The following is a 71,229-nucleotide window of genomic DNA, read 5'->3' as shown; positions in this document are numbered from 1 at the left end:
GATGGAAGGAAGCCCAGAAAAATGAAAACAGTTCATCTGATGGGGTGATAAGATTATCGGGGATGTTTTTCCCCTTAGTAAATATTTCTGTTGTTTTTGTACATTGATGCATTATACTACAGGGTAGAGAAGTTGGTTTCAAGCAGGGCTTTGCAGCCTCAGAGTGACATAGCGGAAAGTCTATGAGAAGCGGGGGGTTACGGACTGTCAACCTGGTGATAAATGTCCTAGGAGAAGACAAGCACCCTCCCCAGTCCCCCTCCCCACTCTCCATCCCCGCCTCCTCCCAGCCCACCTCCCAGCACACTCCCAGGCTCTTAGTGAATTGCTGGGTGTGCAGGGAGAGTTTGGGGGAAACCCCTTCTCCAGCTCAGGTTGACTTTGTAAAACTCACACAAATTTGCTCCTTTGGAACCTAGAGTGTTTTTTTCTTCTTCTTCTTCTTCTTCTCTTTTATGAATCAGCACAGGATTGGCCTGTGTGGGGGCCAGAGAAGTTTCTAGAATATAAATCTCGCTGAGGCCTGGTGCACCTCAGCCTACAGATACCTCCGTCCTCCCTCAGATTCCCTGCCTCATTAGGGGCACAGGCCAGGCTTACTTCAGCCCAGGCCCCAAGCTGCACCTTGCCCTCCCTTTCTCCAGGGGCACGAGCCCAGAGACAAGACTCCCACTCTCCCATTCCAAAGTCAGTCTGTAGGGTCCCTGTAATCAACATGCATAAAGAGGGGAGAGGTCCCTGGGAGAAACTGGCTCCCCTCCCCTAAACTCAGCTACCCCCAGAACATGATGAGATGACACATGCCCTAGACTCCTCTCCACAAAGAGCCCCAAGTCAGGTGCCCCACAGGTGCCATCCCTCTTTCCTCCCTCTCCTCGCAGGCTTAGCGACCCTCCCCACCACCAAGCTGCTAATGAGAGCAGCAGACTGATTCACTTGTCCTCCTTCAAGTCCACCTGATGTAATATGTTGCCCCTCTGAGGGCATTTTCAGATCATCTGGGTCCCATGATCTTATTTCATAGATGAGTCAATGGAGGCTCAGAGCCATGAAGTGACTTGCCAAGATCGCCAGCCAGGAGGTGCCAGGCTGGGATTTCTTGCCCTACCACCATGCTGTACCATCCCCTTGTCTTGTTAAATGAGGTTTCTCATACACAGTATGTAAGGACTATGGTTTTGTTCATGAACACTACCTTCATCTTTCTTTCTTTCTTTCTTTTTTTTTGGAGACAGAGTCTCACTCTGTCACCCAAGCTGAAGTGAAGTGGTGCAATTATAGCTCACTGCAGCCTCAAGTTCCCGGGCTCAAGTGATCCTCCTGCCTCCGTCTCCAGAGTAGCTGGGACCACAAGTTTGCACCACCATGCCTCGCTAATTTTTATTTTTATTTTTTGATAGAGATGGGGAGGGGGCGAGTCTTGCTGTGTTGTCTGGGCTGGTCTCAAACTCCAGGCCTCAAGCAATCCTCCCACCTCAGTGACCCAAAATGCTGGGATTACAGGTGTCAGCCACTGTGCCTGGCCAACCGTCATCTTAATATCAGGCTGTGGAGAGGGAGCTGTAGTCAGGGAAAAGGAGCGATAGATGAGCTTGAGGGGTTGGGTCTGAAGAGGTGCTTGGAACCCCAAAAAGAGAGGCCAAGACTTGACCACAGGCCCCTCCCCAGTCCTGATCTGTTATATGCCAAGACTTGCAAATACCAGCTACCCAGAGGCATTGAGGGGGGAAAGGAGGACAAAAAGAGGTCAGCTATAAAAAACTAAAACTTGTCCCAAAATAAAGACTTAGAAACAAAGAATAAAAATTAAACACCACTTATCTTGTTATTCCTGGAGCCATCAGATTTTCAGTGATCTAATATCACTTTGACTGCTTTTTCTCTTCTATTCAAGCTCCTTTCTCGTGTTCACTTTGTAAGCTACTGCAAAAATTTTGAGGAGTGAACAAGACTTAAATCGTAAATAAGTAAGTGCAATCTATTGCTTTATCCTTATGGTGGTGGTTTATGTTGCCTAAGTTCAAAGCCGGGCTCTGTAGGGTACATGTGCTGGAATTCACTGATGGAGGGGACGTCTGTGTGGGGTCCTCCTTGGTGCCAGGTGCAGAGGTGCAGACAACCTGTGACCACACGCAACGTCTCAGTTCCACTCTTAAAGAACAGAGGCCCCAACCTCAACCTCAGAGGGCTTTCCAGCCCTGTTCCCGGACAAGCTGTCCCATGGTTCTGAAACTGACTGAAAGCGGAGGAGGGGAGCACACCACTCTGGGGGGAGCCCAAGAGCCCAATCGCAACCACTTCCTCTGCCCCCTCAGTCATCATCCCAGACATCATCCATCGAACAACTATTTAACACTGGCTTGTGCCAGCCTCCACGTCACAGCTGGGAATTCATCAGTGACAAAACTGATGGAGCCCCTGCCCTAGATCCCACAGTCTAATGAGGGAGACAGATGCATAAGCAATTATAATTCCAGCCGGGCGTGATGGTGCACACCTGTAATCCCAGCACTTTGGGAGCCCGAGGTGGGAGGATTGCCTGAACTCAGGAGTTTGAGACCAGCCTGGGCAACGTGGTGAAACCACATCTCTACAAAAAAAATACAAAAATTAGCTGGGCATGGTAGTGCATGCCTGTAGTCCCAGCTACTTGGGAGGCTGAGATATGAGGGTCGCTTGAGTCTGGGAGGTTGAGGCTGCAGTGAGCCATGACTGTGCCACTGCACTCCAGCCTCAATGACAGAGTGAGACCCTCTCTCAAAAAATATATATATATATAAATATATATATGTGTGTGTGTGTGTGTGTGTGTGTGTGTGTGTGTGTATTTCCATGCAATAAATGCCACAAGAGAGGAAGGGAAGAAGTACAGAGGAGGGGTGTCCAATCCAGACCTGAGGGAGTCAGGATCTCTTCCCAGAGGAACTAAAATTTAAATTAAGACAGCAAGGCTCTATAAGACATAGGCCGGCATGGCAGAGACTAGCTCTCATGTTTCCTCTGCCTCCTGGACACAGAACAAGACTACATTTCCTAGCCTCCTTTGCAGTGAGGTGTGACTACGCCACTGAGTTTTAAGTTAATGGAATGTGGACAGTTGAGAAGCACCACTTCCAGGCCTGGCCCATATTCTTTGCTCATTCACTAGCTAAATGCAGAAGACTCCAATGTCCCAGAGGAAAACAGAACCACAAGACCAAAGAGCCTGGATCCCTGAATCACCACATGGAAGACCTGTCCACCAATGGGGAGTTATTGCATGCATGAGAAATAAAGTTTGTTGTAAAGCAATGGAGATTTGGAGTTTATCTGTTACAGCAATTGGTATTACCCTAACTTATAACCAAGTAGGAGTGGGAGATAAAGTATGCCAGAAAAAAAAATTAGTAAAAGCGGTGACATGTGCCTGTATTCCCAGCTACTTGGGAGGCTGAGGTGGGAGGATCACTTGAGCCTAGGAGTGTGTGACCAGCCTGGACAACATAGTGAGACCCTGTCTGGAAAAAAAAGACTAACAACCAACCTAACTTTAGTAGGTAGCATTCAACCAAATGGACAGGAAAGAACAGAGGCTCTGAGGCAAATAACGGGATCAAACCCTGGCTCCATATTTCCTGGCTGTGTGATCTTGGGCAAGTTATTTAATATCTTTGCATTTTAGTTTCCTCATTTGTAAAATGAGGAAAATAATATCTTCCTTGAAGGGTTGCAGAGAGTATTAAATAAATAGAACCTAGGATGGTTCCTAATACAAAAGGCTTATCAGATAATAAATCCCTTACTCCAAACTGTATGCATTCATAGAATGACATTTAACTAATAATATGCTTTGGTAACTGGTAACAGTAACAACAATAATAATAAACATTTACCGAGAACTATTTATGCTCCAGGCACTTTTCTAATTATTCACAATTATTAATTAATTCCATACTCATAGCCCTATGAATTACTTCCCCCCCACATTTTACAGATGAAGAAACTGAGGCACAGAGGTGTCCGTAACGTGTCCAAGATTATCAGCTGGTACATGGTGGAACTGGAGTTTAAATCTAGGAAGGCATGGTTACAATTCCATGCTGCAGATGAAGGAACAGAGAGGTGGTGTAAATTGTTAAAGCCACACAGTCTTAAGGTGTTCTGGGGTTGAGGGCTCCAGCACCAGCCATGACTTCTTGGCATTCTGTAGGGGCACGGAGCAGACGGCCTCCTCTGACTCCGTGAGAAACACCATCCTTTGCATCTTGGCAGGTGTGCTGGTGGCTTTGGCAGTAATGACGCTGACCAAAACCAAAGACTGATCCTCAATCAACAGTGAGAAATCAGCAGGTGAACGCGCCCTGGGTCCCCTCCAGCAATGACACTGCAGCTCTCTCTGGCTGTGAAATGGAGGCTGAGTGGTTTAGGTTTTTAAAAGAATTTTTCCATCAGAGCTTTAAAGAGGCTTACACTGGAGCCACCTCATTTAGAAGTTTTCTTTTAAACTTTTTTTTAGTTAGTTAGTTTGTTTATTTATTTATTTTGAGACGGAGTCTCCCTCTGTCGCCCAGGCTGGAGTGCAGTGGCGCGATCTCGGCTCACTGCAAGCTCCGCCTCCCGGGTTCTCGCCATTCTCCTGCCTCAGCCTGCTGAGTAGCTGGGACTACAGGCGCCTGCCACCAAGCCCGGCTAATTTTTGGTATTTTTAGTAGAGACGGGGTTTCACCGTGTTAGTCAGGATGGTCTCCATCTCCCGACCTTGTGATCCGCCCGCCTCGGCCTCCCAAAGTGCTGGGATTACAGGCGTGAGCCACCGCGCCCGGCCCTTTTCTATTTTTTAAAGTTTAAAAGGATTCTCTATCTCAGAAAAATGAAACAAAACGAAAACAGTTCTAAGAAATTGGGCTTCAGAGGGCAAACCTAAAGAAGAAACTGCTCCACAAGAAAGGGGCTGGACTTGGACTTGCCGAGCTTCCAAATGACCAGCAGAGGGCAGCAAAGACGCTGCCCAGAGAAGGCTGACGCCCCAGGATCTTCCTAGAATCATCCTCGAAGGAAGGGCTTTGTCCGTCACTCGGAGCATCGCCTAGACTTGGAGTCTCAGCTATTTAAAAAAGAATGGGCTTTGGGCTTGCTCTTCAGATCGTGTAGCTAATGCACAGGAACTTTGGAAAATGGGGGAGGTCTGGAAATATGTGAATCAAATAATTATAATCCTGCCATCCAGAGAGAACTGCTGTTAATATTTTAATGAATATCCTTCTGGACAGATGTAGAAATGGATGGAAATTTAGATACATATACATATACATATACATATACATATATACATTTTTTTTTGATTTCCTGAAACTGACATCAGTCAGTATATACGAATTGGTGGTCTGCCAGCAGGCTGGACGCAGTAGCTCACGCCTGTAATCCCAGCACTTTGGAAGGCCGAGGTGGGCAGATCACGAGGTCAGGAGTTTGAGAGCAGCCTGGCCAACATAGTGAAACCCTGTCTCTACTAAAGATACAAAAAATTAGCCGGGCATGGTGGTGCACGCGTGTAATCCCAGCTACTCAGGAGGCCGAGGCAGGAGAATCGCTTGAACCTGGGAGGTGGAGGTTGCAGTGAGCCAAGATCGCGCCATTGCACTCCAGCCTGGGTGACAGAGCAAGACTGTCTCAAAGCAACAACAACAACAACAACAACAACAACAACAAAAACCCAACAGCAAAAAAAAGTATAGCCATATATATCTGCATGCATATATGGCTATATTTTTTGCCCTAGTGTCTCTCACTTGGGCAAGTCCCAAGTGAGACTTGGAGGACCAGCCTCTACTGCACCCAGCACAGGGGTGAGGAGCCGGCACAGCGAAGGGTGGGCGGGCAAGACCAGTGTCCTCTGGTGCCAGTGGTCATTCTGCTGGCTCTCTTCATAGCCTGGGGCTAAGCTTTCTGCAGTCTTAGGGAGAGGAAGTCGTGGAGCTTTCTAGCTCAAAAATATTCTGCTGCATGAGCAGGTGCTCTGAGTTCGTTGAATTTCATCAAAATGAGTCATATTAAAGGTGTGAAAGAGTGGCAGGGTTTAAGGAGTTACCACATCCTGGTTCCACATGGTACATCATCCTTTAACTCCAGACAGAGGCACTACTCATTGGGAATTCAGGCTGCAGCAATGGGCATGGTGTTTTCTCTCCAAATGCAAAGACTTCGAACATTTCTTTGTCTTTGGATGTGGCCACCTATTCCCAGAGAAAAACATCAGCGTTCTTACTCTGCAACCCCTTTGCTCGTTGTTAAATGAGCTTCAAACCTAAAAAAAAAAAAAAACCCACTGAAAGTGCAGCGATGCCTGAATTGAGTTTTAAATGAGACACAGGTGTTGACTAGGTGAAGTGATGGGGACATCCCACTACCCAGAATTATAAGCAACTCTTGTTTCTCCACACAAATCGATGGGCCACGGCTGATTTCCTAAGGGAATTCTTTGTCCTTGCTTTGGAGTGAGATAAATCCGGCTTTGAATATCAACTCCACTACATCCTTATTTTGTCCTTGGGCAAATCACATAACCCTGGGCATTCCAAGGTAGAGCCAAGATTAAAATGTTGGAAGCGTTTAGAAGGAAGCAAGAGCTGTTCAGTCTGGCTGGAGCAGAGAATGAGAGGAGCCAGAGCAAGACGGGGCAGGGACGCCGCACCAGGGAAGCCCACCAGAAGCTGCCGCCGGATCTTAAGCAAGGGTTAAATCCTATGATGACAGATGATGTTTTTCCAGTCTCTCAAGAGTTATAGCAAAAACCAACAACATGCATTGAAGGTTGTATGTATTTTACACATATGAAACTACACATATAGTCCATTGGCAGCATTCTGTCCTATTCGGGTGACCATTATTGGCTCCCATAGGCAGTTTGGCAGGCTTCCTACCCAACCCCCCTCTGCATCCCAGGTGCGCACATGAGATAATTCCAGTGAGGGTTGTCCCCACCCTCTTAAATGTGTTGTGGTCACATTCACAGCTCAGTTGGTCTTTCTTTCTTTTTCTTTCTTTCCTTCCTTCCTTCCTACCTTCCTTTCTTTTTTCTTTCTTTCTCTCCTTCCTTTCTTTCTTCCTTCTTTCCTCTTTGTTTCTTTCTTCCTTTCCTCCTTTCTCTCTCTTTCTCTTTCTTTCTCTCTTTCTCTCTCTCTCTTTCTTTCTTTCTTTCTTTTTCTTTCCTCTAGATAGAGTTTCACTCTTGTTGCCCAGGCTGGAATGCAATGGTGCAATCTCAGCTCACTGCAACCCCTGCCTCCTGGGTTCAAGTGATTCTCCTGCCTCAGCCTCCTAAGTAGCTGAGATAACAGGTGCGTGCCACCACGCCTGGCTAATTTTGTATTTTTAGTAGAGACAGGGTTTCACCATGTTGGCCAGGCTAGTATCGAACTCCTGACCTCAGGTGATCCACCTGCCTCGGCCTCCCAAAGTGCTGGGATTACAGGTGTGAACCGCCGCGCCTGGCCTCAGATGGTGTTTCTTAACCTCTGTCTGTCAATCATGCTTAAGCCTAGCCAAGTTGGGGTGAGTGGTAGGAAAGGAAAGAGGTCTTTTTAGCAGAGAGGGACATCTGGGTGCTCAGCAGAGAGGTAATATTCAGAGGTGAGGTCTCCTCGAGACTTGGCACTCCCAGGCATTCATGCTGACCCATCAGAATTCATCATGAAGTTGGAGCATGATATGGTTTGGCTTTGTGTCCCACCCAAATCTCATCTCAAAATGTGATCCCTACACGTCAAGGGAAAGAGATGATTGGATCATGGGGTTGATTTCCCCCATGCTGTTCTCGTGATAGAGAGTGAGTTCTCACGAGATCTCATGGTTTTATAAGTGTTTGGAAGTTCCTCCTTCATGCTTCTCTCTCCTGCTGCCTTGTGAAGAAGGTGCTTTGCTTCCCCTTCACCTTCTGCCATGACTGTAAGTTTCCTGAGGCCTCCCAAGCCATGCAGAACTGTGGGTCAGTTAAACCTCTTTCTTCATAAATTACCCAGTCTCGGGTAGTATCTTTACAGCAGTGTGAGAATGAAGTAATATAGAGCTTCCTTCTCAGACCTCTATTGTGGCAGCTTTTGTTTGTTTTATATATATAAAACAACCATGGTTGTTGCAAGGGTTAACTCCAGCAGGCCTGGAATTGACATAGGCTGATTTACCGAAATAAGAGCTATTCCTGCACAGCACTGAGCCCTGGTCAAGGCATTAAAGATACTGATTAACAGTGCTGTTTTGTAACCATGAGTCTGAGGGATTTCAACGTGGTTTGTACTGGCTTATCAGCAGTGTTTATTTTTATTTTTACTTTGTTCAGCATTGTGTATTGATAACAGTGAGATTGATGATTTGTTCCTGGTCTTGGTGAGACACCTGGAGGACTGTGCTTTTGGGGCTGGTGACACAGCAAGAAACATGCCTACATGAGCAGAGGGGTATATGACACCCTGGTGGAAACTCCAGCTTGGGCTTCCCAGTTCTGAGGTGTTCTGTGACACACAGATGACTCTAGAGAGAAGGTATGTCTTGCGTGGCTCTTCCAGAGGTGGAACAATTGGAGCTTGCACCTGCCCTCTCTGGATCCCTTGATGTCTTACTTAACTGCTGTTGCATTAAATGAATGGTTTGCTGCAATAAGCAGTAGCTTTGTAAGAACTGTCAACTTGAACTCTTTGAATCTTCTTTAGCAATCAAACCCTGCCTAATGACCATTGTTAGTGCACATAGGATGTAAGCAGCCCTGGTTTTCTTTTTTTAAAAAATAGAGACAGGGTTTTGCTACGTTGCCCTGGTTTTTAAAAGGTTTAGATCTACACAAATAGCCTGGATAAAGGTTCATAATCTAAGTGAAATGAGTAAGTCGCAAGCTAAGATGTAAAACATGATTTCATCTTTATTTCTTTTAAATGTGTGATGCCGTGTGTGTGTGTGTGTGTGTGTGTCTATCTAAATATATTTGTAGAAAATTAAGGGAAAAAACAAAGAAGTGTAAAGAAGTGTGCACACTAAATCATAAATGAGGGTTACCTTGTTGGGAGGTATGTGAAATGAGGGAATAGAATGGGCTGGAATGTCTACTTCTCCGATTTGAATGTTTTTGTCCTCTCCGAAATTCATGTTGAAATTTAATCCCAATGCAACAGTATTAAGAACTGTGGCCTTTAGGAGATGGTTGAGGCATGAGAACTCTGCCCTCATGAATGGGATTAAATGCTCTCGTAGAAGGGTGTGATAGAGGGAGTTTGCCCCCCTTCCACCAGCTCTGTCCCTTCCACCATGTGAGGACACAGCGTTTCTCTCCTCTGGTGGACAGAGCAACAAAGCGCCATCTTGGAAGCAGAGACAGGGCCCTCACCAGACACTGAACCTGCCGCCATCTTGGAAGCAGAGACAGGGCCCTCACCAGACACTGAAACTGTCGCCATCTTGGAAGCAGAGACAGGGCCTCACTAGACACTGAACCTGCCAGCACCTTGATCTTAGACTTTCCATCCTCCAGAAATGTGAGAAATAAATTTCTGTTCTTTATAAATTATGAAGTCTGTAGTATTCTGTTGCAGAGGTACAAACAGACTAAGAAATTGGTACCAGAGAAGTAGGCCTGCTGCTATAACCAGTATCTTGAAATATGGAAGTGGCTTTGGAACTGGGTAAGGGGTAGAGGCTGGAATAGTTTTGAAGCATATGCTGGAAAAAGCCTGTATTGTCATGACCAGAATGTTAAAGGAGATTCCAATGAGGGCTGTGAAGAGGAAAGTTGTAGAGACAGCCTCAGTGTTAGGGATTATCTAAATGGTTGTGAACAGAAGGCTGGTATTCTAGAAAAAGCCAATCTGATGAAGTCTTAGATGAAAACGAGGAATGTCTTATCAGAAGTTGGAGGAAAGGCTATCCTTGTTATAAAGCAGCAAAAACTCATCTGAATTGTATCTGTATCCTACTGCTTTGTGGAAAGCAGAATTTAAGATCAATGAACTGGCATATTTAGCAGAAGAAATACCAAAGCAAAGTGTTCAGGGTGTGGATGGCTTCTCTTAACTGCTCATGGTAACATGTGAGAAGAGAAATAATTTAAAGATGGATTTTTTTTTTTTTTTGATGGAATTTCCCTCTGTTGTCCAGGCTGGAGTGTAGTGGCACGATCTTGGCTCACTGCAACCTCTGCCTCCCGGGTTCAAGTGATTATTTTGCCTCAGCCTCCTGAGTAGCTGGGACTACAGGTGCACGCCACCATGCCCGGCTAATTTTTGTATTTTCAGTAGAGACGGGGTTTCACCATATTGGCCAGGCTGGTCTCGAACTCCTGACCTTGTGATCTGCCTGCCTCGGCCTCCCAAAGTACTGGGATTACAGGCGTGTGCCACCGCACCCGGCTTAGAGACGGAATTTTTAATTAAAAGGGAAGCAGAATGATTTGGAAAATTCTCAGCATGGCCATGTAAAGAATAAAAAAGCATGTTAGGAGAGAAAGCCAAGGGTGTGGCCAAGTGACCACAGATTAGTAAATCTGTTAATCTGTTGATAAACAGGTTAGTATAGATTGAAGGAAGCTGGATGCTGTTCACCAAGATGATGGAAGAATAACCCTGAAAGCATTTCTGAGATCTCAGAGACTGCCCTACCCATCACAGTCAGGGCATTGAGGGCTAAATAATTTCAAGGGAGGGGCCCAGGGCTCCTGTGGAACTTGGGGTCCCGGGGATCCCAGTCCAGGGCCTCAAGTCTCTGCTAACTGTATTCTGGCATGGTGCTCCTTGGTAGCCCCAGCTGTTGCTCAGGTGGGCCCAGGTGCAGCTGAAGCCACCACTCCACAGGACACAAGTGGTGAACCCTGGTGGCTTACATGTGGTGCTAACTCCACAGGCATGCAGTGATGAGCTGCAGAGGCAGGGCTACCTCCACCTGGATTTCAAGGGATGCCTCAGAGAGCCTCAGGGCCCAGGCAAAGACATGGCACAGGGAAGGGGCTGCTGTGGAGAGTCCCCACCAGGGCAGTGCCTAGTGGAGTCCTGGCAGCGGGGCCACTCTTGAGACCCCAGGACAGCAGAGCCTCGGGAGTGCAACCCCAGCCCTGGAGCGCCAGTGGCAGGCTACTCACCCCCAAGAGGCGTCTCCACCTTGTTGTATGTGATTAAAAAGAAGAAATGGGGTCATAGGCCTTTAAAAAAATTAGGAGACTTTATTTATTTATTTATTTATTGAGGCAGAGTCTCACTCTGTCACCCAGGCTAAAGTGCGGTGGCACGATCTCGGCTCACTGCAACTCCATCTCCCAGATTCAAGTGATTCTCGTGCTTCAGATACCCAAATAGCTGGGACCACAGGCTCCCACCACCATGCCTAATTTTTGTATTTTTGATAGAGATGGGGTATTGTCATGTTGGCCAGGCTGCTCTCAAACTCCTGACCTCCAGTGATCCACTGTCCTTGGCCTCCCAGGGTGCTGGGATACAGGCATGAGCCGCTGTGCCTGGCCAATAGATTTTAATTTTTAGTTTCACAGAAAAGTTGAGTATAGGTACAGTTTCTATATATTCCCTCTTCTCCACACTGCCTCACCCTGTGTACCGCCTCTCTGACAGTTTCCCCTATTGTTAATAACTTGCATTAGTGTAGTACACTTATTACAATTGATAAACCAAAATGATACATTGTTATTTTAAAAAGTCTACAGTTTAAGGTTCATTCTTTGGTTGTATAGTTCTATGGGTTTTGACAGATGCATAATATCGTGTATCTATCATTAACAGTATCATAGGGAAACGTTTCACCACCCTCATAATTCCTTGTGCTGCACCGTTTCTCCCTCTCTCCTCCCTGCAGCCCTGGCAACTGTAGATCTTTTGATGATCTCCCTCCTTTACCTTCTCCAGAATGTTACATAGTTGGAATCATGCAGTATGTTGCTTTTGCAGACTGGCTTCCTTCACTTAGCAAAATACATTTAAGGTTCCTCCCTGTCTTTTCATGGATTGACAGCTCATTTCTTTTTATCGCTAAATAATATTCCACCTTTTGAATATATCATAGTTTATCCATTCACCTATTGAAAGACATCTTGGTTTCTTCCAATTTGGGGTGATTATGAAAAAAGCTGCTATCAACTTTTGTGTGGACATAAGTTTTCAATTCATCTGGGTAAATACCAAGACATGTGCTTGCTGGATTACATGGTAAGAGTAAGTTTGGCTTCATGAGAAATTGCCAAACCGTCTTCCAAAGTGGTTGCACCAATTTTGCGTTTGCACCAGCAGTGAATGAGAGTTCCTTTTGCTCCACATCCTCGCCAGCATTTGGTGTTCTCTGTGTTTTGGATTTCAGCCACTCTAATAGGTGTGTGCAGGTAGCTCATTGTTTTAATTTATAATTTCCTAATGGCATATGATGTTGAGCATCTTTTCATGTGCTTATTTGCCATTTGCGTATCTTCGAGGTGTCAGTTCGGATCTTCTGCCCATGTTTTAATTGGTTTGTTTGCTTTCTTATTGTTGAGTTGTAAGAGTTCTTTGTATATTTTAGTTATAAGACCTTTATCAGATATGTGTTTTACAAATATTTTCTTCCAGTTTGTGGCTTTTCTTTCCAAAGGTCATTTTTAAAAACACTTCTGGGCTTTTCAAGTAAATGTTTAGATTTTAAAAATGAAGGTAAATACGAATGACTTCTCTTAGTTTAGCCACCCCTGCCTGGCTAGACTTCTAGTATAAATTTCCTAGTAAGGAGGAATTGGCTGCAAAATGAAATCCACACCTCTGTGTTATACTTGTGAACAGCTTTTCTATTTATGTAACTAATTTAGTAAATCTCATTGTTTATCTGTCAGTTTATGAGGAAAGAAAATCCCCCTTTTGGCAAATCCGAATGAAAGAACTGCAAGTCCTGTGTGTGGGAGGGGTAGAAACTCTAAGGCCCCACGTGGATCGTCTGCTCCTTGTGCAGGAGCCCAGTCAGGGATGGGGTTCAGCTGCAGGGGCCACCGACCCTTCCACCCACCTGAAGCAGAGCAGGGTCTGGCCCACTTGACCAGGCACCGACCCAAAAAGCCCTTCCCTAAGAAGCTGAATGTTTCACTCCTGCTTGTTTCATGAGCACCAGGAACTGTGACCTTGGACTCCCCTCACAGTTCCCTTCCTTTCTAATGAGGGAAGGGGTGTCTCTGGAGCCTGGGCTAGAGGCCGCTTTAGAAATGCAAAGGTTTCAGCTGCTTGAAGGGAATGCATTTGAGGGAAGTCTCTTCTGGTTTCTTCTGTGCCTTCAAAGAAGAACAGAGCTTTTTCAGTAACTCTGTATGAAGTCAGGGAGTTCAGACGCTCAAGTCCCTGGGCCCCAAGGAGATTTCTTCTCAGGTGGTGTTATGCAAATAGAAGGGTGGACTAAGTCTTTATTTCAAGAAAAGAAAGGCAGAGAAGGAGAATAATTATACGTTTCACATTTGGGCTATAAATACTGCAGTGAATAGGGCTAGAAGGGAAGGATTTGGGGACTGGCGGGGAGCTGAATCTGCAAAGCCTGTGACTAGCTTTTCAGGATTTCTTCTTTCAGGAAGGGCAGTCAAGCTGGGATTGAGTGTAACGGCACCAATTAGAAAAGCCTCCCTGTGGCCGGGCACGGTGGCTCACACCTGTAATCCCAGCACTCTGGGAGGCCAAGGCGGGCAGGTCACCTGAGGTCAGGAGTTCGAGACCAGCCTGGCCAACATGGCAAAAACTCCGTCTCTACTAAAAATACAAAAATTTAGCCAGGCGCAGCAGTGAGCGCCTGTAGTCCCAGCTACTGGGGAGGTTGAGGCAGGAGAATCGCTTGAACCCAGGAGGTGGAGGTTGCAGTGAGCCAAGATGGCACCACCGCACTCCAGCCTGGGCAACGGAGTGAGACCCTGTCTCAAAAAAAAAAAAAAAAGAGGCTCCCTTTGGATGAAGCCACCACTACAGGGATGGCCTCTTGGTCACCTGAAAGAGGCAACTATGAAATGGCCAAGAAGAAAGTGGTTCACGCACTGTTGAGCTGACCACTGGGATTGGGGTGGGGGAGGCCAGGACTGCCATCAAAAGACAAAAATGTTGACATGCATGAGAGTGACCCTTGGGGGAACAGAATAAGATGGTCACCAAACCCCAAGGTACACCCAGCTGGAGTGGGGCTTTATTTCACCTCAGAAGGAAATTTACCCGAGCTTAGGTAGAAGTCTCTTCTACCTTGTCGCCCCAGACCTGCCCCAGTCCAGCACTGACCACAGGGACCGGTCTTCCTCCCCGAGAGACTGTGCCCTCCCTGAAGGCAGGGATTTTGTTGGGTCTATATTTGCTTTCCAGCCTGGAAAGAGCTCAGTTACTTTCAGTGAAGTCCAGTGGTGCCAGCTGTGTGATGTTGGACAAGTCTCTTATCTAAGCCTCAGTTTCTTCGACAGTAAATATTAATATAAGACTCGCCTCACAAGAACTCAGCATATGGTTGGTACTCAATAAAAACTAGTACCTGTCCCTTAGTTCCCAGGGAAGCCATCCTCTTAGCTGCAATTATGCAGTTTCTTTTTCACAGCCAGGTAATATGAGTCCGTAAACCTTTATAATCATCATCTACCTTTTAGCCTAGAAAACAATGTATCAGGATATTAGAATTAAACTGTTGTGGCTTTTGTTTGTTTGTTTGTTGAGATAGAGTCTCGCTCTGTGACTCAGGCTGGAGTTCTGTGGCACGATCTCGGCTCGCTGCAACCTCCACTCCCTGGGTTCAAGTGATTCTCCTGCCTTAGCCTCAGCCTCCCCAGTAGCTGGGACTATAGGCACCTGCCACCATGCCCGACTAATTTTTGTATTTTTTGTACAGGCAGGGTTTCACCATGTTGGCCAGGCTGGTCTCGAACTCCTGACCTCAAAGAATCCACCCACCTCAGCCTCCCAAAGTGTTGGAATTACAGGCGTGAGCCACAGTGCCCGGCCAAGAATTAAAGTTTTGATGGAGACACCAAGGCTTAGATGTGAAGCCGGATCACCACTTGCAGACTGTACACATTTTAAAGAACTTATTACATAATGATTGGACCCTTCTGCAGTTTGAGGAGATAAGAAGGGCTCCAAGCACAAAGGTCGGGGGGACATTTTTAGAGCAATTTCTTCGAGAGAACCTTGCGTTGCTGAGTCCCTGCCTTCCTTCAGGCAGGAGGGAGGGGCTGCTGCCTCCTCTTCTTGAGCCCTGTGAGAAGGAGACCTCCATGGAACCATGTGAAGAAGTGGTTGTTCTGGGCTAAGTCTGTATATCCTGTATGTCTCTGGGCAAGGGACAGAAAATGGGATGTCAAGGGCTTCCCAAAGCCAGCGCTGGACTGTCCTGGGTTCTGTCCAGTAGCGCCACGTGGAGGATGCCGGGATGTACCAGCAAGATGCTAGAAGTGAGAGGCAGTCTCCTGGGACATACAGGAAAGAGGTTCCTGAAGATAGAAGCCTCAGAAGAACTCACAAAGGCACCTATGAAAGAAAGGATCAGCTTTATATGCGCCAACTCCAGTGCACCCAAAGCCAGCTCAGAATCCTAACAGGTCAATGTCATGAGGCCATTCCTGCACCCTCGCCACTGCTCTCACCTCCTGCTCCATCCTTGGGAGGGGTCAGAAACTGGCCAGACAGCTTGGGAGGGAGGAAGGGAATAAGGGAGGAGGAGGAGATGGGCAAGGGGAGAAATAGAGAAGAGACAGTGGGTTCTCCCTGCCCCACTGCAGGCCACTAGCCTGCTGCAGGCCCAAGCTAGGGAGTGGGGAAGATTTGAACATTGAATAAAACCTGGGACTTTGAGTCTTAGACTGGAGCTTCTAATTAATAAATTATGCTTAGTATGGCGGAGGACTGTCTGCAGAAAAGCAGACAGAGTGAGCAGAAAAGTTGCTGGAACTTTCATCTGGGGCAAGAAAGGTGATCCTTATTGGGTACATTTCAAAGTGGGGAATGACATATAAAGTTTATTTTAATTTTTCGTGAGTTGTGCATTTGAAATAGCCAACCTTATGGACCATGGATGCCTCTAGCTCTACTGGGTCTTACAAGGCGTGAGTGGCAGAGCAGTTTGTACTGAAGCCTAGATCTGCTACAGAGCCCTTCCTTGCTCTAGGCCCCACTCAAAACTGGCAGGTTGGCCAGGCATGGTGGCTCATGCCTGTAACCCCAACACTTTGGGAAGCTGAGGAGGGAGGATCACTGGAGCCCGGGAGTTTAAGACCAGCCTGGGCAACATGGCAAGACCCTGTTTCTACAAAAAATATCAGCCAGGTGTGGTGGTGTCCTGTGGTTGCAGCTGCTCAGAAGGCTGAGGCAGGAGGATTACTTGAGCCCAGGAGGTCGAGGCTGCTGTGAGCCAGGTCTACACCATGGCACTCCAGCCTGGGCAACAGAGTGAGACCCTGTCTGAAAACAAAACAAAACAGAACACTGGCAGCTTTCCAAGGCACTGACAAATGGGTTAGACGACCCCTCCTTAGTGTGGTATATATGCTGCTTCCAAAATCCAGAGAGGTCCGCTGGGCCCGTGCCTCTTTCTTAGTGATAGGGAGTAAAGTGCAATAACCTGCCCTTTATTTGGAATGAGATGCTTCAGAATGCCTCAGACACTGCACCACTGTAAACATCCTCAGCGTGGCAGGCCCAGAATCCTCATGAGGCCTCCTTGCCCACATCACGTGCTCGTGCGCCACGAGGGCCTCTGGAGCGCTTGCAGCTGCTGCCCTGTAGGTCTGATTAGCACAATGCAGCACGCAATGGGAGCAGGATTCTGTGGAATGTCAAGGAGATCAAAGCTCCTGTGGATTACACAACGTGGGGCAGTAGAAGAGTTACAAATCCTCCACCTGGAGAATAAAAGGGAAAAACATTTATTCACTGTCTCTGCCTCCCACCTCTCAATTAGTCAAGGGAGACCCTACAGGCATTAACTCCCCAAATTTCCAGCTTTCCATATGGGCAAGTGCCAAGGAGGCGGCCACAGAGGCCCCCCAGGACAGGAAGTGGGAGGTACAGGGTGTGCACCTGTAGGGAGGCTTTGTCAGGTTACACCTGTGTAAAGTTGCTCACCTGTTCAGAACTGGTCATGGAACAGAGTCAGAGGATTTTAAGTGGAGCAGAACAGGTGTCCAGTACTGACCACCCAGGAGTGTACCCTCCTTCAGAGAGGTAGAGGCTGACACGAACATGTAATTACTTCACAAATGTTCCAAAGCATTAGTAGTTGCTTCTTTAGGAATCACTCACAGAGTCAGCTTACGAGCTAAACAAAAAAAAAAAATCAGTCCCGGGCCAGGCACGGTGGCTTATGCCAGTAATCCTAGCACTTTGGGAGGCCGAGGTGGGTGGATCACCTGAGGTCAGGAGTTCCAGACCAGCCTGGCCAATATGGTGAAACCCTGTCTCTACTAAAAATACAAAAATTAGCCAGGCGTGGTGGCACATGGCTGCAGTCCCAGCTACTCGGGAGGCTGAGGCAGGAGAATCTCTTGAATTCAGGAGGCAGAGGTTGCAGTGAGCCAAGATCGTGCCACTGCACTCCAGCCTGGGAGACAGAGGGAGACTCCATCTAAAAAAAAAAAAAAAAAAAAAAAAAAATCAGTCTCTCACAATATTTAGTTTTTAAAGCCAAAACAGTATGTCCACTTTACCTAACCTCCTTATTAACAATAAGTTAGCTATTTCCAAAGAACAAAGATATGCTAGTATGATGAACAAGCTGATTTCAGAATTTCAGAACTATAATATAAAGGAATAGGACCTGCATCAATCTCATTACTTTGCATTTAATGTGTGTCTGCTTGTATCTGTGAATACATGTATTTGTGTATCTACATGTGTATCTGTTTGTTGTGCATGTAACTATGCTTGTGTCTGTATCATGTCACACATCTGTGAGTTTGTGAGTCTGTAGATTATATGTCTGTGTATAGTGTGTGTTGACCTTCTGCTATGTGCCAAGCACTGTGACGGGCACTAGGGATGCACCACACAGGGACTCCATCCTCATGGCACTTACATGGGAAATAGCCTATCTTGCCTAGTAGTGAGAAGGGTCATATTAGGTTGGTGCAAATGCAATTGCACCAACCTAATAGTTAAGAACCTCCAATTCTGAATATCCTGCTATGGCAGGCAGAATAATCTGCTCTCCAAGATGTCCACCTTCTAATCCCTGGAACCTGTGAATATGTCACGTGGCCAGGGGGAATTAAGGTTGCAGGTGGAATTAAGGTTGCTAATGAGCACACGTTAAAATAAGGAGATTATCTGGATTATCGGGGTAGACCCAATGTTGTCACAAGGGCCCTTAAAAGATGGAATAGGGAAGGTTGGGCACGGTGGCTCACGCCTGTAATCCCAGCACTTTGGGAGGCCGAGGCGGGTGAATCACCTGAGGTCAGGAGTTTGAGACCAGTCTGGCCAACATGGTGAAACCCCATCTCTACTAAAAAATACAAAGAATTAGCTGTTTGTGATGATGGGCACCTGTAATCTCAGCTACTTGGGAGGCCGAGGCAGGAGAATCCCTTGAACCCGGGGGGCGGAGTTTGCAGTAAGCCGAGATCGTGCCATCGCAGTCCAGCCTGGGCAACAAGAGCGAAACTCTGTCTCAAAAAAAAAAAAAAAAAAAAAAAAAAAGGATGGAGGAGGTTGGGAAGAGGGAGGCAGGGAGTCAGCGTCATAGCAATGGGTGAGAAAGATGTGTGGCCATTGCTGGCTTTGAAGGCAGAATGCGGGCAGCCTCCAAAACCTGGAAAAAGCAAGAAAGTAGATTTTCCCCGAGAACCTCCAAAAAGAAAGCAGTCCTGCCGACACCTTGATTCTAGCCCAGTAAGAAGCATTTTGGGCTTTGGACATCCAGAAATGCAAGACAAAATTTGTGTTGTTTTAAGGGATTAAATCTGTGATAGTTTATTATGGCAGCAACAGAAAATGAATATACCTGTCAAAACTGGGTTCCCATCTTCAAAGGCTTCCCCTCTGCTTGCCGTCCAGTCCACAGCTCCACTTGCAGGCGCGGTACAGTTGGCTTTCGAGCAGGGCTTGGATTGAAAAGTCAGCATGTAAGGAAGAAGTCTAGAGTCCATATGAACCTTGAACACGCCTTAATTGCCCCTCCCGTAGACAGCAGGGACCAGGATCCACTGAGTGTAGAGCAGAGCAAGATTCCTTAAGGTGTCCTCACCCCTGGGCACCCTCCCGCAGGGCTCAACCAGCTAACCTCTTTCCACCCTTTGAATTGTCTCTCTCTCTCCCTTCAGGCATATAATTAAATTTGCATAAATTCAAAGAGCATATGCTGCAATCCCATTGTAATTTCAGAATTGTTTTTATTTCCTGAGTTTGCTAAGGAAATAATAAAAACAAAACCTCCTATTTGTATTGTGGCTTGTTCTCTTTTATTGCAAAGAATATCAAGTATACAGAGGAGTGTGGAGAAGATAGCCCACATCTGTGCACACATCACCCACCTCTGAAAAATCCTGTCATTCTACATTTGATGGGGATTTTAAAAAAATAAATGAAATGTTATGTGTATAGTTGAAGTTGAAACCCAGCGTCCTACTTACCCTTGCAGTGGCATCCCTAGTTCCCTCCTCTCCCTGGCCCTCCCAGGAGCACTCCCTATGACTGATTGTGATATTGACAGCATTCTTATGCAGGCTTTTATACCTCTATTACCCAGATCTGTGTGTAGCCATAAACAATAAAGTATCAACATATACATTTAGTTAGAAATATGACATAAGTGGTATCCTTCCGCAGTTCACTCCCCTACCCTCCATCTCAACAGTAGGTTTCTGAGATTTATCCATATTGATACATATAGCTCTGGTTCATTCTTTTTTACCTGTTGAGTAATATTCAATTTTAGGAAAATACCACAATTTATTTGTTCTTATGCTGATCATCATTTAGGTTGTTTTCAACTTTTTAAAAATACAAACAAAGCCATCAGTGAACATTCTTGTACATTTCCTTTTGCCCCTGTGCTAGAGTTCCTCCCAAGACTAGGAGGAAAACTGCTAGGTTAAAGGATGCGTTTAGCTTTAGTTTTACTGGTTATTTCCAAATTGCTTTGCACAGTTTCTCACTGGCAGCATATCTAAGTTTCCTTTAATCCATATTTTTTTTTGTTTTTTGTTTTGTTTGAGATGGAGTCTCGCTCTGTTGCCCAGGCTGGAGTGCAGTGGCGCGATCTCGGCTCACTACAACCTCCACCTCCCAGGTTCAAGTGATTCTCCTGCCTCAGCCTCCCAAGTAGCTGGGACTACAGGCACGTGCCACCATGCCCGGCTAATTTTTTGTATTATTAGTAGAGACAGGGTTTCACCGTGTTATCCAGGGTGGTCTCAATCTTCTGACCTCATGATCCACCCACCTTGGCCTCCCAACCTTTAATCCATATTCTTACCAACACATACTTGTTTCTGCCCATCTGATGGCTAAAGCGTCTTGTCTTTCTCAGGCCATAGTTGCATTCATCAACTCGATTGATTCTCATAGGAACCCTGGGCAGAGGTGGCACAGGTCTTATGTATGACCACCTGGCAGGAGGGCACACTGAGGCCCAGGGAGGGAATGATGCATCCAGCATGGCTGGTTGTGACCAGTCAGGAGCTGAACAGATCCAGGAGTCTGCGATCCCAGGCATTCATCACACCATAGGGACCACGTACAGGGTCAGAACACAAACTTGGCAGCCCATCTTTACAGAATAAAACATATTTAAATAACCTGTACTATGTAGATATCAATAACTACCGACACTAACAGAGGACAAAATAATTACCATTTTAGGGAGCTTTTATTTCACAAAACACTTTGTATATCCATTCCTTTTTTGATCTTGATAACTCCATAAAAAGACTTGGATTATTACTGTTCCCACTTCACAGATAAGAAAAATGAGGTTCACAGCTAGTCAATAGAAGATTACATCATGAACCCGTTTGCCTTTAAGATGTGTCTTCTGTGCACACCCTTGGAGATGGTTTGCCTGAGACTTGGGAATTCTTCATATGTACTGTGAGCACAGGTGGGTCTGTGCCATCTCTCCCGGCTTCCTGCACAAGTTCCCTGGCAACTGAGGTCACACCACAAACACATTTTTCCTCTCATGGGGAGGCTCAGCCTCAGGTTTTATGCACCTGAAGTCAGACTGACAATAACATCTTGGCTCTGCCACCTAACACCTGTGACCTTGGGCAAGTTACCTCTTCTGTGTGCCTCAGTTTTCTCATCTGTAATGTTGGAATGCTAGCACCTACCCCCCAGTCAGGGTGCACAAAGCAGCTGAGGTCACACATGCACAGTGGCAGGTGCCCAGAAGAAACTCAAATGCTGGCTCTTGCGATGAAGCCTATAATTGTGACTTCTAGCCACAGGAGCAGCCAGTGGTCCTGGTGAAGAAGGCTCCGCACAGCACAAGTCACTGGTGTGGTGACTTTGGAAGACAGCCCACCTGCACAGGCTAAGGAGGCTCTATTTTGGAGATGCCAGCTCCCGGTGGCCAAGCACAGGACCAGGGAAGCCACAGCCAGTGGCACACGGCAGTCCTGTAAGAACATCCACTAGGTCACTGGAGGGACCCTGGTAAGTCCACTTCATTTTTCTCATGGCTTGAAAAATATCAAAGGATTACAGCGCGAGGGGTTCCTGATGCAGAACTGACACTGCCTCACCTGCATCGTCCGGACCGACAGCCTCAAGACCCCCGAGTCGGAAGGCAACCTGCTGCCACAACCCTCTGCCACAGCTGACAGTGAGAGGACCAGGTCCTGTTTCTAGGGCGGGGTGCAGGGGAGTCCACATCAAGTGTGTTGGGTGGAGGGAAACTGAGAGGAGTGAGCGAGGGAGGGATCACAGGTGTGTTAATCACCATTCTCCACTTCTGCCCATCCCAGAAGGCCTCGTCCACAATTTGGGAAGCAACCCAGGTTCACTGCTGTTCTTGACACGAAGTCATCACCAGCAACTAGTAATCCTAAGTCCAGGGCTGGAGGAGAAAGAACACATGATTAGAATGCAGGAGTCAAGTTTAGTTGGGTAAACTGTAGCCTTTGCAAGCTTCAGTATACAAGGAAGCTAAAAACACCTCTCCCGCCTTCCTCATGCGTGACATGCCTTGAGAACTGCCGAGTGCCAGGTACACAGCAGGCACTGAGTGAATGCCACTGAGCTGCTCCGGCCCTGGGTGGCAGGGATTCAGCTGTCGAGGTGAGGGGGTAGAGAAGCCATCCACACCCTTCCCTGGGTCAGACACACATTGACCAGGGTAGTTGGTTCACTCTGTGATCATGGGACAACCTGGAACTCTATCCAGCCTTCCCAGAAACTAAATCTATAACTGTGGCCTCATAAGCTTCCTATTCAACCATGAGGACAATCATAGTGGGTTGGTGACAGGAGGAGAGTCACAGGCCTCTGGAGGGAGAGTTCAAACACCAGCTCTATCCCTTGCTAGCTGGGTTACCTTGGATAAGTAGCTTACCTTCTCTGAGCCTGTTAAACCATCTGTAAAATGAGAAGAATCGTGCCTATTTTGTGCTCTTGTGAGAAGGGAAGAGACTATGTCTGCTTGTCACAAAATAAGTCTTCAACAAATGGTGTCTGCGAGTTTAATTCCCTGGACCTCTAATTCGCCATCTGTGAATTGGGGACAAGTGCTGTTCCCTGGCAAGGCTGCCATGAAGACGAAATGAGACAACGTATGGAGCAAGCACAGGATTCACTCCTTACTGGAGGCCCCACAAGGGCAAGACTTAGGTCTGTTTCATCCTCCAGTGAATTCTCAGGGCCTGGCACACACAACAGGCCCTCAGAAAACATCTGCAGAGTGAGCGAACACTCTGACTGCTCTCAAAATAGTAACTGCAGGTGGCTTAATGTCTCTGAGCCTTAGCTTCCTCATCTGTGAAATAGGAGAGCTGTTGTGAAAATGAACAGGCCTATAGCAGAGGCTCCAAACAGTCTCCAACCCTGAGAGGGCCTTGCACCCATTCCCCAGGCAGACACCACACAAGGCGGCTGTGTAAGTAAGAGCAATGTTTACTGAGCGATACAGGACTGAGTACTATGAAGGGTTTACAAGGATGGAAATGCACCCCGCCCCCGCCCTGGCCACCCCCGACACCCAGAGACTACAGTACTTAGGAGTTACACACAACGGCCGTAACTGGTGGCTATCTGTTCATAACAAACAAACCATAGCATATTTATACTGTATCACATCGAGTGATTATAGAAATCCATATATATATTGCTTGTATAAAATCTTTTTTTTGTAAAAAATATTAAAAAAAAAAAAAAGGAAAGTATAAAAAACATGTGCAGTTGAAAGCCCTGCCAGGACAGCCAGTCTGTAAACATTCGGTGAGTATGTGCTTTGGAAGGGCGCCTGCGCCTCAGTGCCCACAGCAAACTCCAGCAGGGCTGGCGAGGGTGCGCCCGGCTGCCGCCTCCTGGGCAGGGCCGCGCTGGACCGAGGTGGGTGGGGGCATCAGGGCCCCGCAGCACGCCCCTCTCCAGCTTCGCATCAGGGCGAGGGGCAGGGCTGGGGGCAGGTGGGTTGCAGTTTCATTCTGAGTTCCATCCTCAGCCGCATTTTGGTTGCAACTCATGGCTTTTCCTGGCTGTTCGGAGGTTCCTCGGATGGGTGCCCTGGTGAAGAGGCCAGAGAAGAGCCCAGGGCTGCCTCGTTGGGCGTCTCCCTGGCCTTGGTGCCTCTGTCCTGCCTCCTTCAAGTGGGGCCCCAGGCAGGACAACCCTACCCGAGGGTCAACTTTGGTCTCAGCGCTTGGTCCGTCTGGGTTTCCTCAGCCCGCTCTTCCTCCTGGGTGGCTGATCTGAGTTTCACAAAAAAGCTCGGCTGATGCTGGCTGTGCTGAACCTCATTGTACAGTTTTTCATGCACCAAAGGAAGGGCCATCTGGGGCCCCCCTCCTCCTCCCTCTTCGTCACTTTTCCTTCTCCTCTTCCTCCTCCTCCACCTCCTCCCAGCCCATGGTCACTTCTTCTCGAGCTGCTCGAGCAGCGGGTTGCCTTCTGACTCGGGGGTCTTGACACTGTCGGTCCGGACGATGCAGGTGGGGCGGTGTCGGTTCAGCATCAGGATGAGCTGCTGCCGCTCCTGCTTCAGCTCCTCAATCTGGGTCTTCAGCTCTGCGTTCATGAGTTCCAGCCGCTCGGATTCCTGTATACCAACACAGAAGCACGTTGTGAGTTTCATGGGGACTGGCTCTGGGGAGAGGCTCTGCCTGTGGTTAGGCACAGGGCACGCTGGGCTGGCACTGGCCTGTTTTCTGCAGGAAGAAGCACAGACCCTGCTACTGAGCCCCTGGCTAACTGACTTTCTGCAGGCAGTGCCTGCCACAGCGGTGACACTGGCCTGTGTCACGTCCAGGTTATATTCTAGGGCCAGCCAGACTCACGTCCCACCTCTCTCCCCTCCCTCAATCCACCCCAGCTTCAGTGACCACCTTGCTGTTGCTCAAATATGCCAAATACTCTGCTGCCTCAGGGCCTTTGCACAAGAAAGAAAGGGTGGGCAAAGAAAGGAGGCCAGGTGGACCTAGAGCGGGTCTATGGAGCAAGCATGGGGGGGCCCAAGAGGGGACCCAGATGGCAGTGTAACGGCAACGTGCTTTGATGTGTGACAGACACATGTGGGAGATATCTTGGCCGGTGGGATCAGTGAGTGTAGTGTAGTCATGTCATTCCTCCTAAAACATGTGCTTCCTAGCTATTAGTCTATAATTATTTCAATAGCCTCTTCCTTATCCCTATAATCTGGAAGCTTTGCCCACAGACAGGGAATCAGCAGTCATCCTGCTGGATCCCAAATGAGGTTTCCAATAGACCTTGAGTGAGATTTCCAGGGAACTTCTGGCTCAGCTAGAGAGGTTCCAGGGGAAGGAAGGAATGTTGACGATTTGATTCGGGAGGTGGCGGGGGTTACATGTCCATAGTGTAGATGGGAGATGGGCATATCGATTCAAGGCTTGGGGGATTGAACAATAAAACAGCATCTGAATGATTTTTCTTGGATTATGTCTAAAAACTTTGAGACTTGGCATTTATTCGAGGGCCAGCAAAGTTTCAGACCAGTGGTTCTCAACTAGGACTGATTTTTGCCTCCCAGGAGACATTTGGCAATGTCTGCAGACATTTTTGATTGTCACAACTCAGAGGGAGCTGTGCTACCAGCATCTAGCAGGTAGATGCCAGAGATGCTGTAAACACCCTTCAATGCACAGGCCAGCCCCACAAGTATTTAGTCCAAAATGGCGATAGTGTAAGAGATTGAGCAACTTGTATCAGTCAAACAGCAAGCAGTAGTTGCAACTGCGTATGTGACAACCAGAGGGCCTGTAAGCCCATAAGCCTGCCAGTCCTCCTGGCAGGGTACAGGTGGAGCGGCCTCCCCAGGGGGTCCCCAGAACCCTCAGTGGGCCCAACCCTCTCCCTCCAGGGGTACCGTCTTCCTCCCACAGCCGGTCTGACCAAACTGTTCCTTGTGCTCATCTCTGAGGTGGCAGCATGAGTGCCCGGGAACTCTGAGACGGGCAGGCCTCGTGACCAGACGCTGAGAGAAAACAGCCTCACTAAAGGAAAAAAAAATGCTCGGGGAAAATATTAAAAACCAGCTCTGGTGGTTTTTGGTTCCACAGGCTGGGACGTGACTGGGAAGCTGGCCTGGTCCTCTGTTCTGAGAATTCCAAGAGAGGCGCATCTCGGAGGGCCAGGAGAGACCCCTCGTGAATCCATGGAAGCCTGTGAGCCCTCGGGCTGGGGCAGTTAGGTGCCAATGTCAGCCCCCTGCTCACTGGTGACTCTCTGGTGACCTTGGGAACTTCTCACAAACCCTCTGACCATCACGGTCTCCCCAGCCCAAGGGCTTAGCTCCATCTTCAAACTCTCCTGAGCCCCTGCCTCAAGGGGTGTCAGGGTAACCCACCCATCCGTGAGTGTTTGCTGAGGCCCTGCTATGTACAGTGAATGCCCTGGGGAATCCAAGAGCCATGAGCCCCCAACTGGCTCTTGTGGCCTTTCCACTGTAAGGGGAAGAAGCAATCTGTGCAACAAGGCAGAGCTTACTACTGTGTGACCATCAGCCACCCAGGGTTCAGAAGACCTTAGAGAGGGCTAAAGAGCGGGTCTGACCTTGGGCATGAAAGATGGGTTGACTCAGGCTGGGTTGAGAAGGGGAAGGAGGGACTTGCGGGTGGAGAACCCTGAGTGAACAAAGACCCAGGCATGAGAAAGCTTAGGATGGGTTTAGAAGGGAAAACTACTCCACTGTGATCATAGCTCGCTTTAGGACTTAGTAGGGTAGAAAGTGAGAAGGTGGGTTGAGAGCCAGCCTGTAGCTCTGGAAAGCTTGTGGGTTGAGAATCTGAGTCTAGAAGCAAGTTTCTTAACTTCTCTGAGCCTCAGTTATCTCCTCTGTAGACAGGTGAGGCTCTTGGGGATTAGATGAACTCACAGGGAAAAAGCACTTTGTAAACCAGAGAGGCTTACTGTAACTTATAAGCAAGAGAATAGCATAAAGAAGAAAGAGAGGAAGAGAAGGAAGACGTCTCAAAGAAAAATCTGCTGATCTTGGTGACTAGCTGGATTTGGAGAAGGAAGGAGATAGGGCAGAGAGCTGACTATGAACCCAGTGGAGGGTCTGAGGAATGAAGCCTGGGAGGGCAGCTGTTCTGGAAAGCGGTGGGAAGGAAAAGGAGGAGTTTGTTTTGGGTACAGTGAGTTTGAAGTTAAAACTGGACATGCAAGGGGAAGCCTCTGACAGGCAGAATTCAACAGCACTGCACACATAGATCTGCCTCCTAGAAATTACCACGTGTCAAACCAACTCTACGTGGGAGCGTCTGTATCACACACAAAGATCAGTGCAGTGTAGGGTAACTTGCTTTACTCATGCAGCTATCATACAAAGAACATTATATTCTGTGGGTTTTAAATGTTAGGGTACATCATTGAATATCCCGAATTCTGACTGTCTGGCTGTCAGAATGTAACTAACTGCTTTTTTTCTTTTGAAACAGAGTCTCGCTCTGTCACCCAGGCTGGAGTGCAGTGGCACGATCTTGGCTCACTGAAACCTCTGCCTCCAAGGTTCAAGCAATTCTCGTGCCTCAGCCACCCAAGTAGCTAGGATTACAGGCATGTGCCACCACGCCTGGCTAATTTTTGTATATTTAGTAGAGACAGGGTTTCACTATGTTAGCCAGGCTGGTCTCGACCTCTTGGCCTCAAGTGATCTGCCTGCCTCGGCCTCCCAAAGTGCTGGGATTACAGGCATGAGCCACCGCGCCCAGCCAGAATGTAACTAACTGCCTTTTAGTTTTACTGCCTTCCACACTCAAAGAGTTATTAGTTGGCTCTACATATTTATTTATTGTGTAAATATAAGTTGAGTTCAGAAGAATCTTTTTTTTTTTAAACCATGATTGTAGAAGTGGTTTGTGACTTTATAACAACAATTATCTAATTTGTTTTCCTAATTAATGAAGGAACTGAGCGAAGATCTTTCTCACATTAATTATGAAGCATATACCTCCGGCTGCATTTTTGTTTATTGTTTTGACTTCTGTTAGATATTTATTGCCCCAGAGAAAATGAAACCATTTGTTGTTTTAGAATAGAATTAGTGCATGTTAAGGTTCTGCCTCCTACACTGTGGTCGGCAAAGGCAGTAGAAAGAATACAAGGTGAAGGGCTGGGTGTCCTGGCTTTTAATCCTGGCTGTGTGAACTTGGCCACATCACTTCCTCTCTCTGGGCCTCAGTTTCCTCCCAGAAAATATGATGATTGGCCCAGGGGACTTTAAGCATTAAGATTGTTTGAATTGGCTGGGCATGGTGGCTCACACCTGTAATCCCAGAACTTTGGGAGGCTGAGGTGGGAGGATCACTTGTGTCCAGGAGTTCAAGACCAGCCTAGGCAACACAGGGAGCCCCGGTCTCTACAAAAAACAGAAAATTAGCCAGGCATGGTCATGTGCTTGTAGTCCCAGCTACTCAGGAGGCTGACGTGGGAGGATCACTTGAGCCTGGGAGTACAAGGCTGCAGTGAGCCATGACTATGCTACCGCACTCCAGCCTGGGTGACAAAGTGAGACTCTGTTTCAAAAACAGCAACAGCAACAACAAAAGACCATCCGAATCTATATTTTTAAAAAGCTATTCTAAGGCATATAAAATAGATTTCCACTAAGTTTTTGTAAGAGCTGAGAAGCAGCCTGATATGCCCCTTTGAGCCTGAAAGACCTGTCTGGATTAAAATCCTGACTCTGCTACTTGCTAGCTATGCTTCCACAAACGAGTTTCCTGATTTCTTTTGAGTCTGGGCAACCTGAATATTGTGTGGGGCACAGAGGAAGCCCCAGGTTCTCATCCTGACTCGGCCACTGGGTGACCTTGAACTTCATCAATGGATAGGACTGCCTTTCCTCTTCCCAGGGCCACTGTGACCATCAGGAGAGAGTGGCTATGAAGACCAGAGGGCACCACGGGAGTGTGAGATAGCATTATTGCTACTAACATCTAGAGAACCTGGGTTAGGACAGCAGAGTGACAGAAGCTGCCAGCATTATACAAGGCAGAAGCCTCAGGGCCACTGCTCCTGACTGCAGATGGAGGAGGTACTGAGGCAGCCCCAGGGCCTGCGGGGTGTGGACCTGACCCCTCCCAAGGCCTGCCCCTTCCCCGGGGTTCAGGGCCTCAGCTAGTCTAGGCAGGCGAACTCTGAGATGCAGTTAAGAATCTTCCAGGTGTGGATCTGGTTGTCCAGGGGTCAAGGGTGGGACGGTGGCTTTTTACCTATAACATATATACAGTTGTCTCTCAGTAGCCATGGCGATTGGTCCCAGGACTCCCCGAGGATACCAAAATCCGAGGATGCTCAAGTTTCTTACATAAAATGGCGTGTTATTTGGATATCACCTATACACATCTCCAGTATACTTTAAATCATCTCTAGGTTACTTATAATGACTAATACGATGTAAATGCTATGTAAATAGCTGCTATGCTGCATTGTTTAGGGAATAAACAGTACAGATGCTTTTTGTTCTGAATATTTTTTATCTACTGTTGGTCAAATCACAGATGCAGAACTCTTGGCTATGAAAGGCCGCCCGTAGATATTTGTCCCAACTGTATATATCCCCTTACTTAAATAATTACTATTTATTAACAATTAACATATGTATCTCTGAGCCTTGTATTTTACCTATTAAAAATAAACTACAAGAGAATCCCCCAGGTCTGCAGGCACTGACTGTCAACACAGCCGCCTGCATTCATGCCCTAAACTTCACACCAAACCTCTGCTTCCAAGGCTGGGGAGGAGGAGGAGAACACAGGGGTGAGGGGAGGACTGGGCTTGGGCCCAGACAATGCTGCCCAAATCTCCTCCCAGACCCCAAGGCCGCGCACTTCTGTCTCACTGGAACAACATGACACTTCCAAAACTGATCCTTCTACCTCAATCTGTGCCCCACATTGCCGCCAGAGGGATCTTTTGAAGGTGTGCATCTCCCCTCCTGCAGCCCTTCAGTGGCTCTCCATGACCATATAATTCATCATCCTAGAGCAGCACTTGTGAGAGTGAAGGAAGGGGCTACTAATCATTAGCCCAGGACAACAGGCACAGACTGGGCATGCCTCAGGCAACCCAGCATCTAGCATCACCCTATTATGAGGGATCTGGGCCCTGCCTGCCTCTCCACCCCACTACTTGGTACTCTAAACTCCAGCTGGTATCCTTTTCAATGCCTTAAACACATCCTTAAACAGCACTTTTGCCTTTGCTTGAACCCTTCCATTCCTCATAACCCCCTAGGGCCTCCATCTCACTGCTCCTACTCCTCTTTTATGTCTGAATTGAAGCAGCCTTTCCTTAGCCTAGACCAGGACAGGGCCCCTGCTGTGTGTTCTCACAGCTGGCTAGGCTTGCCCAACATAACGCTCGGCACACGTCACTTTCCTTGTTTCCTGCCTCCCATCCCACTGCTGACACCGCCTGCCTGCCCTCTGTGCCCTAGGCACTCACTAAACACCTACTAAATGGACGGGTGGATCAGCAAAGGATGAATACATCCAAGCCCACCACTCGCTAGCAGTGTGACCTTGGCCAAGTAACTTGACCTCTCTGAGCTACAGGTCAGTCTCTAAAATGGGGATAAATAATATTATCTCACTGGAATATTATAAAGATTAAATAAAACACGGGAAATGCCTGGCACACAGTAGGTGCTCAGCTAGTGTTCCTGGAATGTGATGGGCAGTGAGTGCCATTCATTGGGCACCAACTCTTTATTGCACTGGTGTGTCACTAACATGCTGTCCGCTAGGGCGTATCTTGCCTGGTAACTGGCTGACAAGCTCTTGAAGGCAGGGATCTCACGTGAAGCTTCTCTAGTCCCTGCTTTCTCATCCAGCTCTGCTCATGGCAGGCACTCGGTGCTGGAAATGAGGTATGTGGCACTTCATCCATCTTGAAGGCTCGTGTCTTAGAAACTTCCTGAAGATTCCCAGCCCAATGTTGTAGCACCATCTCTTCCAACGGGCTCCCAGATCCAGGAATCTAACTCTAATCCACAATAACCATTCCCTGCACTGGACACTCACAGCCTGGAGGTAGATACATGGCCCCATGCTGTCTACACCCATGACCACAGAATAGCTCTCTGCTTGTTGCAAGTGTGAGAAGATGCCCATAGACCCTCCAGAGTCCAAAAACACCAGGCCAATCTAGCCTTGTCTCTCTAGCTCCCACAGGAGGACCGTGTCTGCTGCTTCCTGTGTGCCCCCAGTGTACCCAACACAGGGATGCACATTTAGTACATGCTTAAAAATACCCGTTGAATCAATTAATGAACAAAAGAGCAAACAAACGAACGAATGCCAGTATAGCAGAGATGTGGGCAAATTACTCAGCCCCACACTTCCTTAGTTTCCTTATCTGTAGAAAGAGACTAATGAAGGTACCCACTTCATATGGTTATTATCCCAATAAAATGAGATAATGTACATACAGCATTCAGCACAGCACCCAACTTTACAAATAGTGGCAACTATTGTTAGTTACTGTGTACTTACAGAATAGGACCCGCCCCTATGTTATTATTATACATTATCGTTATTATTATTCAACAATGAACCAATGATTAGGGGTGGAAAGACCAGAGACTCCTGGCCTGGACTGATTAGCTTTCTGGTCATGTTCCCTCACTGCCAGCCACCATTTCTGAGATGCAGGGAAGCTCTGAGAGGCAGGACTTGGGAGAAAAAGAACAAACATCCTGCTTGGCACATTCCAAATGAAAGGGCAGGTAGGGCCAGGAGGAAAAGCAACCCCTGGCTGACCTCTACATGCACAGCTGACCTCTTATTCCCAGAGGGAGCAGCAAAGAGCTTGGAGGTCACCTTCAGTGGAGCTGAGGGGCTGGCCAGATGGCATGCAGGGCTGGATAAGACACCTGCAGCTAAGGGAAGGAGCTTTTCTCTGTGCAAAGTTAGCCAGGCCAGAGGCTGTGTCCAGTGCCCACATGCAGGATGTTACTACCTAGCTTCATTGGCACTCACCCTAGACGACTTTGGTAGCCACCAGGGAACCAAAATAGATAGTGGCAGTCCTGGGCCATTTGGGTCAATCAGCACCAAGGGTCTAACCTCAGTGGAGGGGAATTTGGCTCCTCCTTCCTTCTTGGGCTTCCAGGGGTTGTGTGGGCAGGAACTGCTGAAGGCTGCCCTTGGTTGTCTTGGTTCAGAGATTGGGGAGGAAACAGGAGGTAGGAAAGAGCAGAGGGGCCAAGGCTGCTTTGGCAGCTGCCAGCAGATGCTCATTGACTACAGAGACATCTGATGGCCTCTCCTGGTCCAGAGTACACAAGCTCACTCCAAGGAATGGCAGGCTTCCCCACCCACCCAGTCAGCTCACCCGCTGCAGAAACTCCGTGCGCTCCTTCTTCTTGTTCCGGCATCGGGCTGCTGCGACTTTGTTCTTCTCCCGGCGCCTTTTCCTTCGCTCCTCTTCCTCATCTAGCTGTGAGGGCACAGAGCCACTGATTAGACATTGAGGCAGGCTTGGAGTACAGTTTCTGTCCTGACACATAGACAGAGGGACAACTTCGCCTTTCTAACCCACATCTCGGCAGTGAACAAGTGATCACTTCTGCCAGCCCACTGCCTGGAGAGTTGGAAATACCTCCCAGCCAGTCCAAGGATCCTCTCAGAGCATCCCAGGGAGGAGTCAGTAGCCCAAACGGGCAGGGATTCTGCTCTGGTTTGAATGTGTCTCCCAAACTTCAAGTGTTAGAAACTTAATCCCCAATGCAACAGTGTTGAGAGGTGACACCTTTAAGAGGTGGTTAGTAACAATATTAATGAATGGATTAATGTTGTTATTAGAAAAGGGGATTTGTTATAAAAGGAAATTTGGCCCTTTCTTGCTGTCTTGTACTCTCTTGCTTTCCCACCTTCTGCCCTAGGATGATGCAGCAAGAAGGCCCTCACAAGACACCAGTACCTTGATATTGGACTTCACAACCTCCAGAACTGTGAGAAATAAATTTCTTTTCTTTATAAATTACTCAATTGGTGGTATTCTGTGATAGTAACACAAAATGGACTAAGACAGATATCCGGGTTCAGATGTCCTGAGGGAGAAGCAAGCCCAGAGACTCAGGAAGCCCCTCGCTTCTGCCCCCAGGGTCCCTCAGCTCTCCCACAGGTGGACATTCTGGGGGAAGAATATGCAAAAGCAGAGAAAAGGATTAAAGCCAGATGAGGAGTTCAGGAGGCCAGGAGCCTGGCAAATCTACTCACACAGAGGTGGCACCCAACGGGTGGTGACGGCCTTTTCTTTTGCCCAGCCCAAGCCCTCTGGGCACAATTTTCCAGGCCAGTGGTTCCCAGGCACTTCCTTTAAAAACGTCTTGGGCATGGACACAGGTTCCACATTCCACTGCCACCTTCCCACCTCCTTGACTATCTTTGTCCTCTCCTCTTACCTTCTGTTGGGATTTAAGATCTTCCCCGCTCCTCCATACCCAATATTCCTTTCTTGCCTTTCCAAATGCTGGGATCCATTTCCTCTTGTCACTAACAGTCTCCCCAGCCTCCTCATCTGGCTTTAATCCTTTCCCCCAGGATGCCCACCTGTGGGAGAGCTGAAGGACCCTGGGGAACAAGCAAGGGGCCTCCTGAGTTTCCGGGCTTGCTTCTCCCTCAGGACATGTTAATAAACTCACCATGCGTGAAATACGACCCCTGGAATGGGGAGAAGGAGACTCACTGCCCACTAGCACAGACTTCGAATCAAAGTTGCTGTTGTTATTGCTCCATTAGTAATAATAACAAGAGGTGCCATTTGTTGCCTACTTTGATAAATGCTTTAAACACATGTCATTTAATCCTCACCATCAAAGTCTTATGAGGAAGTTACTATTACTGTACCATTTTACAGATGGTGAGAGTGAGGCTCAATAGTTCAATTTGCCCAAGGCCATACAACTACAAAATAGCAGAGTTAGGATTCAAACTCAGATTTCTCTGGTTTCAAGCACCCTGCTCCTGACCACCAGCCCTTACAGCCCCAGTCCATCAGGAGCACTTTGATGTGGCACCTCTTGCTGCCTCCTGCCTACCTACCTGGTAGGTAATCTACCAGGAAAATCTGAAGGACACCCAGGACCAGCTGGGCTGGGGACAGACCAGAGTCATAGGCCATTAGAGAAGCCGTTGGATTGTCCTGGGCTTGCCAACTCTCTCACTTCTCCAGCCAGGGAGGAGGGTGTGGGGGGTGACTCTGGCAGCCCAAGGCCTGGAACAAGGTCTCAGCCCAAAGGGCTATAGGCCAGGAAAATAAACAGCCTCTCTCTGCACACTCCCAGCATGCTCTGGGGGCTCAGGACAGAGCGCCTGGGCCCGAGACCAGCACCATGGCCATCGGCACAGGCCTTGGCAGGGCAGCCCCCTTTCTGCCTCCTCACCACCTCTGAGCTTCTCCCTGCCCCACTCCCACCCCACCTGGGAGTCAGCTGCAGAGGCGCCTCGTCAACACCGCCACACCCAAGCACCTCCCAGTCCCTTGGCCTTCTTTGAAACTGAACCAGAAGTGACAGCTCCTCTGGCTGACCTGCATCTGGGAAAATAGAAACCTGGCTGAAATTGATTCCGCCCAACCTTAACCTCACCCCCAACAAGGCCAAGGTAACCGTGACGACAGGCAGAGGGAAGGAACTGGAGGAAGTGGCTGGCGGTGCAATCTCCCTTCGGCCAGGAGGGTTTGCCCACAAACTGCCAAGGTGATGTGTGCAGCCTGGGTACTGCAAGGCCTTGTGTCCTCCCCTGAGCAACCAACCTCTGCCCTCCAAGGCTTCAATCCCTACCCCCATCCTGCACAGGGCCTTATTCCACAGAAAGTCAGAAGCAGACAGAAGCTGCTTTAGCAGCAATGCAAAAAGATTCAGAGCTGGAAGAAAGTTTAAGAGATCAACTGGGTCAGGCTGAGGCCCAGGTCAGGGGCCGCTCCTCCTCCCCTCTCCAGCCACGTTCATCCCCTCCTGCATCACCCTCTAGTCCAAATGTCTCACCCTTCTCCAAGCCAGCCAGGCCCTCTCAGCCTTGAGTGAGATATCCTTCCTTTCCCACTTGGTAAACTCTTAACTGAACCTCGAGAGTAAACATCACCTCCTCCAGGAAGGGTCCTTTGACTCCCCAGATAGAATCAGCTGCTTTTAGCTAAAAACAGAAATACTATTCAATCCAGCAATCCCATTCCTGAGTATATACCCAAAGGAATATAAATCGTTCTACCATAAAGACATGTGCATGTGTATTTTCATTGCAGCACTGTTCACAATAGCAAAGACATGGAATCAACCTGAATGCTCAATGATAGACTGGATAAAGAAAATGTGGTACATATTACACAATAGAATATTATGCAGCCATAAAAAGGAACAGGATCATGTCCTTTGCGGGAACATAGATGGAGCTCAGGTTATTATCCTTAGCAAACTACTACAGCAACAGAAAACCAAATACTGCATGTTCTCACTAATAAGTGGGAGCTAAATGATGAGAACACACAGACACACAGAGAGGAACAACACACACTGGGGCCTACTTGAGGGTGGAGGGTAGGAGGAGGGAGAGGATCAGAAAAAATAATTATTGGCTACTAGGCTTAGAACCTGGGTGATGAAATAATCTGTACAACAAACCCTCGTGACATGAATTTACCTATATAACAAATCTGCATATGTACCCCTGAACTTAAAAGTTAAAAAAGAAAAAGAATCCGCTGCTTTTTTGGTGCTGCTACAGCACTGTAGGAGTCTCCATCGCATCCTACCACAAGCATCGGTTTGTGTGGGTGCCTGTTTTCCCTGCTAGCCTGAAGAACCGGACCTGAGCTTTCCCAGCACCTGGTACAGAGTGTGGCACTCAGGAGGGGCTCAACAAATGTCACTCAGATGAATGAATGGAATTCAGGATTCCAGAGAGAGATGCTACAGGCTTAGATTCTTTCATTACAAAGTGACTTATCACCCGTGTTTGCATCTGCATGGCCTTTTCCCCAGCGCTCACGGGAGCTTTCTCTGCCGGGGTGGCCTCTTCTCTCTGTTTGTAGTAGGCCAGCAAAGCTGGGAGCCTGCCTTCCCTAGAAGCACACTGGCTGAAGGCAGAGTTTAGATTTGGGGGCACAGGCCCCTGAGAGCTATGGCAAGTCTGCATGAGCCCTAAGCAGGCCAGGAAAAAACTTACGGTGTGTGCTGAGGCCTAGAGCCCCCAGTTCCACAGCCACCACCAGCTTCCAAGCCCAGCCCCAGGCCTTTCCTGCACCCATGCCCCCAACCTTGGCTGGTATCTCCCAATGAGGCAAGATGTGATCCCAAAGCCCCATCCTCACACCTTCCCCATTGAAACTGTGCTGCATCACCCCTAAATCCTCGCGCTGCTATTTAAGAGCTGCCCAGAGGTGTAGAAAACAGCTGTTAAGGCCCGACCAGAAACAAGACAGGCATTTGGCAGATCCCCTCTGCCTTCATGCCCCACAGCTAACATGGCCTGTGCCATCTGTACCCCTAGACAGGGACCACTTGGAGACTCTCCCCAGCCCTTCTTGGGGCTCCTTCATCCCCAGAGTCAGGGCTGCTGCCTCCTCCTTCCTGGTGCTTCTTGAATTCTCTAAAGCATTTGCCCATGTGTGGGAGAAAGATGGCAGAGAGTATTTGTACCACACATGGCTCTGACATCTGAAACCAGAACCCCAAACTGGGTGATAATGATTTGTTTCCGCAGATACAGCTGGAAGAACCAGGATGTTTGAAGAGGAGGCAGCTTGACGCTCAATACATTTAAAGAACCATGAGATGCGGGCTGAGGGTGGGAGGGGAGCATGCTTTTCCCTGTTCTCAAACTTAGTGTTGGCTCTGTTTTCCTGCAGTTTCCCAGGAAGGCCCAAGGGCAAGGCCATCCGGGTCCTGGCAGTGAGGGGTGCTGCTGTGCCACACTTCACATTGGATAGAGAGACCTGGGGACTCAGGACCAAGAGGGCCCTCGTGCAGAGCAGCCCCGCCTCACCCAGACCCCTCCTCAGAGAGCCTGTTCTCAAGCCCCTGCCACAGCTGACTGGACAAGGCATGAATGGCTGAGCCGAGCTGTACTCACTCTCCTGGAATTTTAAATTGGACTGGGAGATCCTGAGTGCTGGACTGAGGGGTCATGCAGGGCCGGGCAACCAACTTCACCCCCAGGCACAGGGAGGCAGGAAGATCGGGCTGTGAAGTTTAGGGTGAGCAGAGACCAGAGACCACGTACCAAGAGAGAAACAACCACTCAGCTCCAAGAGGGGGTCAGGGAGACAAAGAAACAGGCGAAGAGAGGGAAAGGGGGATGGAGAGAAAAGCCAGGCCTGGAGCAGGGGAAAGCAGGTGGGGTGCCCAAGGCACACATTTAAGCAAGTGCAGGGTCAGCACCAAAGAGGAAGCACCTCCCTACATGCCATGCCCCCGGGCACCTCACCCAGGCTTGCTCACCTCACCAGGCCCTGAGACAGAGCACTCCCGACAAACAGGCAGACAGACAGAGACAGTGGGACAGAGAAACACACAGAACACGGAGATGAAGAAGGGGAGAGAGAGACACAGAGGCAGCGCCACAGGGAGAGAAACATGCAGAGATGTGGACAGAAGCCAACGGCACAGACAGAGGAACAATCAACAGAAGACACACAGAGAAAGACGCTGTCTTGGTCCTCTTGATGCCACCCTGGTGAGGACTGACTATGCTCCTTGTCATTGGGACTATGAATCTGTCAAAATTCCTCCCTTGGCTTGAAGGGAGTTTGAGAAGGTTTCTGCCACATGCCACTGAAAGATGCCTGGGACACCAAGCTTCTACCCTTGGAGGTCAGGTGATGCCAGGGGCTAATGGAGGAGCTGGAGATGGTCCCCAGTGACCAGGGGTGAAATCCCACCCTTAGCAACGTTCCTAAAACCGCTGAGAAAGCAGCAGAGCCTGGATGCGGAAGGGCCCTTAAGCAGCAGCCAATAAAAGGCAGAGGTGGGTCACCTCGGTTGGTACCAAAGCCCCTGGACTAGGGGATCCCAGCAGGAAGCAGGGGTTTATTTAAAGGAAATTAATGAGGGAACTACTTACAGGGGGTGGACAGAGCTTAGGGAAGCCGGGACCAGCAGCAGGGGAGTCACGAACACCTCCGGCCTGAGGCTAGGGTCAGGAGTGATGATTGGAACCCAGGGAGAGCTGTCACTTAGCCATGGCAGAGGGTCACCAGACAGGAGCTGTGCTGTTTGGTAGAGGAACACACCACTGCCCAACGGGTGCCCAGCAGGGAGGGATCAGGGGAATGAATATCCCAAATTCTTTTCTAAGGCTGGTACCTCCTAATGGCCAAGTTCAACCAGCAGCCAGAGTGGAAGGACTCCTGGGTAATGTGGTCCATTGAGATGAGCCACCTGGGGCACAGAGCAGGGTAAAACGGGAATGGATCTGATGGGCAAACAAGACTATCCCGTGTATGAATCTATCTCTGTGATTTACATAAGTCCACCCCCAGTCCTGGCCCCAGTCACGGCCTGCAGGCAGGAGTCAATGACAGCAACAGTTGAGAGATTCCTACAGGGCTCGCGGTCATCCCCACAGCGAGCACTTCCTGGACGTTTGCCAGGAGTCAGGCACTGTGGAGTGTGGTTGGCCAACAGCACAATCAGCCTCACCCAAGCTCTTGTTAGAAATGCAGTCTTGAAGGCCACCCAGACCTACTGAATCAGGATCTGCATGCAGTACATGCGCACGCAGATTTGTGTGCCCAGAGAAGTTTGCCCTGGAGCCGATTAAGGACTCACACAGTCCATTTAGCAGGTGTAATGATTCCACCTGCAAAATACATCTCTAAGGTGTCCACCACATTCTGCATCCCTGCTGCCTCCAGCCTGGTCCAAGCCCTCGTCGCCTCTGCACTGGACGGCTGCAGTGGCTCCAAAGGGCTCTCCCTTGGCTAAAACACAAGTCAGCTCCTCTGCTTGCAACCCTCCAACAGCTTCCATCACATGTGACCCACAGAACCGAGAAAACCTGGCTCCTCCTGCCTCTCTGACCTTCCAGTACATCGCCCTTCTCTACCCCTCAACTCCAACAATGGGCCTTCTTCCTCTCCCTCAAAACGACAAGTTCTTCCCTGTCCCCTGGGTTTGTACTTGCTGCTCCTTCTTGACGTCTTTACTGACCACCCCAAACTAAAAGCCCTGTCCTTTTACCATCTCCCTGTGTATTTCCTTCAAGGTACATTCACTAACAGCACTTATCTTTTTCACATGCATGTTTGCCTGCCCGTTGTCAGTTTCCCATGAGAACCTTAATCTATTCATAGTTAATCTATATAAATATCTCAGTCTATCATCACCTTCACCACTGTCACTCAGCCACCAGAGCTGAGCATGGCACAGAATGGGTGTTTATTAACTAAATTAACTACATTTAATTTGCCATCTCAGTAAGTCACCCAGCACAGCTCTATCAGCTTCCCCACTTTTGCAGATGAGGAAACTAAGAATATCAAGGCTGCGTAGATGCTCAGTGACAGCACAGGACTCGTATCCAGGTCTTTGGGCCGCAGGGCCTGAGCACGTCCTGCTCTTCAAGGGGTGGGTGGTCTGAGCATGATCACTGCCTTTAGAGTTAGAAGTTTTTAGCATGTTTTAAAAAATGTTATTGCACAATTTACATGAAGGTGTAACATTCAAGCTCCATGGTTTAAAGGAGGGGGCTTAAAGGAGGGGACGTCACCAGCTCCTCTCGGGCCTAACCCTCACCCATTTCCGTGTTTCTCAGGCCTCGTCTGCAGGTGGCGCGGCATTTCCACCTTGACAAACAGCAGCCCAGATGTGATTTTGAATTCTGACTTTTCATAAGCGTTTTCAAAAACATAGCTTGCAGGACCCACAGAGAGACAGAATGAGAAAGAGAAATTACATTCTCAACCCAAGGCGCTGAAAATACAGAAACTCTCACATGGACACAGAAATAAAGGAAGTGATAAGCGAAAATAGACAAAAAAGAAAAACCAAAAAACCCTAGCACTAACCAGAGTAGCCCAAGTCTGAGGGTTCCGTCTCATACTAAGAATTGTTGCCTGGGCAGACAGAACCAGGCTAATCTGAGACTTGTGGCATCAGAGTTGACAGTGTGAGCTTTGGTTGGTGGGGTTGGGGGGTGGTCTTTAAGACCTGAGTTCTTCCAGAAGCTCTGCTGTAGACCAGCTGTGTGCTCCTGGGCAAGTTACTTGGCCTCTCTGAGCCTCCATTCCTCACTTGTACAGGAAGGTACTGAGCCCCGCCGCACATGGTAGTAATGAGGACTGAGTTCCAGCCCAGAGCCGGGAGCACAGGAAGAGTTTCGTGATGCCAGCGTCCCTGCCTTCCTTCGCAGGCAAGGCGGAGGCGGTGCTATTGCAGCAGCGGCACACTGGCCTGCCTCCGGGCAGAATGCGGCACAGAAAGGAGTACTGCGGAGAGGGAGGAGCAGGCTGGGGAGTTCAGGGCGTGCTGAGTTGTCAGTGAGCAGGCCTGGAGTAACAGCCCCGCAGCCTCCAAATCTAGCCTCAGGCCTCGCACAGCCAGCCAGGCCCACCAGGGCCCCCCCTGCATGGAGGAGCCACATTTCAACACCAGGGACCCATGAGCACCCTGGGAAGTAAACACCCAAATACCAAACATACCAGACATTCCCCTACATAAACAGGGCTGCACTAAGCCAGGGGCTGCAGTCCCTCCCCACTCCCCCACCCCCCATCAACAAAGTAGGGCAATTCAGGGACAAGATCTCAGCCTGCCCAGCCGGCTAGGCCCAGAGCCTCCTCCCACTCCAGGAGGGAGGAATGAGGAAACCCCAGGGGCCCTCAGCCAACTCCCTTGCTGACCCCCGGCAGCCTGCAGGGGCCAGGCCCTCCCAGCATCCCCCATGGGGCTGAGCTGTTGGAAACTCTCTGCCCTCCTGTCTCTCCCATCGTCTCTTGCCAGGCCTTCTTACTCAGTGGCCAAGGTCTGGGCCTCAGCTGTGAAATATTGAGCTGTTTCAGTGAACAGCGGGCAGGGCTTTAGGAGAAAATTCAAGACAAATGGTCAGTCTAAGGCTGGGGTTGCAGACTCACATCACCTCAGGGGTCAAGCAAGTAACTCACCATTAGTGAGGGACGAGGGCTGGATGGGGAGGTGGCCACCCCTCCTGCCATGGGAGGGGACACTAGCCCCAGTGGGATGCAGGCTCAGTGCTGCTAATTCTTCCAAGTTTTCAAGAAAATATAAATTTTTAAAGTAAAATCTCCCAATTTTGAATGTCAGCAACAAATTCCATTTTGAAAGGAACACCCATGAGCCAAACAAAACACATCTGTGGGCTGCACTGGCCCACGGCTGCTGATTTATGACCTCTGGCAGTCAGCTGACCCTAGTGGGCTTGTCCTCAGAAGCCTGGGCTCTGGTCACCACAGTGCCCTACTCTGTGACCTCGAGTCAATCAGGTCACCTCTCAGGTCCTGGGGCTCATCTTTAATAAGCACAAGTAGCTCCCATTTCTCACTGACCTTCAAACACATCTGCAAGGTGGGTCTCAGGGGCCTTATTTTACAAGTGAGAAAACTGAGGCTCAGCGAGGTGGAGTGTCTGCCCGAGGCTGCCAAGCTGGGAAAAGACAGGGATTGACTCCATTCCATCAGGCTACCTTCCACACGGTGGGCTGGACTAAAATCTCCGCAAAGTCCTTTCCAGCTCTGACTTCTCTGGGTTTTCATTCATCCAGCCTTCAAGGGCAGCGTGGGCCTGATTGAGGGGAGAAGGGGTGGGATGTAGGAAGGGTGCCCCCTAATTTCTTATAAGAAGTTTCTTAGCTGGGCACAGTGGTGTACACCAGTAGTCCCAGCCACTCAGGAGGCTGAGGCTGGAGGATTGCTTGAGCCCAGGATGTTGAGACTGCAGTAAGCCATGATTGTGCCACTGCACTCCAGCCTGGGCAACAGAGCAAGACTCTGTCTCGAAAAAAAGAAAAAAGAAGTTTCTGCTTTTACAGACGCTTAGTGCCAGGGGCTCTTGGAAGCACCAAGGCTAATCCCTAGATTTTACAGATGAGGAAACTGAGTCCCAGCGAAGGAAATGGCTTGCTCTTCAAGACAGGGATTGGGTCTTCACAGACCAGCCCAGAGGACACTGCTTGGTCCATCCTCCTGGGAGGCTCTGCCTGACTGTGCATCATCCCTCTTTCCTGAATTTTCCATGCCCTGGACCCACTCCCCTGCACCTGCCCATCCTCTGACCTTGCCTTTCCAGTCTCCTGCTATTTCCCATCCCTTCCGGGCTGTTTTCCAGGTCCCATGCTTGGCCTGCTACTCTCCTCACTCGATACGCATGGCCTGTGGATCTCCGTTTTCATCTACTCACGTGGTTTCAGCCACCACCCATACACTAATGCCAACCAAATCTGGATTTGCAGACCCAAATATCCAAGTGCCACCTGGGCCAGACGCTCAGTGTGGATGTCCCTGAGGGCTCACTACCTGCCTCCCCACACCCCCGTCCCTCTTGTTGTCTCCAATTTTGATCACGCCAGCCATCCAATTCTAGATTTTAAATCTTCATCAGATTTGCTCCCCCCATCCACCCCCACTGTCACTCTCCAGGCCCGCTGTCTCTCCTTGACCACTGCCCCAGCCCCCCAGGAGGCCTCCAGACCCTGCACAACCATCCTCCACCCCAGCCATCGGAAGGATCTTTCTAAAATGCAAATCTGGCCCAGTTACTGTCCACCTTACCCTCTGGATGAGGCCCAAGCTCCTATGTCAAATGAGGTTGCTGGGACTTGGCCCCACCTGCTGTGGTCTTACCACCTGTTGATCCCAGGGTTCCGCTCTATGCTCCTGAAACACTGAGGTGCTATATACCATACACTTCCCTGGCCTTCATGCCTTTGCCCTGCTGTCCCCTTAGCTTACTTCTCATGTCTCCTGTACATGCAGCTGCAGCATCACCTCCCACTGGAAGCCCTCCCTGATTTTCATGCCCTGTAGGCTGAGGAGGTGTCCCTGTGCTCTGAGCGTATCCTGGCCCCTACTGTATTATATTCTATTTACAGTTTCTGACTCCTCCATTAAACTGGGAGTTCCACGGGGGCAAAGTCTGCATCTTGTTGACTTTTTGTGTGCTCAGCACCTTGCGTGGTTAGGGAGGAAGGGAGGCCTGATCCACAGAGCTGGTGACCTGGGCAAGAACCCAGACACTCCTGACTCCAAGTCCAAGGTTCTTTCCACTTCACTTCAGCTGCCCCCAACAGCAGGATGTAATCAAGCACATTCACCTGTGAACAAACCCACACACTGGACGCTGTGCTCACTCAAATCAGCTCAGCCAACCACCAGGTGAAGGCTCTGAACAAGAGCTGGCAGAGGCAATGGCTCCACCTGCCAAGATGAGTCACTCGGCTCCCATGGCTGGGGGCACGGGTGGATAAGCCATTGCCCTGTGTGCACAGCATCTGCAGGAAACAGTGTGGGAAGCAGGGCTGCAAACTAAGCTCCAGCCTTAGATTCTGCAACTGAGAAGACCCAGAGACCCTAGATCCTGGCTGCATCCTCAGGCCAGGAACTCAAGGTCAGAGAAGGGGAATGAGTGTGCCCCGGTCCTGGGTCGGACAGTGACAGGACCAACTGGAAGGCTACTGCTTTCTGGGAAGAGGCAGGGGACACCTTCTGTATGAACTGAAAGCCTGACACCCTACAATCTTTGTGGGGTATCAGAGCCCACAGGTGGATCCTTCCAAACTGACTCCTCAGTCTCCTCGTATCTCAGCAAGATGCAGCATGTCTCTGACCAGGGCCCTCCCAACTCCCCTTGTCCATAGTAAAAACCTTCTTTTGCATTAAGAGAACCCCAAAAACAATAGGCCGCCGAGGTGTGAGGCTGGTTTATATGAACAGAATAGGAAAAGGCCATTCTCTCAAAAACCAGTGGAGAACAGCCCCATTTCCACAGCTAAGAAAAGACAGCATTGTGTTTGGAACAAAGCCTGAGAAAGCCAGCTAGGCAGGGTGACACCCATTTACAGCCGGTTTTGCTAAGGAAAGAGCAAACACTGTTATTACAAAAGTGAGAAAGAATCCAGGAGACACAGGAAAAATCACCTTGGCACAGACAGAAAACCTAACACTGAAGAGAAAAAGAGATGATGATTGCTAGGAAATCCTTTTGCTGGAGAAGAGCTATTTGGGGAAGGATGTCTTTTGCTGAAATATGTCTATTTCAGGCCCATTTCATATTTATGATTTAGTGGGGTCTAGTTTCCCACTAGGCAATCAATCTGTTTTCTTGTCCAATTGACAGTCACTTCAAAAGATGAGAAAAGGAGAGAAATGGTGGCCCCCACAAGACCCTCATCACCCCCAAAAGACTGGTGAGAAGCAGAATGCATCTGGCAGGGAAAAAATCTGTCTTCTTCTCAAAGAGTTAATAATACAGCTGAAACTGACTCTTTAACAACAACAAATGGTGTAATATGCCTTGATTACACTGGGTCAAAAATGGAGACAAGAGCTCCTGCAAAATGACTCTATCTACAATTAAATGAAAATGCAGTCGTTGCACAGAATATTTATGAACAAGGCTGTTCTGAAAGTCCCAAGCTGGCCAAAGTAGGAGAACATTTCAAGTTCCATCTTATTAAAGCCTTTGGAAGTCATTTGTCTTTCATCATGAAGGTGAAAAACAAGGTCCTTGGCTTAATTATTCTCTACCAAGGCAGTTCCATTTAATCTGTATGCAGGGTGTGTGGCTAAAACATGCATTTCATCCAATTTCTTTCAAGCACAAGGCACAGATAACAGACAAATCTCCCAGCAAAGGCAACCTCCCCATCAAGAATACTGAACACCAGCTAATATAAACCCTACTGAGGTGAAAGGGCCAAACCGTTCACAGCCAGGGATATCTGGCCCGGAGGATGGAAGAGGGGTTTTACCAAGAGTGATTTATTTAAGGAGATGGATGCAATTTAGGTGCAGAGAGAAGGTATGGAAGGGCTTTGCCACACTGAGGCAGATAGAGTGGGACACAGAGCTCCCCATTGCCAGGGCTACGGAGTGGATCCTCAGTTATCAGACCAGAACTGCTGAGAACTCTGGGTCAGTGGCAGCAAATGAGGGTTCCTTTGGCATGAGAACAGCTTCTCTGATTCTTCCTTCTAAAACAATGAAGGAACCAGCCTATTGACAAGCTCGGCAGCGTAATTAATTGGGAAGTCCCTTAGGGCGTGGACGTGGCAATGTTGAGCATCTCAAGACATGGAAATAACTGGTTTGCAAACGCTAAGGTGTTTGCTGATTCAGAAAGCAACCCCTGCCTTACACAGATTCGGGGAACCATAAGCATTAATGAGTATCCAATGGCAGGTGGATCCATCTAGGAAGCTTGAGATAGGTGTTGAGAAAAATGTGGTTTTAGATCCTTTAACCATTCTCAGATAGAATCATGGCCAGTCAGAGCTGGAAGGGGTGACCATGGAGACATGCTCTACATGTGCAGAGAGCATCAGAATCCCCTGGGGGGCTTATTGCATCATGGATTTCTGGGCCCCACCCTTCAGAGAGTGTGCTTCAGTATGTTTAGGGTAAGACCCAAGAATCTGCACTTCTAACAAGCTCCCAGATGCTGACCCCACTTTAAGTAGCATCTATTGGTTTCAGCAACAGAAACATCTTGTTCAAATGATACCACAAAATACTCAACAGGTTAAGGCGGTATATATTTTACTTAAGGGCTTACAATTGCATCATATCCTTATTATAGTCATTCAATGAGAACAAAAAGATGTGTTTTGGCTGGTGCAAAACCTTTAACTCAGAGGTTGTCTGAGATAGTTGCAGGTTTCTGATAATCTCGTATCCAAATTATTCCTGTCTTTTGTTTTTCTTGCGCATTCAGTTTAGTAGTTAGTTACAAATGGTAGGTAGGTGATAGCTAGCTAACTAGCTAGCCGGGCACCGTGGCTCACGCCTGTAATCCCAGCACTTTGGGAGGCCAAGGCAGGTGGATCACTTTGAGCTCAGGAGTTCGAGACCAGCCTGGGCAACATGGCAAAACCCCATCTCTACTAAAAATACAAAAATTAGCCAGGCATGGTGGTACACACCTGTAATCCCAGCTATTCAGGAGGCTGAGCCAGGAGAATCACTTGAACCCCAGAGGCAGAGGTTGCAGTGAGCCGAGATCAAGCCACTGCACTCCAGCCTGGGCAATAGTGAGACTCCAACTCAAAAAAAAATAAAAAACATAGATAGATAATAGATAGTGCCTCATCAGCTTGCTTTCCACTCTCAGGATGCTCATCAGTTAATGCGAAGTAGCAGGAAGAGCTTTGTGCTGAAGTCTATGTAAAATAGATTAACCTGGCACCAGCTGTCACCTTGGCAGTGCTCTCCAAGGTGTTAGGTCTGATAACTAATAGGTATGAGCATGTGTGTGGATCTTGCCTGTTTTTAATAATAGATAAAATTATGCTTTAAAAAATGAGACCCTGGCAAGTGACTTCATCTTCTGAGCGTCAGCTCTCTAACAACTCATACTACTAACACCACCTCATAGGGTTGTTGGAACAGATCAGAGATGACGTCTACAAAAGAAGTTTGCAAACTATAAAGTGCATTGCTTCTGTATGACTTCTGACCTGAACACAGATGTCCTCACTCCTTCAAAGAACTGGGCTGGTTTCTTAACTGGATTACCAGGTTTTCAGCTAATGGCTACAGGTTAGAACACCTGCCAGCCCCACTCAGACCAGCTGAATCAGGATCAATATTTTTGAAAGACTTTCCGGGGAATTCTAATCAGTAGTCAGAGTTAGAACCTGCTATTCTATACCATATATCCTCCCTAGTTCTATATTAAATCCTATCAGATTGTTCTCCTTGCTCCTGGATAGATACTAGCAATAAAAAGGAAAAAAGGCTTCTTCACTGCCGCTGGTCTAAAAGGGGGTTTTAATAACCCTAGCTACTAATTCTGGAACATTGTTACACACTGGGGGATTTGTATACATTATTCCTTTTCAGCCTCCCCACAACCCTGTAAGGCAGATATTATTATTCTCCATTTTTAAAAGCACTTTATTGAGATCAAACTCACACATACCATACAATTTGTCCATTAAAGTATACAATTCACCAACTTGTATTATATCCAGAGTTGTGCAACTATCACTACAATTTTAGAACACTTTCATCACCCCCAAAAGAAACCTCATATCCCTTGGCCATCACTCCCCACTCCTCCCATCTCCCCACCCCTAGGTAACCACAGTACTGGCTCTACTTCCTGTCTCTATGAATTTGCCTATTCTGGACATTTCATCTAAATGGACCCACACACTCTGTGGTCTCTTGTGGCTGGCTTCTTTTACCCAGCATAATGTTTCCAAGGTTCATCCATATTACAGCATGTATCAGTTCTTCATTCCTTTTTATGGCTAAATAATAATCCATTGTATGGATAGACCATGTTTTATTTATTCATGCACCAATTGATGGACATTTGAGCTGCTTCCACTTTGGAGCTACTATGAATAATGCCACTGTAAACTCTCATGTATGTTTTTGTGTGGACATGTTTTCCTTTCTGTTGGGAAAGGAAATATATGTAGGAGTGAAATGGCTGGATCGCATGGGAACTCTGTTTAGCCATTTGAGGAACTGCCAGACTGTTTTCCAAAGTGGCTGCATCATTTTACATTCCCACGATCAATTCATGACGACAGCTTCTCCACATGCTCACCAATACTTGTTATTATCTCTCTTTTTTCACTATAGTCATCCTAGTGGGTGCAAAGTAGTATCTCATTGTGGTTTTGACTTGTATTTCCTTGATGGCTATGATGTTGAGCATTTTTTCATGTGCTTAGTTGCCATTTATATATTTTCTTTGGAGAAATTAATATTAAGATCTTTTGCCCATTTTTCTACTGGGTTATTTGTCTTATTATTGAGCTGTAATCATTCTTTATATATTCTAGATACAAGTCCCTTATTGGATCTACGATTTGCAAACATTTTCTCTCATTCTGTGGATTTTCTTTTTACTTTGTGTCCTTTGAAGTACCAAAGTTTTTAATTTTGAAGATGTCCAATTTATTTTTTTTATTTTGTTGCTTTTATTTTTGGCGTAAAATCTAAGAAACCACTACCTAATCCAAGGTCACAAAGATTTACAGCTGTTTTCTTCTAAGAGGTTTCTGGTTTTCACTCTTACATTTAGGCCTTCGATCCATTTTGAGATAATATATGTATATGGTACTAGGTACTAGGTAGGGGTCTATTTCCCCTATTTTTACAAGGGACGAAACTGAATTTCAAACATCTAGTGAACTCTCCAGAGCCAAACTATTCCAATGCAGCAGTCCTGCTTTGCTACATTGCCTCCAAAAAGGCAAGGGTTTTTATTCGCGGGGATTGGGGAGTTGGTAGGGTGTAGGGAGGACTACAGAGGCAAACCACGGAGGAGTTTGTCAGAGCATACACATGCACTATGCTCAGTAAAAGGGGACCCTGTAGCCACAGAGCAGAGCACAGTCAATGAGCCCCAGCATATGGCAGGTTGTACACAACCTGGAAGGGTGGCTAAACCCAGAGGAGGCCCAGGCCCTCACTCCCAGCACTTTCACATCCTGCCTGAATCCATCCATGAGTTCCTCTAGATCTCCATGCTCCAACCTCAGGCCAGGTTGCCTTGCGCCTTTTGGGCACAGTAGAAGGAAAAAAGACTTAAATGGCTTCAGAGTTGTTCAGCCAGATGAGCCTCACCCAGGAGAGGACTCAGTTTCCCAACTCTGAGTCCATGTTGCCAGTGGACCTGGAAACATCAAAGTAAGATGGTAGGATTGACAGAAGACTTGACAGCCCTTCTTAAGGCTGCTAAAAAATTGTTGGTTGATGGGAATGCAACGATGACATTAACACCACAGGAAACAAGATAAGGAGTCACAGAAGGCAGCTTAGGGGAAAAGAGAGGCTTGAAAAGCCTTCTCATTTATAGTTTGTTATGATAACTAAAACTCCAGCTGCGTCTAAACTGCATAAACAACCAGAAACTGGAAAGTCGGCTTGCTTCCCTGAAACCCAGCTCATAGGCTAACACTTCAGAAAGGTTAGTGCTGTCAGAATAGGTAGTTCACTACACATGGAATCAGTCTCTAACAAAGGTAATTTACGGACATACTGCACTGCAGTCAAGGTCATCTTTCACACAGCACCTCACTTAATCTTCGCGAAGCTCTGTGATGAGGATGTGAATCCAGTCGCCATGTGCAGTATGTGCAGGAAACTGCACTACTTTGGAAAGGGCAGTTTGGATTTCCTCCTGTTACAGATGAGGAAACGAGCTAACTTTCCCAAGGTTGTGCTGGGAATGAGCGAGAGAGCCAGACTTTGAACCCAGAACTTGCACCCAAGCCCAGAGCTCTTCCCAGGCCCCAGAAGTAGCCCCTCTGGTTAGGAAGCCTGGATGTGCCCTGCTCCTGCAACACCTCAGACCACCCACCATCTCCGAGGGCAAAATACCCTCAGGTCAATACAAGCCCAAGAAACAGGTTTTTGATTCAATTATAAAAACTACTTTGCACCATCAACACATGTGAAAAGTGAGTCACAAGCCTACCTTATATCTGTGTCTTACTAAGTGCCAGGCATCATGTGAAACCTTTAGCAGCATTAGTTCATTTCATTGTCATAGCAGCAGCAGGGCTTGGTGGCTCACGCCTGTAATCCCAGCACTTTGGGAGGCCAAGATGGGAGGATCGCTTGAGCCCAGGAGTCCAAAAACAGCCTGGGCAACATGGCGAAACCCCCATCTCTACAAAAAATACAAAAATTAGCCAGGCATGGTGACATGTGCCTGTAGTCCCAGCTACTCAGGAGGCTGAGGTGGGAGGATTTCTTGAGCTCAAGAGGTCAAGACTGCAGTGAGCCAAGATCATGCCATTGCACTCCAGCCTGGGCAACAGAGTGAGAATCTGTCTCAAAAAAAAAAAATTCATAACAACACTAAGAGGTAGGTATTATTATTATCCTCACTTTAAGATATTAATAGAAAACCTAAGAAGCTGTAAGACTTCCTGAGCTTTTCAGAGGTGTCTGATTTCTGCTAAGGACATAGAGATCCAGCCACGTCCTCACCACCACCTCTCCAAGGGACCCTGTGCTAGGATAACAGTGGGTGTGACCGACTTCTGATTTTAAATAAAAGCTTCAGAACCCTTGTGAATGCTCTGGATATGGTATCAAATAAGACTCAACACCACAGGGGCCAATGTTAAACACACTCATAGCTGCCTTTAACTATCACTCATTCTCCCTCAAATTTAATTTTTTTTTTAAGCTAACAGCTTTCAAAAATGTGCTAACAAAGTAACGGAACTAAAGTGGAAATTACAGATTTCAAAGATGAGTTGGGAGATTCTGTTCCAAGAGAGGACAGATTGGACCTCTCTGCCAAACAAGTATGAGACAAAAAAAGCATCTGAGTCAGGGGGAAGAAGGCCAATGCTATTCCAAAGAGCCACAATTAAAAACCAATTATGCAAAGCTTGCTAAAAAATGTCAGTGGGCTGCCTTTACGTTTCAAATCACTAAAAACACAAGCATGCTTAGGCCAACATTTACCCAGCACATCAGCTGGTTTGGGGCAACTTTTTCTGCTCAGGCTAAACATGGATGCACGTCTTGGTCTCTGTTATGAACAAAGTCTGGGAAGACCACCTGGGGCTGAGTGAACATGGCTTCCAAGGCCGCTCTCTGGTCCATGGATTCCTATTCACACTTCATCCAAAACGGGAAAACCCTCTCAATGTTCTCCAGGGACCCTGGAGAAGATGGGAAATCGCCAATGTGAAATCCACAGACAGTTAAGTCTCCTCTCCAGCTCTGAAAATGATGAGGACACGGATCCGGTCCCCATGTGGAATACTCACAGGAAACTGCCCTACGTTGGAAAGGGCAGTCCACAATGATACGTATGCACCGATTCCTCAGGGTGACACCCTCAGAAAGCTCCCTGACAAGGATCAGAAGAGCCTGAGGAGAGGAAGAAACCGCATAGAGTCACATTCCCAAAAGTAGCTGAGTCATCTCTGAGCCTACTAGCTATACAGCTTCCCAGGACTCTACCCTCAGATATTCTGATTCCATGGACCTTGGGTGAGGTCTAGAAATTTATACTTTTTAAGAAGTTTCCCAAGGTGTTTTGATGACCAGCCACGTTTGGGAATGATTGGTTTGATTTTTGTTGTATTTTGTTTTTTTCTGCCTGAAGTCAACGAAATTTGGAAATAGCAAAACCTAATGAACAATGGCTGGAGATAAGAATTGGGAGGTAGAGCGATCAAGGAATAAAGTTTAAGTGACTTGCCAAGTTGACACAGCTCATAATGTTCAAACAAACAAGCAAGGTCTGTGGGACATAAACATGGGACACAGACTCAAAATCAGGCTGGCAACACAGATGGTATGAAGCGGGCTGGGGGTAAGACATCAGTGAGTAGTGGGGAATGCGGTGAACTCAAGGCTGTATACAAATACAGCAGGCATCTGCCCCTGCCCCTCAGCTCCAACCTCTTGTTGTGTATAAGGGTGTGGCCTTAAGTGGGTAGATATTCTGGTTTTTTAAAAGAAGCCAGAGAGTCCACATTTCCTGGCTTTTAAATATGGCAATTCATTCAATTTTTTAAAAAAGAAAAAGAAAACCACACTGTGATTTTGTTAAAAAAGAAAGAAAAAGCAAACCACCCTGTGAACAAGATTCATCTGTAGGCCGACTCCTGCCCCTTAACGACAGTGTGCAGCCTCTTTCCTGAAAGGTCATCCAGTTTAGCCTCCCTTGAACTCTTGAGTCCCCTCTAGAGCACCGAGACGTGGCGAGAGGGTGAGGGGTCCTGTCTAGCAGGTTGATTAGTAAGTGTCTGGTGTGTCTATGTGTGTGTGCAAGGGTGGGGCTTCAGGCCTCCCTCCCCTCCCAACTGAAAATGCATTCCAGACCCAGAGGCAGGGTGTGACCACCACAGCCACAGCTCGCTGGGAGATGACCTGGGAAGGGCCAAGATCTTCAGGCCAACAGGGACTGGTTGGTGGAGAAGTCCAGCTGTGAGGGGCTACAGAGGAAAAGTCAAGGAAGGAAAGCTCTGGAGAAAGCCAGAGAGCAAAGCTGTCCTGAAAGCGAATACTAGAAAAGAAAGGAGAAAGAAGCAACAGCTTTAAAAATCTCACAACCCAGGAAATGACGTTCCCAGGGTCCCTGGCCAACCATCAGAATGAGCAGTCTTACCACTGCCACATCCTTGGTCTGCTTAATTTTTCTTCGTGGTGCTGACCACTAACTCACCTTATATATCGTGTATTAATTTGCTTACTTTTGGATGCCGTCACTGCAATATACAGCGCCGAGAGATGTAAGGCTTTGACTGCTTTATCTGTAGCTCTGTTCCCAGTGCCTGGTGCAGTGCTCAGCACATAGTAGATGCTTAACAAATATGGCTTGAACAAAGGGACTGCAGGCAAGCAGTTGGCACCAAAACAGTTTAACGTCATGTGTTGACCATGTAATAATAATGACATCAGCACAAAGCACTTTATAATTCACAAAACCTGTCATTGAACTTAATTCCTCCCATTTTCTTTTACTGAATTGCTCCATGCGTTTGGACAGAGCCCAGGAGACTGCTGGCCTCTGCAAGGCAAACAACCCAAGAACCAGCTCTGACAGAGCTGCCTGCACAGCGGCTCAGCCGGCTCGCTCTCTCGCTCTCTCTCTCTCTCTCTCTCTCTCTCTCAGAACTAGGAGACAGTAAGGCTGCAGGACTGCAGGGCTCAGCACTCATCAGACAATGTCATCAAAATGATCGAACATTCTGGGGCCAGGTTCATCCAGCCTCCCCAGCTCAACAGAGCTCTGGTTAGAAGCCTGGAAGGGGTATAGAGGCATGGGAGGCCACACGGCATGTGGTTAAAGCTTGGGCTCAAGGCAGACTGCCTGAGCTCATTTCCCAGCCAGTGACCTTGGACCTCCCTCAGCCTTGTTGACCTCATCTGTAATGTGGGTATAACAACAACAACAACACTAATTACTTCAGAGGGTACTTGTGCAGGGTAAACGAGGTACTTCACAAAGAGACCTAGTACCGTGCCTAGGGCTTAGCTCAGCACAAGTGAGACCCGGCTGTAATGGCGGCCATCGTCCACCACACCAGGCCCCAGCGCTATCACTTCCCAGCAGTGTGACCCTGAGTGACTGAACCCCCTCCCTAGACCTCAAACTCTTCTCTACTATGGGGGTAACCTGGACTCCAGGACTGAATAAGGAATGAATGAAGTCATGCATGTTAAGCACTTTGTGCAGGACCTGGGACATATTAAATGCTTAATGAGCTAGTATCTGATTATTATTAAAGAAACTTTTACTAGTCTAAAATGCCAATATGAAAATCCGCTCAAGGCAGTTTGCCATATGCAAATAGATCTTTAGACCATAGATTCTTCAGTTGCAAGTTTCTTTCCCCACCCCGCTTTAGGTTTTAGTTACTCCAAGAATTAGCTCTTCCCGCCCCTGGGGTCTGACCTAGGAAGCATTTGGAGGTCGGCTCGCAGTGCAGGGCTGGCATCTCTCTACATCGGTACAATCTCGCAGCTCCATCTGCCTCTTCGCCCCCACAACACTGCAGTCTGACAGCGAGGGAGAGGACATGCAAATATGCCCTAAAAACGGCTTGTTATTTTTGCGGCCTGGATGGTGCACGTCTGTGGGTGCCTGTGAGGACAGCACGTCACTGTCGGGTACAGGGCAGATGCCACCAATTTGGGGGTGGCTGTAAAATGTAAAAATACCCAACCCAAATAAAAGTGGCTTTTCCAAAAATAAAAAATAAAAAAAGGGAAGAGTTCCTCCAGTGCCTTTTGCAGAGGAGAGAGGTGTTAACTCAGCCCCCCAAGCGAATCCCAGCTTGACGACCTCTGCCCAAGACACCTGGCTCTTCATCAACCCCATGCGCAGCCTTAGTGCCCCCATGAAACTGCTCAGCTACTGGCTCTAAATGGCAATTTTACTGTGGAATGATCCAGAAACAGATGCTCTCATGTTACAGACCTGGGAAGGTGAGGAGCAGAGGGCCAAAAGACAAGGACCCTCCATCGTGAAGACAGAACACTAAATAAGCCGGGAAGTGCCCCAACAACACATTGGCTTACAAGATCAATTCAGAAGAATATAATCACCGTCAACTCACAGCTTGTAATCCACAGTCTTTAGTAGGCACCTATGATGGACCTTATCCACGTGTCTTGAGCACAAATGGCTAACAGGGACCAGGCAGTAGAGGTAAATGAAGGCAAATGGTAGTAGCAAAAGCAAAACCAACAATGTAAGTAGGATCAAGAATAACAGGGAGGTGCAGGGGCCTGTGGCCCACTGGAAAGAGGAAACAGTGAAGTGCCTCTGTCCACCCCACTTAGCCATTGCCATGCCAGAACAGGGTAGCGTATGATGAGATCTTACAGTTTTTTAATCAAAATTTTCAAATGAAATGGGGGTTCGCGTTTCTTTTAAAACACTGAGCCGGCCAAACAAAATACATCTGAGAGCCAGCTCCAGCCTGCAAACGGCCAGTTTGCCACCACGGCCAGTTTGCCACCACAGCCAAGCCCCCAGCAGTCCTCTGCAGTTTTTAGGTACCTGTCAGGAGAAGGGGAGCTGAGAGATAGTTGCCTAATATCCCCAGCTCTCCCCTACGGGTACCCAGACACCCTTCTCCACGAAGAAAGTCCTCTCTCCAGCACTTCCAGCACTTCAGCCCTCCGAGCTCCCCCCAGGCTCACCTTGGCCTGTGAACTCTCCCTCCAAGCAGAGCTACCATTCCCAGATGCTCAGCTGCTTCCTGCGCCCTCCCCATCCCAGCCTCTTCCCCACCTCCCACCACAGGCTCCTCCTTTCCAGGGGGCAGCTACTCCGGCAGGCCTCTGAAGAAACGGTGCTGCTGGGAACCTTGCTGAGACAGGCCTTCAGACAAATGGCCAGCCCTGGGCAAGTCGCCGGGGGCATGCCCTGCACAGATCCTCAGCCATGCCGGGGACTGCTGCTGCTCACCAGTGCCCCGAGAAAAAGGGCTCAAGAGAGCTGCAGGTGCAAGGGACCTGAGGAGGAATTCCTTGCAAATGCCACATGTGGGTGCTCCACGTGTGGGCCCCAGGCAAACGCCATCTAAGGCGGACACTGCTGGCTGACCGAGGCCATGCCTAGCTCTGGCAGCTGCTTGGGAAGGGAGGCCACGCTACTCTTCCTCCAAGTTCCCTGGTTCAGCTGCAGAAAGGGCCAAGAGGGGTGGAGGCCATGATGTGACTAATGATAACAATTTTAAAAGATAACCTAATATTGGCATTCTCTTGTCTACTTTTCAAAACATGTACACATTCCCATTCCCATTATCGCCCCAATCCTCCCACCACCCCAGAGAGATGGCCAAGATATTGCTATTCATTACTGTCATTATTATCACTCTTCCACCGCCCCCCCCGGAGAACCAGAGACAGGTTAAACATCCTCCCCTGGCCCAGTGCTTCTCAAGTGTTAATACGTCCACGAATCCCTGGGGGATCTTGTTAAGATGCAGATTCTGATACAGAAGGCCTGGGGCGAGGCCTGGGATTCCACATTTCTGATAACCCCAGGGTGGTACGGATGCTACTGGTCCTCAGATCACACTTTGAACAGCAAGGTTAAGGTCCCATGGTGGGTTTAAAGACCTGGAATCTGCCAGGGGTAAAAGGCTCGCTCACCTCACTTTTCACGGGCTGGGGCCTCTTGCCCAGTTTCACCTCCAGGAAGTGCAAGGGTGCAATCATGGCCCCGAGGTTGCGGATGTCAGCGTATTTCAGCTCCTCCACAGTCAGGGCCGAGCTGGGAAGCCCGGTCAGGGGGCCAAGCCCTGGCAGGGAGCCTGCAGTCACCGAAGGGTCCGGGATCTGCCCAGGCATCATAGCAGGAGGAGTGGCAGGCCAGCCTGGAGTGGGCAGGAAAAGAGCAGGACAGTCAGCCAGGTTGGGGGCTCCAGGAGGGCTCAAGTCCCTCGTCTTGCCAGGACTGTGGCTTCTTTCACCAATGTTCCCCTGAATCCCTTTCCCACCCAGCTGCTCTTCCTGCCGTAAAGTCCTTCCTGTTATAGAGGAAAAGTTGCTCAATTAACTCACACCAAGGTCACCCTTGGCACTGCCAGAAGTGTCTGCCTTTTTTATTTTGAAGGCAATGCTTGACCCAGTCATAGGCAACATGTATTCAGCCTTTGGTATGTGCCAGGCCCCATGGTAATCCTGCAGTCCCATTAGGCTGGATCAGAGGTCATTACACAGAGGAAGTAGCCAAGCTTAGAATGATAATTTGCTTAAGGTTGTACACAGTTAAAACTGGTGGAGCTGGGATTTCAATGGCAGCATACAGTCTCTGAAGAGAGTGAATTATAACGGCGGAACCTCAAGCACCTTCACACCTGTTTCAGAGGAAGCTATTTTTGGTCTGGTATGGTGCCTCCCCTCCAATCACACATCCTATTCTGCATATTTGTTAAGACACCCTAAGTAGGAGATGAAGCAAATCTAAGTTAAAGGTGAGTGTGTGCGCTATCTATGAGGAAGGGACTGAGGCAAAGCAGGTGGAATTAATTAGCATGTGCTTTCCCTGTGGAACCCAGTAGAAAACTCCTCCATGCTTTTTTTTTTTTTTTTTTTTTTTTGCCCAGGCTGGAGTGCAGTGGCACGATCTCAGCTCACTGCAACCTCTGCCTCCTGGGTTCAAGCAATTCTCCTGTCTCAGCCTCACGAGTAGCTGGAATTACAGGCACCTGCCACCACGCCCAGCTAATTTTTGTATTTTTAGTAGAGACAGGAGTTCATCATGTTAGCCAGGCTGGTGTTGAACTCCTGGCTTCAAATGATCTGCCCACTTTGGCCTCCCAAAGTGCTAGGATTATAGGCGTGAGCCACTGCGCCCGGCTACCTCCATGTTCTCTTCATTCTCAGAGCAAACACATATTCCAGCTCTGCCAGACCAAAAAGGTGTACAAGGGAAGACAGATTCAGACATGGAAGAAGGATGTAAATTAGTCAGGTCAACACCAAGGGAATTCTTCCTTCCCTTTACTGGGGGAAGCTCATGGGTAAGAAATTGTCATTTCAAGGCACAGATGGCAGTGAAGAAAGCTGGTCTGCCAATAAAGCCAGTCCCTTAAAGGGCTCCTCCTACCTACCCATCCATCCAGTTACTGACCACCTACTATAGGCCAGCAGGCGCTAGGAATACGGAGGTCAGATGTGCAGTCTTAGCTTTGAAGCAGCCTTTTAAGTAGCATGTTAGTACAAAACTGCTCTTAGATTCTAGTCCTGGAAAGGAAATCATTTCTCCCTCTTTTCACCTTTCTGCCCAGGGCCATAAAATCAAAATACTCGCTGGCTTAGCACTCCTGAGGGAAAATCTTTGGCCTATCCTTCCATCTTTACCTGTCTCTTCCCATGGAGAGAGATGTATTTGGCAGAAGAGGGAAGATCTGATGTCCATCGGACAATACTTCTCCGTTGGGCAGTTAATGTACTCAGATGGCCACATGGTTCTTGGGCTCTCTGTCTCCTGCAGGAGTGGCCTTGGAGGGTGACCCACAACCACCTGCCCCCATTCAGCTTCCAAGGTCTAGATCATTCCAGAGAGGGGCATTTGTGAACCTGTTTTGGCCAAGAGTGCAAGCCATATTCTCCATCTACATTTCACTTTTGAAGGTGAAATTTGGTTCCCTGTCCAAGTCCAGAGTCTATTTCCCAATAAGTTCTATTTCTCTAAGAGAAAAAGCATGTGAGTAACTTGCACCCTCAAGCACAAAGGTTTCCACTGGCCATCACTTTGTCTAAAGCAAGGTGTCTAAAGCGAGGTGCCTGGGAATGGGAAGTGGACCCGCCATTTCATCCTCAGCATGCCTGCTGCATCTGTCATAAAGCCTCTGCCCATAGCTCCCTGGCTTGCCCCAGAGTTTTTATTTGGTGTCCTCAGGCTCCTCTATCTGTGCTCTACCTACTGTGCCTCCCATACCCGGTCCTCTTAGCACTCCTTCCCACTCACATCCTTTCTCTCCTTCCTTCACCCCATGTCCCCTGGGCCATCAGAAAAAGATCTGAGGCTCAATCACATTGAGTTACAGTTTTAGAGCTGAAGGAGGCCCTGTGCTCATCTAAACCACATCCTCATTTTGACAGGAGGAAACTAAAGCTCAGAGAGGCTAAATGGCCTCCCCAAGGTCACACAGCTGGAGAGGATTGGAGCCAGGGCTCGACTCCTGGTCCCAGGGTTCTAGACCAAAGCTTTCTCACCCTTCCTTCTTTGTTTCCCTTTCTGGGGTCCAATAGGTAATGACGCCTTCAGCAGAAGGAATGCCTTTCTCATGGTGGGCTTTCAGACACCAGCCCACAGCAGAGGGTCATTGTCTTGCACAGAGGACCCTCCACCCCCCATGGAGATCCAGGTTTAGGAAGTTCCCTGAATAACTCCACAGTAGCCTGCATGGGAGCCCAGACACAGAAATAGCCCCTGAGACCTCTCGCATGTGGGTGTTCAATGTTCTCTGATCCCCCAAACTCTGAGCTGGACTGGAGCCTAGTGGCAGTAAGAGAGCCCCCTCTCAGCCCTCTGGAATGGAACCTGCAATGCAGAGAGGGCTGCAGCCTGCCACGCTAGGAGGCCGCTCCAGGGCACTGTAGATGAGCTGCACGTCTCCCCTGGCCTCCTCTAAGGAGAACAGGGAAGGAGCTAGCAGGAAGACCTATTCTTTGTAGCAAAACTGTGCCGGGAACAAACCATGTGGCCACGCGGCCAGCAGCGCTGTGATTCCAGGTGGTAAGCAGCAGTCAGGGCTGGTTGTTGCCCGGGTGACCCCAGTGCTTAGCATCATTTCTGGGGCAGAAAGCATCATCAATAATACTTGTTGAAGTAATAACTAAGTGAATAAATGAATGAACAAATGACAGCAAATTCACAGCAGAGCAAAATTCAGCAAATGGTGTAAGAATCCATCTCTGGAAGCTTAGATGATCGTTATCAGGCTGTAATTTCACCTCCAAGTTATTCATTCCCACAGTAGACCCCAAGAAAAACACTCCAGAGGCTTCTGTGTATTTCCCTGCCTAAGCCTTCCATCTCTGGGAGATGGAAGCCAGACCCCATTCTGTTCCGGGAATGATAGGCTCTGTTTGCAGCTTCTGTTTATTCTCATACAGATGGTAGAAATGAGACACTAACAAATCATCCCAAAATATAATGAATTTTCTGCTACTGTGGAACCCCCTGAAGGAGCGGCCACCCCCTGGGAGCACGGGCCCCATAAATTTTGCCATTTCTGCTCGCCTGTGAATCCATCCCAATGACAAGCCTCACCCAGGAGACAAGGCACTAGTCTTTCCTTTGTAGAAGCAAAAGTCCCCCTCTCTTTCCTCCCCCTGCAAAAGAGCCCCTAACTGCTCAGATATAAACCACAAAGCCCTCAGCCATGCCATTCCTAGGAGACAACCACAACAGCTGATATTCACCAGCCAGAAGTCATCCTAAACATCTCTGGGGGTGGGGGATAGAAGATGGAGGAGCTGAGCAGCTGCCTTTCATAATTGGATCCTCATTAACTGCAAAGAGCTGGCTGACGATCTAAGGCAGAAAGGCAACTTTAGTGATTTGAAAAATAAAACAATTTGATGTGATTTAGGGATCTATAAAAAAGGGGGAGTGGGGGGCAGTGGAGGTGGCAGCACCAAGGAACCAGTAACAGCCAGAAGGAACTTACCCACTTTAAGGAAGACTTAGGAAAGATGACAAGAGGTGAAATCATCTCCCACACTGGTTGTTCCATACGGAAACAATTTAGTAGGAAAAGAAGAACTACGCACTAAAAGCTTCAGGAGAAGAACCCAGAGTTTTTTCCCTTCAGGGCCCAGGAGGTCTGAAAGGCAGATAAACATCCTCAGTGTCTCCATGAGTAACTAGGGGGCATAAATAAGGATCAAGCTCTATCCATTGGCAGAACACCAACATTGGGAAAAGGGGCTTATGCCTCAAAATATAGGCCTGGAATCCAAGAAGACTGGCAATGCGGGACACTGACCAGGAATAAGTTGGAAGCCAGCCAATGAAGGAAAGCTGGGTGAAGCACACATCCAAGATGGCGACTGACTAGCAAGGCATGAATCAGACAGACGAGGTTCAGAAGGTCACCGTGGACCCTAAGCTGTTATTGATCCTAAGATTATGATGCAGCTCCCTGAAAGCCAACTTGAAGAAAATGGGGACCAGATGGATCCAAGAGGAAAGAACTTGAAAAAAAAAAAAAAAAAAAAAGGTCTGAGAGCTGTACTCTCTACTCTTCCTCAGTGACCTGTGGGTACACAGTTAGGACACTGCATTGTACAAGCAGAAGAAAAGCCACAAAACATGTCAAGTCTAGAAAATAGACCCTCCTGGGAGATACTAACATGAAGTGTCATTTCAGAGAAAAGAAAAGCTAAAGGTAACTTATTAAGCTTTTTCCTCTTGTTTTCCTCTCTCATTTTTTGTGTGTAAATCTGTAAAATATTAGGTTGGTGCAAAAGTAATCACGGTTTTTGCCATTGAGCATAATGGCAAAACCCGCGATTACTTTTGCACCAACCTAACGCCTTAAATTTTTTTTTTTTTTTTTTTTTTTTTGAGACGGAGTTTCACTCTTGTTGCCCAGGCTGGAGTGCAGTGGTGCAATCTCGGCTCACCGCAACCTCCGCCTCCCGGGTTCAAGTGATTCTCCGGCCTCAGCTTCTTGAGTAGCTGGGATTACAGGCATGCACCACCATGCCTGGCTAATTTTTTAGGAGAGACGGGGTTTCTCCATGTTGGTCAGGCTGGTCTCGAACTCCCAACCTCAGGTGATCCACCCGCCTCAGCCTCCCAAAGTGCTAGGATTACAGGCGTGAGCCACCATGCCCGGTCCTTAAATCTTTTTTTAATGGAAGTGTCTATAAATGATAACAGTCTTGTTTTATGGGTCAAAGGTATAAGGGCCATTCTTGCTAGAAAGTGCCCAACGATCAGCATTTTCATCCAGAATGGCAAAGGTAAATAAAAAGAAACAGGTTAAGAGAAACTTAGCATCTGCATCATGAACTTTCTGTCCATAGAAACAAAGGTTTCAAGGAGGCTATAAAACTCCTGGGCCTCTTTGAGAAGGTAAGCTCCCCTCCAGGCCAGCAGCTGGCTTGGGCTGCCATGAGGAATAGGAATGGGTGTGCACGTGGGTGCAGTCTAAGGCTCAAGGCTTGGAGCTAAGAGAGTGCGGAGGTGAGAGTGACAAGTCAAGGAGGGAGGGAGTTTACAGGGGCAAGTCCCATGAGAAATAAGGGGTTGGAAGTCGACGGCAGGGCATGGGCAATGGCGACTGAGACTCAACAAGAGAAGTGGGGGACCTTGGGAGCCAGAGCCTGGGAAGATTCCCAGGACAGAACAGGATGCGGAGGGCAGGAGTCCACAGAGAAGGTCAGAAAGGTGCCAGGCCAGGGGTCATGGCGCATAGTACCTGCTACCATGAATCTTGGAGAATCAACCACCAAGCCTCTTCTTGGAGCTAAGGAATCACCCAGGATGACCTCTCTCTTGGAACCTGAATGACGTAGGTCACGTGGCTTCCAAAAGTCGAGGAGATCCAGAAGGCGAGAAGCAAGATGATGGGGAAGGCCCCAAGACTGAGAGTGAAGGCGAGCAGCAAAAGGCCCTTTCAGATGGCTGTCCCCAGCTCTGCAGGCCAAGAGGAAGGGGGGGTTAAGAGTGGCGGTTTTGGAGCCAGATCACCTGAGTGTGAATCCTAGCTCTGTCCCTTCTTACTAGCTGTGTGCCCTTGGGCAAGTTCCCTAACCTCTCTGTGCCTCTCTTTCCTCAGCTGTAAAGAATAACAATGTTATTTGCCCTGTATGGCTGTCAAGAGGATTAAATTAGTTAATACTTGGAAAGTACCTGGAACAGTGCCTGCACATAGTAAGAGTGAAGTCAGTGTGGCCACCAGGGCCTTCCTTCCTGGAGGGGCACTAGTGCCAGATGACCCCTCAAGGTCCCTTCTGGACTAGTCTCTCTTTCCTGCAGCCATGAAGAGGATTCTCCCCAGAGGATTCTCCGCTCTCCCACTTTCCAGCTCTAAACCCCAAGGGGGCAGGACCATCTTGCATCCTGGCAGTTGACTGCAGAACAGAAACAAAGGGTGCCAGGTCAGGGCTGGGTAGAAGGTGCAGAAATGGGGCCCAGCACCTGCCCTCAGCCTCGGTTTCCTCTAAGGTCTCCTCCACCCTGCAGGCCAGAACACAGCTGCACAGACACTGGCAACAAGGTGCCATCAAGAACTAGGTTTCCATTTCTGCCCCAAGGCAGACAGCCAGCATCTCCTGTGCCCTTTAATCTACTCCATCCCTGCACTGCTTCATAAGAAGACAAGGAGCGGTAGCTGGGTTCAAGAGAAGCCACCGAACACTGGCAGCCGTGATCCCTGCACAGCCATCCCAGCCATAGAAGAACCTGGAACCAACCCCCAGGGAACTCCTGCTCTTCCCTGGAGACCAGAGAAATGCTTCCAAGGCCTTGCCTATAACATAGCTTTGTCCTCTGCCTAATGTAGGTGCTCAATAAATACATATGAAGTTATCTCTGCCAGGAATCTTTAACCCAGGCAGCAAGAGGAAGCTGGGAGCGTACAACCACTGGACAAGCTTTCTATTTCCCCTTCTACTTCACGCCAGCTCTGGTCCTTGGTGGCTGGCAGGGGTTAACACTACCACACCTAATACAGACACACACACAAGGTGTGATAATTGCCCTGGTCTTTTTTTAAAAAATGCCACTGGCCAGCTGAAGCTTTGCAAATGGAGCTCTGCAACTAAATCCCATAGGCTGCAGCAAGAAAACAGACTAAAAAACAACAACAACTAAGAATGGTGGGCTCTGGCCAGGCCTCCCACAGCCAGCAATAAGTAAAGAAACACAGTCTGAAAATTCCAAGACTGGGTCGCTAAGGCATTTGTCTCTGCTGAGTTCGGAGAGGCCAAACCACACACACACACAAGAACGCATGTGCACACACATGCACACGCACACACACATACACAGGCACATGGAGCTTGGCAGCCCCTAAGTTCCAGAGCTGGTAATACAAGCCACGAAACCGACTGCCAAGACAAGCAACAGAATGAGCCAGGCCCGGTTTCATTGGCCACCATACGCTGCATATGGCCCGGGACGCAGCCAAAACAGTGTTCTCACCCTCCTCAAAGGCATAGGAGACCCTCTGTTTTCAAACACACCTCCACAGAGCCTTAATTAAAGGAAAATGGAAAAATAATGTGCCTGCTGCCCTCCCCTGCCTATATAGGTATGCACACACACATACCCATATACACTCACTCCATTTTTCTCTTCCTCCCATTTCGGTTTCAAACATAATTCATTCGTATGGAAAAAAAGCAAACTGCATCCTGCAGCAGAAAGGCAGAAAAGAATGTAGCTTGCCCTCAACCCTGGCTCTGATTGCTCAAGTTGAGCTGGGGCTGAATGAATACAGGGCAGGCCGGCCTAGAGTCGGCGTTGGCCCCTTTCTTTCCAGAGTGGAGCTGGAAACAGACACTCGAGAGAGACAGCCCATTGCAAAACCAGTAGCCCCACGACAAACGAGGCCCAGAGAGCCTATTCCTGCCAGGGATTCTGCAGGTTGGAAAAAAATGCCCACACATCCTACAAACAGGTAGGGAGATGACAACAAATCCAGGGAGTCAGGAGGAGCATTCCCTGGTAGCTGCAAAAGTTAGGCAGTGGATGAGTGGGGAGACCCTTATCCAAACCCTTCCTAGGGGGCATTGTCACCACTTTGCAACACATCTCCTTGGAGGTGGCTGCAGCCAACCTAGGAGAAAAGCCAGAGGTCTACACACCCATGACTTCCTGCAGCCCACCTAGGAGAAAAGCCAGAGGTCTACACACCCATGACTTCCTGCAGCCCTTCAAATCACACAGCACCCAGCTCTTCAGGAAGATTCTGGAGCTGCCTGCAGCTCTGAACCAAAGCCAAAGTAGAAGGGAACAGAAGAGTCTTTGAGAAATCCATCCTCCCTGCTCTAAACAAGGAAAAACCTTAACCACCCAGAGGTATGAGAATAGATTTTGCTTCTCTTCCTCGATCCTCAGGTTTATATAAAATCAGAGCCATGCTCACACCTGATACCTGGTTAAACTCTCCCCTAGAAACCTGCAAAGGAAGATAAGCTATCCATCCAAGCTGCAGCCAGATTTGCTGGAAAGGTAAAAGCAATGGGAAGTGTTTTTTAAAACCCTCAGGGAAGGAAGGTTCGGGGGAAGGGAGATGATACGCGAACACAGTTTCTACCAAGGGCTTAAAGGACGTTTGGGTACAAATGTACCCAAACATGGTTCAAAGCTTCCCAATTCCTGATGCTCCTCAAATTAAGACCCTAGGGAGAGACCACCAAGATTTAAGCCTGGGTACACACGCCTAAGCAGGCTGCAAGCCCTTTCTGAGATATAGACCTGAGCACATTTGCCCTGAGCACACGTGGTCGGGCCATAGCCCCATGCCCTGGATTCCAACAGGGAGGGCAGCACCCTGGGCAAGGGCCACGCCATCTTGCAACTGGAGATGACCCAAGGGGGTCGGCTGATTTCTCCTTCCACCAGCCTCTCCATCCCTGCAAAAGAGCCAGGACCTCCCCATCTTCCCCAGCCTTCTCATCTTCCCTGCTCCTCCTACTGACCCAGGCAAAGCCTGGCTCTGCCATCCCAGGGTCCAGGGATCCAGTTGGAAGGCCCAATCCACCCCTACACTCTCCCACCCCCCACTGCACCCCTACCCCTCGACAACCTCCTTTGAGGGGAGGAGCAGAGGAGAGCCTTCTAAGCTGGGCTGGGCAAGGGAGAGGCTGGTTACCTACAGGAGCCGGCTTGCCTCCTTATATAACCTGGCGTGGGAGACAGGAGAGCCCAAAGGGGACCCCGGCCACCCCTAGATCCCCTCCCAGCCCAGAGCTCCAAAGCAATGGCCATGAGAGAAGCTGCCTTCATTGGATGGAAATCCCGAGCCCTTCTCAATACTCTCCTCCGGGTCCGGGTCCTCCGGGAGTCGCGCTTCCTCACTGCCAGGAGGTCCTTGTCATCCCTCCACAATCTAACCCCGACCCCAACCCCGCACCTCCCTGGCCCTTCACCCTCCATCTCCACCCGCACAGCCCGTCTCTGCGGGCAGTTTTCTCCCCACTCACCCCGCCTTCCCCGCCGCCCGAGGAGAGCACCTCCCTGCAAACGGACGGGGGAGGAGAGCGCGGGAGGGAGAAGGAGGGAGCGCCCCGGCTGTCCAGGGAGCGGACCGAGCCTCCCGTCCCGGGGCGGGAACCAAAAGGAAGCCTCAGGCTGCCGGGCGCCTCGCGGGAGGGGCCCGGCTGCAGCGCCCGGCGCGGGGAAAGCTCGAGGTCCCTGGGCTGCGGGAGCCTCCCCGCGGGGCTGGGCTGGGGCTCCTCGCGCTCCGCCCGCGCGGGGGCGGCCGTCCCAGGTGCCCGCGCCGCGCCCTGCCCCGCCCCGCCCCGCCCGTCCCGGCGCCCCCAGCGCGCGCCCTCGCACCCACCGTGCAGAAGCTGCGGGCGGAGGCGGCGCCCCCGGGGCCGGGGCCCGGCTGCAGGCGCCGTGCCCGCTCCGCGCCGCTGCCGCCCGGCCGCGGAGCTCCGCCCGGTGCCCAGGCCTGTCCCGGCCCGGGAGCCGCCGCGGCGCCAGCCCCGCCGCCGCTGCAGCGTCCGCCGCCGCCAGCGCCCCCCGTCGCGGCCGCCGAGCGTCCCTCCCGCAGGCTGTGGCGGGCGGCGGGACGGGTTGCATCAGCCCCGGCTATATAGCGGCCCCTGGGCGGCGGGGAGGGGTCGGGAATGCGGAACCGGCCGAGCTGCCAGCTCCAGACGTCAGAGGGGGACGGAGAGGAAGGGAAGGAGGGGACCGGGGAGGAGGGGGTGTGGAGCCGGCGCTTCACACCCACTGACCTTAACCTCCCCCGCCGCCTTGGGCGCCCTCCTCCCGCGGCCGCTCGCGCTCCTCTCCCCGCGGGGGCGTCCCGGGTTCCATGCAGTCCCCCGGCTCCGCCACCCCACGGTGCAGGAGCGCTCGAGAAAGCAGGACGCGGCGAGCGGTTATGTAAGCGCACCCCCCGCGCACCGCCGCCCGGCTTGTGCCCGCCAGGCAGCAGCAGCCGCAGCCCTAGGAGAGAGGCGCGAGAGGCCGGAGCCGGGGGAAAAGTCAAAAGCCCCTTCACGCACAGCCTGTGTTAACCATGTACCTCAGTCCCGGCGCTTCCCCCCCAAACTGAGAGCGACAGGGAGAATTTCCGCACAGTTTCATCCTTGGACACTTCAGGACTGAGCGGGTGAGGAGGCGATCTCGCCAGCCTGCTTTATTTTTCGGTGGAGAAGGATGGGCTGAGATGAAGGCATTTGGGGACTCCTACCCCTACCCACCGGCCCCCGCCAGCGCCCTTAGGCCCCAAGACGGCTGGCTGCACCAGCCTGACCTCTGCTAGGGCTGCAGCCTGAGACCGCGGCTTGCTCTACTGCTGGCGCAGTTTGACCCTTGGGCTTGTACCCTGCTCCAGCGGGCTTCTCCTTTCCACTCAGGACACAGCAGTGAGCAGACCCCAAGTGGCCTTCTTCCCCGTTCCAGCTTCAATAGCCAACCCCACTCCCACCTTCCATCCTTCTAGAGAGGAAATGGTGAAGGGGACTCCAGAGGGAAGGCGACATCCATGGTGCCCTCCAGTATACAAAGGCAGAGACACAGAGCCCTCAGGTAGAACGGGGTTCCCTAGACGGCATCTCCTACCTCCAGAGCTCCTGGGTACCCATCGAGCCCCCTACCTTCTGCCTAAGCCAGATAGGAGTGACGATTTTTATACTCAGCGACTTTCGGCCTCCTTTCTGAGAGTGATGTCAGGTCATCACCCATAGAAGAAAGGAAGTGAAAGAAAAAGTTCATGCCTTCTTGGAGTGCAGATGCTCAGAGTGAAAGAAACAACAAGACTTGAGACAGATGGGTGCAATTGAGCAAACCCGAACATGCATGTCTCTCTCATGTGAGTGAGTGCATGAGACTTTATTCTCCTTATTTCCCCAGTGCAGTGAAATCTTTCTGGATAAAAGAAGTGGGCTAATGGAAGGAGAGACAGACCAAGTCCCAATGACATTGCCTGACCATTTTCACCTTCGCCATCAGCAGTCTCCCTCACAGCATTGGTGTGGGCAGGTAAGAAGAAAGCAAGGCCCTGAAAGAATATACATTGGAAAATGAGCAGTAATTTGATACTCTTGTGGAAGAGCATGACTCTTCGCCCCAGAAAGGCCAATGACACCTTTACTACAGCGTAAAGATCAAAGCCAGGGACTGTGAAACTGCCTCATGATGTTTCTCCCATGAGACCTGTGTCTGGATGTTTATATGGAACAAAACATGGAACAGAGGCAATAGTACTTGATGTGTCTTCAGCTGGGGCTTTGGATAAACTAAACTGATCTATATTCAGGGACTAATAATTAGGGTGTGTGGTTAGAGCGCGTCCTCTCTAGGGCCTGTTTTGGACTGTGGCTGGGCCACCAGCAGTCCTACTGGGCCTTTGCTTCCCCCACAAATTAAATATGTTACAGAGGTGGCACCAAGGGGTGACTTGGGAGGCCTTTAGTCCCCTCTACCTCTCTATAATCTCCATTAGATCTTCTCTGTTATTTGATATGGATGCTTTTCAGTTTCATATAGGACGCTGTAAGAACACAGCTTCAAGGCCTCCCTTCCGCCACATACTCCCTACTAGGCCCCTCTACGTAGTCACTGCCTCTGGGAGTGGCTAGAGGGAGAAGCAATAAACTGGGTCCTTTATGCAGACATTGGATGCTGGATGGAGCTGATTTACCACTGGCTCTTAGGGACAGACAAGTGACTCAGCCTAAGGCAGTTTGAATTTAAGTTTCCTATCACAACTAGAAAAGTCCTGATTAACACGCCCAGCCCTAGTCAATGGGCTGATTGAGAGATCGTCACATATCCCAAGAAAATCTCACAAGACTGGGAATTTTGTGGATCTGCTGGAAAGAGAAGCTGCCAGAAGCCCCACGTGAAAGGGATCTACTGAGAGTGAAGCTAATGGGAGGAAAAGTAGAGCCAAGCCACGGAGGGAAAGACAGATCAAGTTCCAATGACATTACCTGAGTTCCTGAATTCAGTCATGCCTGACATCATCCTGACCTCTGCAGGTTTTAGCTATAGGAATCAGTAAATTATGTCTTACCCAAGGCAGTTTGAATTTGGGTTTCCTATTACTTGCAATTAGAAAAGTCCTAATTAATACATTGGGTTTTGCATCTCTGACTTATGTGGACTATTTCATTTTGAAGTTTAATGGAGATTGATGAATCCCGAGCTCTTTGTAAAGAGGGGAAAACTGAAATGGTGAGGTAAAATAATGAATTCCCCAGACCTGCTCCTCCAAAATCAAAGGAGAAAGTGATAGTTCTGAGTAATCAGCCAATCAATTAGTCTTTATCCTAGTATATACTGAAAACCTATTGTGCACCTTTAAGATACACAAAGTTTAAGACATGATTTCTCACCTGTTCTATGTCCCATCTAATTAGGAAAAATGATTTACAAACTAATGAATAGCAAGACAAAGAGTAGCTAAGAGCTAATGATGCGACACAGGCTATAAGCACTGTAGGAGTTCAGACAGGATTGCTGCTCCAGTCTCTACTCAAATTGTATAGACCAAAATTGCAAACGCGTAGCTGGCAGGCTGAAAATCTGGCTTTTCTGGCTTCAACCTTAAATTTGTTTTTCTAAAAAAGACAGGCATGGTGGTGCTCACCTGTAGTCCCAGCTACTCAGGAGACTGAAGCAGAAGGATCATTTGAGCCCAGGAGTTCAAGTCTGGCCTAGGCAACATAGCAAGACCCCCATCTCAAAAAAATAATTGTAGAAAAAAATATTTTTTTCATATAGCAAAGATTTCATATAAAAAAATCTAGATTTCAAACTTCTCTTTTAAAAATATCAAAGTCAGGCAACATTGGGCATATGTAATAGTCAGGATAAGCTAGGTTTTGCTGCGGTAACAAATATCCCCCCAAACTCATTGGCTTAACAAAAGAAAGGCTACTTCCCACTCACACAAGACAACTGTGGATTGAGGTGATTCTCCAGGGCAGCTGTCTTATAGATGATGCCTCAGTATTGATACCTTCATATCAACAAGTGCATTTACAGCCACCATGGCAGAGAAAAAGAAGTAGAGAGGGCCAAACACTAGCAGTGAAATCTTTCCTCCTGAAGTGACATACATCACTTTAGCTTACGTTTCATTGGCCAAAGCAAGTCACATGGCCATCCTTAATTTCAAAGATGCAAGGAATCTCAGTCCTCCCATGGACCATGGAGGAGAAAGGAACCAGAAAATAGCAAACAATTAATATCTGCCACAGCACACGCTTCCTTATGGCAACAATAGGCTGGAGCCCATTAGAAGCTGCGCCTTGAAATGGGACTTAAACACCCAGTTTGACAGTCTCCACCCAGCCTGCCTAGCCCTTGGGGACATTTGATTTTGCAAGTCCTGGTAAAGATAAAGCCAATCTCAATATCAGTCTTTCAGATGTCCCTGGTGATCCGTGGAGTTATCACACAGTTTTCAAAAACAAATGTTTTGCTCTGCTTGAAACAAAAACTTATGACATGCAGAATTCTTACAATGAAAAGCAGGATGGTATCATGAAATCAAACATGAAGTTGAAACTAGCTGTTATTGTAGTCTGCAAATTACATAAACCTGTTTATGGTGATTTCTTCCTGTTGCTCTTCCCTCCATCAATCAAACACCCACCAGGAGAAACAAGCCTCCCAAGCTCTTCCCTGAAGTGGTAGTGACTTGGGAAGGGGGGCGGGGGGATGTCTAATTTAACATTTTGAAACATTTATATATATATGAATGTACATATATATAGATGTGTGTGTCTATGTAAATATTCAAGGCTAAAATATTTGAGAAGAAAACTTGTGAGCTAGGAATGGGAAGGCTTCTCTTCCAATGACCACCAATGAGAATGTTATAAAATATGTCTAAAGGTTTAAGAATAAATCAGCATCCATACAAATGCAGCCATCTCTTGGAAAAGCCTAGTGTCTTCTCTTTAATCTCCTAACACAATAAAGTTTTTGGAGGATGAAGAAATGGTAACTTCTATGGTTAAAATGCTGGAGCAGGCTGAGTGTGGTGGCTCACACTTGTATCTAGCACTTTAGCTGGCCAAGGTAGGAAGCCAGCCTAGGAAACATAGCAACACCCTGTCTCTACAAAGACAAAAACAAAACAAAACAAAACTTATTAAAAACAAAAAACAAAAAAACGGGGCATGGTGACATGTGCCCATAGTCCAGCTATTCGGGAAGGTGAGGCAGGAGGATGGCTTGAGCCCAGGAGTCTGAAGGTCTGAAGTTACAGTGAGCTGTGACCACTCCACAGCACTCCAACCTAGGTGACAGAGTGAGACCACCCTGTCTCAAAAAAAAAAAAAAAAAAAAAAAGGCCAGGTATGGTGGCTTATACCTGTAACCCTAGCACTTTGGGAGGCTGAGGCAGGAGGATTGTTTGAGCTCAGGAGTTCAAGAGCAACCCAGGCAATACAGTGAGATCCCATCTCTATTAAAAAAAAATGCTGGGGCAGGTGGATTTAGGGAGAGGAGGAGTATAGTTGATGTATGTTGTTCTCAGCATTCCTTTCTTTGGAGAACCACTTCTCTCCCTCTTCCCTGTGGCCCTGGAGGGGCCTCATTGCCCCCATCCAGATGTGAGGGGTGCAACCTGAATTGGCCAATTACAGTAGTCCATATCCAAAGCCATAGTGATTGGTTCAGGGATGAGCACATGACTCAAACAGGGCCAATTAGAGTGTTCCTTGAGATTTGACATCTAAATACCAAGGAAGAGAGGGGTTCCTTTCCTTTAAAATACCAGTGTATGAAGGTAGTTTGTGGCTGTGGATGGCCATTTTTTCTGTCATGTGACAAAAGCCTACCTGAGAAAGAAACCAACACAGAGAGTAAAAGAGAGCCAAGACATGGAAAAAGAGAAATAGGCATGAGATTATCATTTGAGTTCCTGAATCTCTAATATGCCATGAAAACATGCTGAATTGGTCTTAGAACTTCACAGTATTGGAGTTAATATAGCCCCTTTCTCTTTCTTGCTAAGGTGGTTTGAGTCAGGTTTTCTGACAATGGTCAATAAAAGAATGCTGAAGAATACGTGAATAAAATGACCCAAAGTCAAGCTTATAAAGGAGTGCTCAACTGACACCATGGAATTTTATCGGTTTGCTATTCTTGCCTCATCTATCACATGCCACTCAACCTCTGCGAGACTAAATACAGAACTGTACTGAGTGCCTTCTCACCGCTCAGGATTCAGTTAGTCATTTAAATGACTTAGTCAGACAATCTTGTTTGAAGTTTGCTATGAGCCATGCACCACGTGCCACCCTATTTGAGGAGGCCAAGCAAAAACGAAGAGATCATCCC

General features: G+C 48.6%; 1 protein-coding gene across 6 annotated transcripts; it reads right to left on the bottom strand.

Annotated features, from left to right (window-relative positions):
- Nucleotides 1-23,021: 23,021 nt before the first annotated feature.
- JDP2 (Jun dimerization protein 2) lies at nt 23,022-66,673 on the bottom strand. 6 transcript variants are annotated; one of them, XM_063793736.1, is made up of 4 exons: nt 66,528-66,673; nt 55,377-55,600; nt 31,941-32,045; nt 23,022-24,183 (listed from the first exon to the last, which is right to left on the bottom strand). In XM_063793736.1, exons 2-4 carry the CDS (start codon nt 55,575-55,577, stop codon nt 23,998-24,000), a joined length of 492 nt encoding a protein of 163 aa, XP_063649806.1. In that variant the 5' UTR covers nt 55,578-55,600; nt 66,528-66,673; the 3' UTR covers nt 23,022-23,997. The 6 variants fall into 6 exon arrangements, with proteins under 6 accessions (XP_063649806.1, XP_016781929.1, XP_024204576.1 ...); XM_016926440.3 differs by lacking the exon at nt 66,528-66,673 and adding an exon at nt 65,661-65,747; XM_024348808.2 differs by lacking the exon at nt 66,528-66,673 and adding an exon at nt 65,258-65,489.
- Nucleotides 66,674-71,229: the final 4,556 nt, after the last annotated feature.

The sequence above is a fragment of the Pan troglodytes genome, chromosome 15, assembly GCF_028858775.2.
Source record: "Pan troglodytes isolate AG18354 chromosome 15, NHGRI_mPanTro3-v2.0_pri, whole genome shotgun sequence".
Taxonomy (NCBI): domain Eukaryota; kingdom Metazoa; phylum Chordata; class Mammalia; order Primates; family Hominidae; genus Pan; species Pan troglodytes.
The sequence above is the reverse complement of the archived record's forward strand: the minus strand, read 5'-3'. Positions and strand labels throughout refer to the sequence as shown.

What these genes read in the sequence shown, in the direction of transcription:
- JDP2 (XM_009428167.5), bottom strand. Translation starts at nt 57,195, where the DNA reads ATGTGGCCATCTGAGTACATTAACTGCCCAACGGAGAAGTATTGTCCG. An exon ending in CCCAGCCCGTGAAAAGTGAG is followed by an intron (nt 32,046 to 55,376) that starts GTGAGCGAGCCT and finishes GTGCCCTCACAG; the next exon opens with CTAGATGAGGAAGAGGAGCG. An exon ending in GCACGGAGTTTCTGCAGCGG is followed by an intron (nt 24,184 to 31,940) that starts GTGAGCTGACTG and finishes GTTGGTATACAG; the next exon opens with GAATCCGAGCGGCTGGAACT.